The sequence below is a fragment of the Quercus robur genome, chromosome 4 (genome assembly GCF_932294415.1).
Source record: "Quercus robur chromosome 4, dhQueRobu3.1, whole genome shotgun sequence".
Lineage (NCBI taxonomy): Eukaryota > Viridiplantae > Streptophyta > Magnoliopsida > Fagales > Fagaceae > Quercus > Quercus robur.
Window position 1 is genome coordinate 14,703,207 of NC_065537.1, and position 72,089 is coordinate 14,775,295.

General features: G+C 32.5%; 3 protein-coding genes across 27 annotated transcripts; 2 read left to right on the forward strand and 1 right to left on the reverse strand.

Moving 5' to 3' along the window:
• The first annotated feature begins 10,221 nt into the window (after positions 1–10,221).
• Positions 10,222–23,270, forward strand: LOC126720657 (uncharacterized). 24 transcript variants are annotated; one of them, XR_007653583.1, is made up of 8 exons: positions 10,222–10,947; positions 11,060–11,215; positions 11,583–12,831; positions 12,942–13,157; positions 17,876–19,525; positions 19,780–20,981; positions 21,091–21,314; positions 22,836–23,270. XR_007653583.1 is itself a non-coding variant. In XM_050423395.1 (6 exons), exons 3-6 carry the CDS (start codon positions 12,022–12,024, stop codon positions 23,073–23,075), a joined length of 648 nt encoding a protein of 215 aa, XP_050279352.1. In that variant the 5' UTR covers positions 10,222–10,947; positions 11,060–11,215; positions 11,583–12,021; the 3' UTR covers positions 23,076–23,270. The 24 variants fall into 24 exon arrangements, 3 of the variants coding, with proteins under 3 accessions (XP_050279352.1, XP_050279351.1, XP_050279350.1); XR_007653585.1 differs by having other exon boundaries at positions 20,842–20,981; XR_007653586.1 differs by lacking the exon at positions 19,780–20,981 and having other exon boundaries at positions 17,876–18,919; positions 19,440–19,525.
• Positions 23,271–33,694: 10,424 nt separating this feature from the next.
• LOC126720659 (nucleolar complex-associated protein 2) lies at positions 33,695–40,462 on the reverse strand. The gene is made up of 12 exons (XM_050423397.1): positions 40,275–40,462; positions 39,382–39,426; positions 39,158–39,282; positions 38,040–38,111; positions 37,384–37,950; positions 36,694–36,996; positions 35,960–36,289; positions 35,665–35,871; positions 35,226–35,312; positions 34,463–34,557; positions 34,247–34,375; positions 33,695–34,171 (listed from the first exon to the last, which is right to left on the reverse strand). The coding sequence occupies exons 2-12, from the start codon at positions 39,398–39,400 to the stop codon at positions 33,895–33,897; spliced, it is 2,211 nt and encodes a 736-aa protein (XP_050279354.1). The 5' UTR covers positions 39,401–39,426; positions 40,275–40,462; the 3' UTR covers positions 33,695–33,894.
• Positions 40,463–50,730: 10,268 nt separating this feature from the next.
• Positions 50,731–67,270, forward strand: LOC126720663 (probable LRR receptor-like serine/threonine-protein kinase At1g56140). Of its 2 annotated transcripts, none has more exons than XR_007653592.1 (24): positions 50,731–51,010; positions 51,728–51,914; positions 53,454–53,525; positions 53,743–53,814; positions 53,909–53,980; positions 54,400–54,471; positions 54,971–55,042; positions 55,158–55,229; positions 55,433–55,504; positions 55,591–55,662; positions 55,779–55,850; positions 56,279–56,350; positions 56,441–56,506; positions 58,349–58,414; positions 58,531–58,575; positions 59,754–59,818; positions 60,414–60,787; positions 61,261–61,462; positions 61,562–61,729; positions 62,265–62,383; positions 65,003–65,213; positions 65,304–65,535; positions 65,683–65,816; positions 66,717–66,876. XR_007653592.1 is itself a non-coding variant. In XM_050423405.1 (24 exons), exons 1-24 carry the CDS (start codon positions 50,905–50,907, stop codon positions 67,092–67,094), a joined length of 3,090 nt encoding a protein of 1,029 aa, XP_050279362.1. In that variant the 5' UTR covers positions 50,733–50,904; the 3' UTR covers positions 67,095–67,270. The 2 variants fall into 2 exon arrangements, 1 of the variants encoding a protein (XP_050279362.1); XM_050423405.1 differs by having other exon boundaries at positions 50,733–51,010; positions 65,666–65,816; positions 66,717–67,270.
• Positions 67,271–72,089: the final 4,819 nt, after the last annotated feature.

Sequence of the window (72,089 nt, forward strand, 5' to 3'; positions counted from 1 at the left end):
ATTTATGTCTTACTACGTCAACAAGAGTGTCCAGTCCGGATTGAGAATTATGAGAAGATAGCTATGACATTTATGATGGTCTTTGATATCAATAGCTACTACAACAAAAATGGTTATTACAATGAAAAAAATCATTGCAATAATATCAAAATTGTTGCAATAGTTTATGTGAAGTGTTACAATAAAATTTGAGATAATAGGTTTGTACTACAAAAAATTTCACACACCATACATACATACATACATATCTATGTATATATGTGTATATATACATATATATATATATATATATACACACACACATATATAATAATTTGCACCTCAATTGTACACATACAAACAAAAGAGAATATATGTTTACCTTAAATTTGTACTCAAAGGAGTGATTGTTTGCACCACCACGAGGCTTGAACTTAGTCACCCCAAACATAGCAACTCAAATTTTCAAGAAAAATAGCTTGGAGGTGGGATGTTCCATTGCTTCAGGAAGTGAAAGGTTTTGTTTTGTTTTGTGTGTGTGTGTGTTTTTGCTAAGTGGAAATGAGTAGTTGATGAACTATTTAACACCCTATGCTACAATATAAGTATATAAAGCTTCGATAAATTAAATAGGTAGGTGGAATAGAAATGAGTAATTTTAAGACTAAAAATTAGTTCACAACTCTTGTCACAACTTTACATGACATACTAAAACTGTGATTGGCTGCCTATCCCTTTCATATGGACCCCATTTTTTTTCACTATTCATATTCAAACACGTGGATAGTTGTGCCAAAAATTGTAGTCTTAGAATTTTTTTAGTAGAAATTGGTCTTTATTCTTTTTTTCCTATTTTAGCATCTACTAATAATTTCCTTTTCCTACTTTAGTTTTACTAATAATTTATGTTTTAAAGTAACCTTATTATAATATGGTATTGTAGTCTACTTCCACCAAGTTAATATACTGGAGTGGACAACAGACTTTCTCCTTATTACTAAGACAATACCATGTGCAAGTGGTTGGAAGTGTACATGACAAACATTATATTTTTAAGTTTAAGAAACATTAAACTAAAGATCCAAATTTTAAAAATTAAAAAAAAAAAAAAAAAAAAAAAGAAGAAGAAGAAGAAGAAGAAGAAGACATCACATCACAGACATATTAGCTGCAAACCAACAATGGCATGCATAACTTAAACGGATGCTCTATCTTCACTATTGTGGGAGGAATGAATCTTTTCCCAATTAAGTATTGTTCGCTTTGGGAAGATCATACACACTATGGTACACCCTTTCTGAGGCCAAGTGCTTATAAGGCAAAGGTGGGAGGCGTCTCTCCCCGATGTGGGATTGAACAAATTCATGAGAGTGGCATCGGCTCCTCGACCCATTCCCAAAGCTAACAATACCTGATTGGGGAAAGATTCATTCCTCCCACAACTGTGCTTCATTAGAATTGACCTATCCTCAAAACACCAACGATTCTCCTTGAAGTTCAATTCATCTTCATGATTTTCCTGCATAAAAAAAATTAAAATTTAATAAAAATAAAAATTAAATGGTTAAAACAGTTGTTACTACGAAACTAAAAAAAAAAGAAGAATTTTAATTTGACCACTACCAATGTTACAGGCTTACAAACCATTCATCCCCAAACTCAAATTCTTAGAGGTCAAAACCCATGCAACGAAAGCGTATCAATGGTACAAACTTCCTATTATCATCATCAGAAACTACCCTTCCATGTCCAGGTTCCAATGTAATGTTACATGAGCACGACAAGTCCGATTTTTGCATTACATATATATAGAAAACAAATATTAAAAATAGGTTGGAAACATCAAACATGAGTACTTGTATTGGAATGTAAAGAATACAATAGCCTAGTCTCAATGGTCAGGAGATGGATGAAAATCATACTACACTAGAGCAAATAAAGAAAAACATTTCAAATGTTGGTGGTGCATTGGCTTAGCTTTTGCCCAATCAACGGAAAGTACTTTTATGTAATGCATTGATAAATAGGAATTTTGTTTTAACAGCGAGTGATTTGGAGGAGTTTGCTAGAACCCTAAATCTTTTCATCATGAGTAGGACATGGTTTAGTGGACAGAAAAGTTGAGGCTATGTGCTGAAGCTTTGTACATTATACTGTTTGAAAACCATAGCCAACTAGTCAGTCCTGTTGTACCAAGAATCTCTACAATATGTTCACACAAAAGAGACTCACCTTACAAACTTTTTTTTGGCCCAAAGACACCGCAATGGTATCCTCATTGATAGTGTTACATGAGTTGCATCTTATTAGATGGAAAACAAAAAATCAAATAACAAAAGTTGTGTTAGACGAAATCTCACCCACCTAACTCTTTTGTTATTTGATTTTTTTGTTTTCCATCTAGATAAGATGCAACTCATGCAACACTATCAGTGAGGATATATATATATATATATATATATATGTATGTATGTATGTATACCTTAAACTTGTACTCAAAGGTGCGACTGTCTGCACCACCTCGAGGTTGGAACTTTTTCACCCTAAACATAACAACCCAAATTTTCAAGGAAAAAAGCTTGGAGGTGGGATGTTCCATTGCTTTAGGAAGTGGAAGGCTTTGTTTTGTTGTGTTTTTTGGCTAAGCAGAAATGAGTAGTTGATGAATTGTTTAACACCCTCTACTACAATCAATATATATATATAAAAGAAGAGACCTCATGCGGGAATGCATGAGGTCCTACTATGTGACACTCTAATTTTGAATTTAGCCTTTTTTTTTTACCTCTTTTTGTTAATTTTTTTTTTTTACTGTTATCCAAAATATCACATTAATTTATTTTTACTATTATCTCATTAATCTCTCGTTAATTGCCTGAACTTACACTACACATTTCTCTCTTCTTCATGGCTTTTAGCATAATCACCGTTTTAGTATTAAAATCAAAAGCAAAAAATAATAATTCTAAATCAAAATATGCTTATGAAGGAATAGTGGAGAAAAATTAATATTTGTTGTCACATTGTTGCCCTTTCTTTTCTATGCAGTTTGTCTCTCTATTTTTAATTTTTAACTCATTGTTGTGATAAAGAAAACTTTGTCATTGACTCATTACATAGTTTGAGTAGGTTGATCTTTGTGATACGTTGCTACTTGCTACTAATTTAATTTTTAATATCTCAAAATGTATATGTTTATTTACTCTAATTATTAAATTAGTTTACTTTTTCTTTAGAGCATCACTATTGGTGGCAGTAAAATAGCTTTTTAGCTACCTCAAACTCCAATTCAAGTGCCAACATTAGTGGAGTCAAAGGCAAATTAAAACATTTTGCCTTCTTACTACAGTAATGAGTAAACTACCAAGACTAGTAGCTCCCTGTAGCAAGTTGGTATATATATGTATGTATATTACTTTATCACTTTTGGGTTTGGTGGCAGAGAGATGAAGTGAGAAAGAAATTAATAAAAAAAAAAATGAATAGTGATTGGTTGATGGTAAAAATAAGACTATTGATGTAGGGTTTGTTGTGAAATTGTGTATTAAAATAGATAAAATAGTTTTTGAATTGTTAAATGCTAAAACTTTTAGCTCTATCGATGTGGATGCTCTAATATATGTACAACATTATCCAAAACCATTTTATATAAAACATCACAACATTATCCGTATATCGCACATGCAACTTACTAGTATATATAAAGTTTTGGTAAATTAATGGATAGGTGGGGGTAGAAATGAGTAGTTTTATGACAAAAAAGTAATTCATAGCTTTTGCTACAATTTTACATGGTAAACTACAATTGATTTTCTGTCACTTTTATATGAACTCACAACTTTTTTTTTCACTGCTCATAATCAAACATGTGGATAATTCAAAATTAGATAACCAATACTTAAGTGTCACTTTGCAACAATTGTCTTACGTGGCTATGTGGCACTCTACTCAAAGGCTAGATTCAAAGTTAGAGTGCCAGATTGCAACAACTGTCCTGCTATGTGGATAAATACACACACTTTGCAACAACTGTCCTACATGGTGAATTGTGAGCGGTAAAAAATGAATAATGGGTCCATGTAATAGTAATAGGCAACCAATTATAATCTGTCATTTAAAACAATTGTGGTAAAGTGTGTATGTTTGTGTTACTAGCATTTTTTTAATTTGAATTCACATATATTTAATCATTGAATTCACATATTTAATCAAACTCCAAAAATTGATCTTGTGAATTGAGGGGTTTAAAAATATATATATATATATATATATATTATATAAGAAACGAGATAAATATGTTCCAACTTCCAATAAAGCATGCGACATTTATTTAGTACATCTAAAATGCCCCAATATCATTAGTTATTATTGATTATTTTACAACTACTACTATACCTATGACACAGGACACACACACACACATATATATATATATATATGTATGTATGTATTTGTCCTTTTTAGTCAATATTTTAGAATATGTACAAGGGCATGGATATCTCATGTCTAAATCAACAAGGCATGTATGTAGTAAATCTAACTGCACAGAGATTTTATGTTTTATCCCTTTCAAAATAATTAAAATCCTAAGTTCTTTTCAGTTTTCTAATTAAATTTGATAAGTTATAAAATACTTAAAGAATAAGTCAGATCATTTGAAATTTACAATATTTACTTATTAAGACATGCAGATTATTTTTAAGAAAAATTACAATTTATTCTTTGTGGTTTGATCCTATAAAAATTCTAGTACCATAACTTTTTCCAAACATCTTGTCACAACTTTCCTATGTGTCTAGTCATGAGTGGTGGGAAAAAAGAAAAAGAAAAAAAAGTAGTGAGTTCATGTGAAAGTGACAGACTGTCAATCACAATTTATCGCATAGGATAGTTGTGACAAAATGTATGGTAAAAGCTATGGTCCAAAAATTACTCTTAATCCTATCACCACTAGTCCTAATTGCTATGTTTGCCCTCCAAAATATTAGGTATAAATGAAATCTTTAGAGTTGTTTTTGAATTTGTTGCTATCACAAATTATTCCCACAAAGTTTCTATTGGTTATATTTAAATTTAACCCTTAAAAATTAGATCAAAATAAAATCATTAACTAGCCTTTTAGGAAATCCTGAAGATTTCGTTGGAGTCCAAAACATAGGTAACAGGGACAAGGCTACCTCCCCAAAATTTATGTCCTCCTTTCTTTTAAGAGAAAAAAAAAAATGATATCCAATTACGTCAATTCTAATTTTTAAAAAAGAGAAAATAAAATAAAAAATAAATCCATTCCAATAAAGCATACATTAGCAAATCAAAAAGAATTATTAAAAATTAATCCAAGAAACTTTCTGAAAATTTATCATTTCAGCATATTTGAAATGATAAAACAAGAGTATATAACAAAAGCCTGAGCTGCATGCACGTGAGCCACTGAATCCTGAGTTGCTGATTCTGAACCCTGAGAAGTGTACTCACAAATAAGACTTGCATTTAAGGTTGTCCAAATTTAAAACTCAATCCGTAACCTATCTATGTCTTATGGGAAATGTTAACAATCACCGTGTGGTGCTTGTTAAGATTTCCCTTAATGGATTGTTTTAATAAAAAGAACAAAAAGTTATTAAAAAGATTGCTAAAAAGGATAAAAAAAATTGCTAAAAAATTATAAAAAAGAGCAAAAAGAAGCAAAAAGTTAAGGAAAAAAAAAAAAAAATGGTAAAAAGCTGTTGTTACAAGAGAGTCCAGTCCAGATTGAGAATTATGAGAAGCTAGTTGTGACATTTATGATCGTCTTTGATATCAATAGCTGATAATATTGATTGAGCAATAATGCTTTAAATAACCTTAAGGGGAGCTCTTGGGGGCTGGGATTTCATTTTCTTGTGCTTCATTTGGTTATGGAAAGGACCCATTATTGACCACTATTGCTGGTGGTTGGAACTGGTTCTTAGTTGGCTTGAGGTGTCTCATATTTGGGCTCTTAGTTCTTACATGTTCATTAAAGAAAAGGAAAGAGAAATTAAAGTTTGATAGAGAAACTGGTTCGTAAGGGACAAAGTGTTTGAATCAGGCTTTCCAATGGATGGAAATATGGTAACAATGAAATGCATTATAGACCTTGAGCATCAACTTGGAGTAGCTGCTTAGAGATTTTGATTTTCATGAGCTTTATGAGCTCAATAACATAGGTTCTATGATTGAAAAAATTGAAACTAAATTCTTTACATCTCGGGTTGGCAATTAAAGTATAAATTTTTTATATGTCAATTTTTTTTCTTTGTTGAAGTACCAGTTTAGCAATTCACCCCCCCCCCCCCCCCCAAAGAAAAGCACTTGATTAGAAATTTGAATTATTTTAATTGCATATGGCTAAATAGTTACATGTCCTCTCACTGAGATTTTTTTTAAGCCTATTAATCATTTGATATTAAAAATTAAAAAAAAAAAAATCCATTGAGAAAGAGAGAGGGAGAGAGATAAACATGAAATAAGTGTGTTTAGAATGAGACCAATATCACTAGCTTTGTTGCACTATGTACCTTGTAGATGTATATTTTAATTTTATATAGATTAGTTATAAAGAATCACCTATTTTAGTCCAAATTTACAGATTATAACATATTCAAAGAATTCAAAAAAACTCACTTGTACATCACACCAAAAAAAAAAAAAAAAAAAAATCACAATCAAATCTCAAACATTTAAATATTTCCTTTTTTTTGGGATATATAAATAGTTCGAACTTGATCCTTGCATCATCCTAACATGTTCATGTAGGTAATACTACGTGACACGTCTCATCAACTTTGACTATATGATGACAAAAGTTCTGTAGTTTAGTAGTATTAGCTAATTCTCCCAATATGTAGAATTTAGGTTTGAATCCCTTATCCTCACATATTCCACTTACACTTATTATAAGCTCCACATTTCATTTAGTGAAAAAACATGTTTTGACATTTTTAATATGAATAAAAGAGTTAAAGATCCATTTCTTTTCCAAAATTTATTTATTGCATTGCATTGTCAAGGAGAAAGCAGCTTTTACGCCTGGCATGGGTCTCAGTCCGGCGCATTAAATATTTTTCCATTAGCAAGAGACTTCAAGTCCATTTTAGATTGATTGCCAAAAAGAAAAATAACATGTTTTATATTTTGTGTCAAGTAGTATTTTATTTTAGAACTAGCCTTCTCATGTTGCTTGTGCTAAAGCAGTCTTCTATTTTTTTTTATTTTTTATTTTTCTAAAGGACAACTTTCTATTCATCATAATTCGAGGATGATGTATTTTTTAATAATTTTTTGGTGAATTCTGTTTCTTTTGGTATATGAAAGTTCCTTTCTTCAAAAGGGTTATCATGTTTAGAAGTTGATCTCTTTTACGGTTATCATGAAGAATCAGCTTAATTCCATGTTGGATGCCAATTAAAAAAAAAAAGAGGTGGTTTGTATTAAACTCAATCACCATGCATGTTTCTAACCAGCATGAGTTTGAAAATTAATGTATTTTTTAGATTGCCCCAGAAAAGCTTTGAAGTAACTTATTATCACCGTAATGTTTAATAATTTTCCCATAAATGTGGGAATTTTTCATTCTAGGTATGTAGTGACCAACACGTGTATTTTTCTTTTTCTTTTTAATGGATGACCAACACATGTATATTACCTTCAAATTAAAAAGTGTCTAATGATTTTCAATATGATTGGCTTTTACAGAGAACAAATATAATTACTTTGCATTCTCGTAGATTATGACTTATGAGTGTAAGGGAAAAAATAATGGATTCATATAATAGTAATAGATAGTCAATTAAAGTCTGTCAAATAAAACAGTTGTAATAAAGTGTGTATGTTGTGTGTGGTACTAGGCCGCACTATAGAAATTTGAATTCACATATATTTAATCAAACTCCAAAAATTGATCTTGCAAATTGTGAGTTTTTTCAAATAATTTTTTTTTTTTATAAGAAACAAAATAAACATGGTCTCACTTACAATAGAAGTATAGAACACACAAAATTGAGAGGTTCTTTTAATATATATAAAAGAAACAAAATAAACACGTTCCAACTTCCAATAGAACACACAGAATTGAGGGGTTTATATTTTAAATAAGTTACAGAAGAAATGGAATAAACGTGTTCCAACTTCCAATAGAATACGATATTTACTCAAAATGTTTAAAATGCCCTAATGTCATTAGTTATTATTCATTATTTTACAACTGCTACCTTACCTCTAACATATTTCAGAATATGCATAAGGACATTGGTATCTCATATCTAAATCAACAAGGCATGTACGTAGTAAATTTGACTAAGCCGAGCAAAGATTTAGTGTTTTATCCCTTTCAAAATAATTAAAATCCAAAGTTATTTTCAATTTTCTAATTAAATTTTGTCAATAATAAAATAAAGAATTAGTGTGACTAATCATTTGAGATTTATGATATTAACTTATTGAGAGAAGCAAATTATTTTTACCAAAAAAAAAAAATTCATTCTTTGTGGTTTGGTACTTCAAAAATTTTAGTACCACAATTTTTTCTTAACACTTTTTCACAACTCTCCTATGTGACTGATTGTGAGTGGTGGAAAAATAGTTATTAGTTCATATGAAAGTGATAGATAGACAAATTTTTCGATTGTTATTTTTATTTTAAAGTTAACCCTTGAAATTAGATCAAAATAAAATCATTAACTAGCCTTTTTATGAAATCCTAAAGACTTCGTTGGAGTCCAAAACATAGGAAACACTGACAAAGCTACTTCCGCACAACACCCCCCCCCACCCCAAAAAAAATTGAAGAGTTTCCTTTTTTTTTTTTTCTTTTTTTTTCTCCAAAATTTAAGTCCTCCTTTCTTTTAAGAGAGAGAGAAAAAAGTTGATATCTAATTAGTAATTATTTCATCAAAGTTCTAATTTTTTATTTTCAAGAAAGGGAAAATAATATAAAGTATAAATTCATTCCAATAGAAGATACACTACCTTGCATGATATCCAAGATATTAAGTGTATGTTTGGATCCACGTTTTCCTGCGTTTGTTGCGTTTTCCTTTTTTTTTTTTTTTTTTTTTTTTCACGCGTTTTGAGTATTGCGGTTACTGTTCAATGAACAGTAACCGCAAAAGTGGACTTTCTGCCGTGAACAGTGCATATATGCACTGTTCACGGATCCACAAATTTCATTTTTTATCAATTTTTTCATTAAAAATGGGTCCCACAATACTATTTACATATTTAAAAATTATTTTGCTACAGTGTTTTCAATTTTCAGTTTTCAGTTTCAGCAAAATAAGTTCTATCCAAACACACCATAAGGCAACCAAACAGAAGGTAGTGAGAGCAGAGAGAGAGAGAGAGAGAAGGAAAATAGAAAGAACTTGAAGAGAGGCTGTGGTTTTCCCAAAGTGCCACGGTTTCTTTTTACTAAAAGTAAAAATAAAATCAAAAATAAAATAAAATGCTGCTACCAAGGCTTAACTTCAAGTCAATTAAGAAAGATCTTTTCAGTCAAAAACAGAAAATTAAAAAATTAAAAAAAAAAAAATCTTTTCATTTCGGCAACAGCTACCAGACTGATCCATTTATTAGAATTAGGGTGTGTTTAAATACAGCTTATTTTACTAAAACTGAAAAATTATTACTGAAAGTACCATAGATAGAAGTAAAAGTTAGTTGAAATAGTATAATGAAATTCATAAATTGTGCAAAAAAAATACAATAAGACTCATAAATAGTAATAAAAATAAACTGAATAATAAAATAATTTTTATTTTTCATTTTAACTCAAACGCATACTTAGATTTAAAAACTAAAATTATTTAATCCTAAAACTATGAGATATTTCAAAACAAAAGTCTGTATAGATCTTAACAAATTTGAAATAAATAAATCAAACGGAAAATCAGTAAATATTATATAATAATTTCAAAATATAAAACACGGCAAAAAGTAATTTTCAAACTTTATGTACTTAGGTTTTTTTTTTTTTTTTTTTTTTTTTTTTTTTCTGAAAATCAGTCAACAATATACTTAAACTGTACTTTAATATTTCACGTGCCCCAGGAACAATACAGAGAAGCTTCCCAATCCCATAGGAAGTTGCACACGTGTGGATGTGTTTCCTAAGAACGTGGCGTAAAAGGCTCCATTTACGCCAGCCAATTCGGAAATGCCACGTCAGCCATTAAACTTAAATTAAATACACCTATTACACACAATTAAAACCCACGTAAAATCTCTCTCTTTCTTGTTCTTTCTCTTCAACTTCACCAAATTTCAAATTCTCTCTTCCACCGTACCTTTCTGTGAGACACCCATGGTTGAATCTCCATGCCACCGAGTCCCACACCACCACTACCGGCGGTGCTTGTTGTAGTGGCCTTCTCCTATCTTAAGGTTCTCTCTCTGATTTCTCGTTCTCTCTAGCCCAAATCCAGCTATGGCATAATGGCACCAACTCCACCATCGTTGGCGGTGCTTCTCACCTGCTTCACCACCACTAGTGACAATATTACAACAATTCATTGCTTGGGTTTGGCTTTCATTTTAATTTTAATGTTAATTTTTGGAGTGCATAGAGATGTTTGTGAAAATGTCTACTAGAAACTTTTAAGTTATTATAAAAATAGGCGTGGGGTGGTTTGCTAATTTATTGTTGTTTTGGTATTTGGGATTTCCCCTTTGTATGGGTTCCTTTTGTTTGCTTTTGAAATTTTAAAAGTTAGTGATTTATCACAAGCTCATTGATTTTTGTTTGTGTTTTTTTCGTGTCATTCTAAATCTGATGGGAAATTAATATATAGGTGTTTTCTTATGGGAAATTTATCTTAGATACTATCTTAAATTCCTTAATGTCAAATACATGTGATTGGTCTTTTTTACTGTGTTGTGCTGTTGCAGGTTTCAATATCTTTGCTTAAAGGTTTCAATATCCTTTGAAGAGAAAGAACAAGAAAGATAGAGGTTTTATGTGGGTTTTGATTGCGTGTAATAGATGTATTAAATTTAAGTTTGATGGCTGACGTGGCGTTTCCGGCTCTGGACCTAAGTTATTCTCGTTTCCTAATCCATGTAGGAATCGAACTGAGCCTGAGTCCACATCTATAAATAAATAAATTCACGACAACATCAGAGTTCATCGCCTCTTCTTAACGGTGTTTATTTGTCCCAGACAAGAACACCAGAGTTCATCGCCTCTATTTCTAACTGCACCAATATCCCAACTCTTAAGGTATACTCTTTTCCTTCAATTCTACACTAATTACAACTTTCTTTCTTTCTTTCTTTTTTTTATCTTATTTAATATGTTTGACTATAGTTTAATTATGAAAAAAAGAAGATATTTTTGATCGAATTGGTAGTTTTTATTTATTTATTTATTTTCAATATGTTTGAGTATAGTTTAATTATGAAAAGAAAAAAAGGATGTTTCTGATCGAATCAGTAGTTAAAAATATTTATGCATAATACATATTTAATTTAATTGGAATCTGTTTAGAGAAGATAAAATAAAATTAATCGCCTATTTTCAAACATGTTTATTAAATTCTTTCATTGGAAAAACTTGTAAGCAAGTCAAGGGTCCTTTAATTGTGTAGGGAAGTTTGTATCACATTGTGGTAGGTCTTGACAAGAAGGAAGCTTTGAACATTATAGTGCACAAGATGGAGGTGGTGGTGGTGGACAAAATATCTGAATTGCCAGAGCCTCTTCTACAATACATTTTGTCTTTCCTTCCTATTAAACAAGTTGTTCAATCCAGTACATTGTCCAAGAGATGGAATCATGTCTGTTCTACAATCCCAGTTCTAGAATTTGATAAATCCTTCTTCGAGTCAAAGTTGTGGTGTCAAGACACCAAGGAAACTTGCGAAATCCAGAGAAAGAGGGTGGAGTTATATCACTTTGTGGAGCAAAATTTACTAAGCCGCCGTAGGCAAGGGCTAAGTATAAAGAAGTTTACATTTGCAGTGTACTTGAGGACACCGAAATCAGTGTCTCGTGTGGACCGGTGGATTGAATATGTAGTCAAGAGTGATGTTGAAGAGCTTAATCTTGACTTTCAAACGTTTAAATGGAAGTGGAAGAGGTATTATCCCTTGCCTCAGAATATTCTACTTGCAAAATCAATAACTGTGTTGAGGTTAAAGGCATGTAGGTTGGATTCATACTTTGGTGATATAAACTTATCCTCTTTGAAAATTTTGTCTTTATAAAGTGGGTACAAATGATCAAATTATCCAAAATCTAGTTGCCGGGTGTCCTGTGATAGAAGACATAGGAATTGAATACTGTCGTGGGTTGAAATGTATACAGTTCTCTGGTCTACCTAAAGTCAAGTCAATTGAGTTGAAAAGCAATAAAGGTGTTGAGACAGTTGAATTAGAAGCATCAAATATTTATCATGTACATATCCAACGGTTTGAAGCATCCAAGATCAACCTGGTGCCCTGTAAAAATCTTAAGTTATTAATGCTAGGAAAACTGCACATAACAGACAGCTGCTTCAATTACCATATTTCTCAACTTCCGCTCATTGAGTACTTGTCCATATATTGGTGTGATAAGTTGGAAAGTATTAAGATTTCAAGTCATCGTCTTAAGACATTACACATATTGAAATGCGACAAGCTGGTTGAAGTCGAGATTAACACTCCTAAGTTATGTAAACTTTCATATCTTGGTGGTAATACAATATCCTTTTCAGTGACTGCTTTGGCTTATTTATCAAAAGCTACCTACCAGATGTTGCACTCCGATGCTCCTTGGAATGTTAAAAAGATTGAATTGCTTGCAAATTTGAGTAATTCCAAATTATTGGAGTTGCTAAATATTAGCTCCACAAAGGTATTTTTTCTTTCTTTCTTTTAGTTGATTCTTTTTGTTTTCTTTTCATATCATTGTTCATAATTTATTCATGTGTTTTAAAGTTGTAATCAGAATTTTTCTTTGTAAAGGATATGGTTATACCAAAGGAATTGAGAGACATAGTATCATCCCCATCATATAAAGTCAAGCAGTTGAAGGTAGAGATATCGAAGTCATTTACTACACATGAATTCATTGAACTTGTGGATAGCTTGCTTTGGATTTCTCCTCGTCTAGAGCTTTTGTTAATAACACATGGGGAATGGATTGACAAGAATTGGTATCGCGAGACCATATCTTTCAAGGTATTACGGATATTAATTTCCTTAGAATTTATAAATTTGCTTCATATATTCTCACTTCTAGGGATGGTAAATAAATTTTAGGCGTAAATGCAATTTTAGTCCCTATATTTTAACTTTTTTCCATTTTAGTCCCTACATTTTATTTTTTCCACTTTTAGTCCCTAAACCAATTAACGCCCTTCGTTTAAGTCCTTGAAGCACCATTCCGTTACCTAACTAATGGAGAAACTGACGGATGAATAAAATATTAATTTTTTTTCCATGTTGGACAATAAAATAATAATTTTTTATTATTATCGACTAACTTTTCTTCAAAACATTAAAACCCATGTCTGAATCGGCTGATCGGTTCCTTGTACCAGTTCTGCCGCCTTCTTTTTTTCCTTCTTTCTTCTTCTCCCCCTCTCTACAGCTTCAGCAAAAAGGGTATTAAGAGACACGTATCACAAGTTGAGTGTTGGCTCTTTTCTTCGTGTTTTTGCTAGCCTTTGCAATCGAGGTGTTGTCCATCTTGCCCGATATCAAGCCTACAAGCACGAATCCCATGCTGGGCGCCTTGACTCAAACCATCATATATACTTGTCGCATGGGTTTTACTTAGTCATTCTCTCTATCATGTCCTTCAACCTTGGAATCTTCATAGCCGCCCTGGCTTCCATTTCTAACAGGTACCCGAAATATACAAAAGCATAAACCAAATTATTCACCAACAAGCACATCCCAATATTTCCAATCCTCATATAATCCTATATCTGGAAAACAACACACACACAATGAACAAAAAATAGGGAACTGTAGGGAAAACACGAAGAAAAGAGTGAACCTAGGCCGAATGGAGTGGGTGTTGTTCAATTTTGATCGGATGAAGGAGCCATGTAGGTGATGAGGTGTGCTCTGTTTTGGGTTATATGGAACAGGGGCTGAAATAGTTTTGGTTTTGGGGGTAAAAACATGAAGAGGTCGTGTGCATGTAGAAAACATAATAGTTGAATACCTCAACTGTGGCCATTTGGGCTGCAAAAACTGAAAGTAAAAGAAAACTTGAAGAGAGAGAATTGAAAGAGGTGAAATATATGAGTAACAAAGGAATGAGAAAGAGTACTTGTGAGTGAGGAGCTGACCAATGTGAGAGCCATATATAGAGATGGTGCGGAGAATACTAGAAATAATAAAAGGAAATGAGAGTGAGATTAGTGTGAGCACCCCTGAAGAATCTTTGGCAAGAAGACACCTCACGTCACTGACACAAATTAAAAGACATTTGGTAAGTCTAGCTGTGAATGTTTTTCTTTTGTTTTTTTAAAGAATAAAAGTATTTTTAGATAAGTATTTTTTTTTTCTTCATTATCAATAGCTTTGTACACCATTATTTGTATAAGCCAAATGGTGGAGGCCATAACTCACATCGGTATCATATCCTATAAGTGGGTTTCTCTGTGTTTTGTAAGGTGGGACATCATCAGTACTGGCTATATATCATGCATCCATGCACATAAAAAAAATTGGAATGAAAGAAAGTGTAAGTAGGAGAAAATAAATTTACGTTTTCTACATGCACACGACCTCTTCATGTTTTTACCCCCCAAACCGAAACTATTTCAGCCCCTGTTCCGTACAACCCAAAACAGAGCACACCTCATCACCTACATGGCTCCTTCATCCGACCAAAATTGAACGACACCCACTCCATTCGGCCTAGGTTCACTCTTTTCTTTGTGTTTTCTCTACAGTTCCCTATTTTTTGTTCACTGTGTGTGTGTTGTTTTCCAGGTATAGGATTATATGAGGATTGGAAATATTGGGATGTGCTTGTTGGTGAATAATTTGGTTTATGCTTTTGTATATTTCGGGTACCTGTTAGAAATGGAAGCCAGGGCGGCTATGAAGATTCCAAGGTTGAAGGACATGACAGAGAGCATGACTAAGTAAGCAAAAACCATGGGACAAGTGTATATGATGGTTTGAGTCAAGGCGCCCAGCATGGGATTCGTGCTTGTAGGCTTGACATCGGGCAAGATGGACAATACCTCGATTGCAAAGGCTAGCAAAAACACGAAGGAAAGAGCCAACACTCAACTTGTGATACGTGTCTCTTAATACCCTTTCTGTTGAAGCTGTAGAGAGGGGGAGAAGAAGAAAGAAGGAAAAAAAGAAGGCGGCAAAAGTGGTACAAGGAATCGATCAGCCGATTTAGACATGGGTTTTAACGTTTTGAAGAAAAGTTAGTCAATAATAATAAAAAATTATTATTTTATTGTCCAACATGAAAAAAAAAAAAATTTTATTCATCCGTCAGTTTCTCCATTAGTTAGGTGACGGAATAAGGCTTTAAGGACTAAAACGGAAAGCGTAAATTGGTTTTAGGAACTAAAAGTGGAAAAAATAAAATGTAGGGACTAAAATGGAACAACGTCAAAATGTAGGGACTAAAAGTGCATTTACGCCTAAATTTTAACTCTTAAAAAAGCTATTAATGTAAAATCATTCATGTACTCATGCTAGGGGAGACTCCTTTTCTTGTAGTGGATCCTCTCTTGTTGTTATTAAGTTTTTGGTAAAGATTTTATTTTATTTGTGTGTGTGTGTAATCAGCCATGATGTACATGTATTTTATATGAAATCTTATTAGAATCATTTGAACTTTTTTTGTATTGAATGCAAAAGACTAGGTTTAATGTTAACAGTATTTATAGAGGTTCATGATATATATGAAATTATGAAGAATAAAATGAAAAAGTTAAAAGGCACAAAAAAATAGTATAAATGAAATTTATTAACAAACAAGAAGAAAACCACCATCAAATTATAAATGTACTAGAACATATCAAAAACTTCTCAAGACTTCAAAGGTTTTCTATAAATTAACATGGTGTCCAATTGCTCTTAAACCTTCAACTTTGAGTCACACTTTAGTCACAACCATATATGATTTTCTCAATAGTTCAAGAAAGTATACAAACTCACAGTTCCTGCACAAAGGAATTTACTGTTAGTTCATGACCACATATATTCTGAAAGCTAATTTAACAAGACACAAGTGCAATCTGTGACAACAAATTGGTTCATCTTTGTGTATTGATTTAGGACAAAAACCATAATTTAGCACATTGTGATGAGACTAATTATCTCTTCTTTTTTTTTTTTTAAATATCTTTTTGAAACGTACTAGGACTTATTTAAGTATGGAAAAAGGACATATAAAAGGTTGTCTTAGATGGGACCTTTGGAATTTGTACAATTTACAATATAATCTGATAATCAGATACTACTGCTAGTGTGTCCTAGATAATAACATCAACCAGCCAATCACAACAGCAGTCAGCATTTGGCCCTCTATTATTGTCATGGCCTGTTTAACCTTTTTTTTCCTCTTACACTCTGTTTGGAAAACTATTTCATTTTCCTATGTCTGGTAGTGACTTCAAAAAGAGATAGAGTTTTTTTCATTAGTTTCCATATTGCTTCTTAACTTCCTTTATTTAGCATGCTGTGAGATAGAGTTGTTTTCTGGAAAATTTTAATAGAAAGCAGTCTCTAAAATGTAATTTTTAATAGGGCTTTCATTTTTAATAGGGTTTTCCGTTGACCGAAGATAGTTTTCCTTTGAATTATTTTTTCGGATGTTACCAAACACAGGAAAACACGAAAAACTATCTTCACATAAAATTTTCCATCCAAACAAATGAAGTGTAGAGTTCTTAAAATACCACAAACACACACACACACACACACACACACACACACTTATATATATATATATATATATATCTTCTCATCTGTTGGTGAAGAGGAAGGAGCATTTAGAAGTAAACTCCTATTGTTCTTAGTGCTATGCTAGATTCCTAACCAGCTAAATTAGGTCCCTGACCTGGTTTTTGCTAGCTAGATCCCGCATTAAAGGTTTGTACATATACAGAAGGGAAGATTAGCTTATTGCTCTTTGGGTTTTTCCCTAGTTAGATCTGCCACTGAATGTTTGTGCAGAGAGAAAGAAGGATAATCTCAAAGAGTAGAAATCTGCTCCATTTTAGTGAGGAAAGTAAAATCGACAACTTAAAGAGCTTAGAATGCATAGCTTGAGCAAATCATTTCTATAAATTAGGAAAAGGAAGTGCCTTTTTCTTTTGTCTAAAAATAATAATTATGGAGAAAATTCTTCTCTTGAATCAGGATTATAATTATATTTAGTTTCTTATTTCCTTTATTGTAATATGTTTTGTGTGCGGTTTTTTAATTATTAGAGCATTGGTTATAACAACTAAGAGTTAATTGGCCTTTAATTATCTAAAGAAAGAAAATTTAATTGGCCTGACTAAAGTTGTTCTAAGCTATATATGAATCAAAAGAAGATTTTGATAATATACTTCTATTATTTTCTTTACTTTTCTTGTAAGGTTATACATGTCGTATATATACATCTTCTAGTAGGGGAACTATTTCTATAATTCCAAGGAATAGATGCTTGAGTTACATTCTTGCTATTTCAATACTAGTGCATTTATGTAATATTCTTCTTATTAGAAGAATGGTAGTCACTACTGTCATAATTTCATTGCTAATACGTTTTTTTTTTTCAAATTTGCGCCTGAGAGTATATTGTGTCAAATTTTGAGACTTTTTTTTTTCTTGATTGGAAGAATGGAGATTGAGATGATGTCCAGTCTTCTTTTTCTTTTGCTTGGTTTTAACAGTGTTGCTAACTCATTGCTTGATTTCAGTTCTCCTATGAAAAGCCCATTCTTAGAGGGGAGAATTATAGTTGTTGCAAATTCCTTCCAGATCCATGTTGGAGGCATTGCTTAAAGAGTGTCACGATTGAGAATTGTAGAGCACCTGCAAATGTAGAGACTGTGAGGGCAGATAAAGAAATTCTAGAGAAGTACTTTTATGAGAATGCAAAGATCCTGGAGAGCTTCCAATTCAATCCTAAAGTTGAATGACAAAAATTTTAAAGTATCGTTTAAGAGAATGTAGGTATTTTAAGTTGAATGACAGAGAGACTGAGATAATGTCCAGTTGCATCATCTGTAGACATCATTTCTGTCTATGCCTAGAGTGCCTGGCCTGACTTGAGGTTTTAAGTTGTTATGTAAGACAAAATATACTGTTTAATTTATTGTTTATTGATTTTGATATTTTCATGCAACTTTTGAAGTTTTAGATTATGGTTGATATTTTCTTAATTTTAGATGTTATTAATACTTTCTAGACAAATTAGAGTCCTTTTCTACTATCTATCTACTAATCTGTATATAAATAGTGCGAATGTGCGTCAGTTGACATTGTAGCTACAGTAGCTATAGGTTTTTTTTTTTTTTTTTTTTTTTTTTTTTTTTTTTTTTTTTTTTTTTTTTTTTTTTCCAGTCATTGGTTTGTGCTTTTTTTTTTTTTTCCTTTTAAATATTTATATGAGCTAGCATATATATTTTTATACTGACACAACAAATTTCACAATATTTTCACAATTATTGAGGTGCCAATTTCTTATAAGTCGAAATAAAATAATAAAATATGAGATTGTAATCAAACTTTATGTATTTAGGTTTTTTCTTTTTGTTCATTTTTTTATGATGTCGATATATTTAAGTTTTTTTTTGGTTTTAAATTTTATATAATTTATGTTTTTTGATGACCCCCCTTAAAAAATAATCTTGGAGTCGTGACTGCCTGATTAACCTACTTGGACAGTTGGACCATATTATATCTGAGACGCAGCATGTAGCTTTATCCTTGCCTTGGCGTAGATTCACCCATTTACAAAGGTTAAGTCCTTTTGTAGTTGTACTCTAGTTATATAATGTATTATAAACCCGATTTAAAATACTAGTATTACCATTTTCGTGTATGTTCTAATAAGTATTACTGTTTACTCAAAAAAAAAAAAAAATTGCTACCTTATGCCATAGTGGAGAGAGTTATTGATGCTTATAACTTGATTGTGTGGATGGAAGATCTTTGCTTACCATCATATTTATTTGGGTCCACCACAAATATAATTTTTTGTAATACACCAATCACAATATATTATATCAGTGGTTATAAAAAAAAATAAAAAATAAAAATAAAAAAAAAAGAAGAAGAAGAAGAAGGAGGTTGTGTCCTTAATGGAGGCAAAGAGGCTATCTTGTACTATTAATCCTTTATATTGTATATTGAAGGGGTTTGGAAGTTTTTGATGGTTTACTCGGTTGGAGGGGTTTGTTTTTGATGGTTTACTCGTGAATTTATTTATAAATAAATAAATTCACAACAACATTGATATCTATTCTTTCTATTTAACAGTGTTTGTATTTGAAGTTTCTTTTTGATGTCCCAGACAAACCCCCAGAGTTCATTGCCCTGATTTCTAACTGCACCAATATCCCAAGGTATACTCTTTTCCTTCATTTCTACACTAATTACAGCTTTCTTTAATTTTATTTTTTTAAATATGTTTGAGTATAGTTTAATTATGAAAAAAAGGGATATTTCTGATCAAACCAGTAGTTAAAAATATTTATGCACGATACATATTTATTTTAATTGGAATCTGTTGATAAGTTTTAATCTCATATTTTCAATTGAGTTTGTTAAATTCTTTCATTGGAAAAATTTGTAAGCAAGTCAAGGGTCCTTTGTGTAGGGAAGTTGTATCACATTATGGACAAAATATCTGAATTGCCTGAGCCTCTTCTACACCACATTCTGTCTTTCCTTCCCATTAAACAAGTTTTTCAATCTAGTACGTTGTCCAAGAGATGGAATTATGTCTGGTCTACAATCCCAGTTCTAGAATTTGATAAATCCTTCTTTGAGTCAAAGTTGTGGTGTCGAGACACTAAGAAAACTTGCGAAATCCAGAGAAAGAGGGTGGAGTTATATCACTTTGTGGACCAAAATTTACTAAGCCGCTGTAGGCAAGGGTTAAATATAAAGAACTAAAGAAGTTTACACTTTACACTTTCAGTGTACTTGAGTACACCGAAATCAGTGTCTCATGTGGACCATTGGATCGAATATGTAGTCAAGAGTGATGTTGAATAGCTTAATCTTGACTTTCAAAAATTTGAAAGGAAGTGGAAGAGGTATTATCCCTTGCCTCAGAATGTTCTACTTGCAAAATCAATAACTGTGTTGAGGTTAAAGGCATGTCGGTTGGAGTCATACTTTGGTGATATAAACTTATCCTCTTTGAAAATTTTGTCTTTATATAAAGTGGGTACAAATGATCAAATTATCCAAAATCTAGTTGCTGGGTGTCCTGTGATAGAAGACATAGGAATTGAAGACTGTTGTGGGTTGAAAAGTGTACAGTTCTCTGGTCTTCCTAAAGACAAGGCAATTGAGTTGAAAAACAATAAAGGTGTTGAGACAGTTGAATTAGAAACATCAAACATTTATCATGTACATATCCAACAGTTTGAAGCATCCAAGATCAACCTGGTGCCCTGCAAAAATCTGAAGTTATTAAAGCTAGGAAAACTGCACATAACAGACAGCTGCTTCAATTACCATATTTCTCAACTTCCACTCATTGAGTACTTGTCCGTATATTGGTGTGATAAGTTGGAAAGTATTAAGATTTCAAGTCATCTTCTTAAGACATTACACATATTGAAATGCAACAAGCTGGTTGAAGTCGAGATTAACACTCCTAAGTTATGTAAACTTGCATATCTTGGTGGTAATACAATATCCTTTTCAGTGACTGCTTTGGCTTATTTGTCAAAAGCTACCTACTAGATGTTGCACTCCAATGCTCCTTGGAATGTTAAAAAGATTGAATTGCTTGCAAATTTGAGTAATTCCAAATTATTGAAGTTGCTAAATATTAAATTCGCCAAGGTATTTTTGTTCTTTGCTTCAGTTGATTCATTTTGTTTCCTTTTCATATCATTGTTCATAATTTATTCATGTGTATTTAAATTTGTAATCAGAATTTTTCTTTGTAAAGGATATGGTTATACCAAAGGAATTGAGAGACATAGTATCAATGTATCATCCCCATCATATAAAGTCAAGCAGTTGAAGGTAGAGATATCGAAGTCATTTACTACACATGAATTCATTGAACTTGTGGATAGCTTGCTCTAGATTTCTCCTCTTCTAGAGCTTTTGTTAATAAAATATGGGAAATGGATAGACAAAGATAAGTGTTACGAGACCATATCTTTCAAGGTACTACGGATATTAATTTCCTCAGAAATTATAAATTTGCTTCATATATTCTCACTTCTATGGATGGTAAATAAATTTGAACTCTTAAAGAAGTTAGTAATTTAAAATCATTCATGTACTCATGCCAGAGACTCCTTTTCTTGTAGTGGATCCTCTTGCTGTTATTAAGCTATTGGTAAAGATTAGACTTTATTTTATTTTATTTGTGCGTGTGTGTATGTGTGTGTGTTATCAGCCATGATTTACATGTATTGCATATGAGATTTTATTAGAATCATTTAAACTTTTTTTGTATTGAATGCAAAAGACTAGGTTTAATATTAGCAGTAGATACAGAGTTCATGTACCAGCATATATATGAAGAATAAAATAAAAAAGTGAAAAGGCACAAAAAAATAGTATTAATGAAATTTATTAGCAAAAAAAGAAAAAAGAAAAGAAAAAAGGACACCATCAAAATATAAATGCACTAGAACATACGAAAAAGTTCTCAAGACTTGACTGGTTTTCTATCAAGTAACATGGTATCGAATTGCTCTTAAATCTTCAACTTTGAGTCACTCTTTAGTCACAGCCATATATGATTTTCTCAATAGTTCAAGAAAGAATATGAACTCACAGTTCCTGCACAAAGGATTTTACCACTAGTCCATGACCATATATATTCTGAAAGCTAATTTAACAAGACACAAGTGCAATCTGTAACAACAAATTGGTTCATCTTTGTGTATTGATTCAGGACAAAAACCATAATTAAGCACACTTTGATGAGATTAATTAGCTCTATTTTATATCTTTTTTAAGGGTGATTCATTTAGGTATGGAAAAAAGACATATAGAAGGTGGTCTTAGTTGGGACCTTTGGAATTTGGACAATTTAATATAATCTGATATGCTGCGTCCAACTTTTACCATTGCTCTTGGTAATTTAGAATCAGATACTACTACTGTTAGTTTGGCCTAGAAAACAGCATCAACCAGCCAATCACAACAGCAATCAGCATATGGCCCCCTTCTATTGCCATGGCCTGCTCAACCTTTTTCCTTATTTCCTTTTTTGTTATAAATTTTGTGTGCAGTTCTTTAATAATCAGAGCATTGGTTATATCATCAAGTAAGAATTCATTGGCCTCTAATTATCTAAAGAAAGAAAATTTAGTTGGCCTATCAAAAGGTTACCAAGTTATATTGAATTGAAAGAAGATCGTGATAATTATACTTCTATTATACTCTTTACTTTTCTTGTAAGGTTGTATGTGTCGTATACATATCCTAGTGGGGGGGCATATATGAAATATTCTTCTCAATAGAAGAATGGCACTTCTATCCTTTTTTTTTTTTTTTTTTTTTTTTTTTTTTTTTTTTTTTTTTTTTTTTTCCAGTTTTGTGCCTTAGAGTATTTAAACTTTTGTGATTTCTTATAATTTTCTTGATTGGACAAATGGAGATTGAGATGATGTCCATGTCATCTTTTTCTTTTGCTTGGTTTAACAGTGTTGCTAATTCTTTGCTTGATTTCAGTTCTCCTATGAAAAGCCCATTCTTGGAGGGGAGAATTCTAGTTGTTGCAAATTCCTACCAGTTCCTAGTTGGAGGCATTGCTTAAAGAGCGTCATGATAGAGAACTTTAGAGCATTCACAAATGTAGAGACTCTAAAGGCAGATGAAGAATTTCTAGAGAAGTACTTTTATGAGAACGCAAATTTCTTGGAGAGCTTCCAATTCATTCCTAGAGCTGTTTGCTTAAACAAAAAATTGTAAGTATCCTTTTAGAGATTGTAGGAATTTTAAGTTGAATGATTGAGAGAATGGAGACTGATATGATGTCCACTTCTATCATTTGTAAACATCATCTATGTCTATGCCTAGAGTGCCTGGCCTGATCACTTGAGGATTACTTTTAAGTTGTGATGTAAGACAAACAATATAGTTTAATTTATTGTTTGATTTTGATATTGTCCTGCAATTTTTGAACTTTTAGATTATGATTGATATTTCCTTAATTTTAGTTGTTTTTAATATTTTCTAGTCAAATTAGAGTCTTCTTTACTAACTTTATATAAAAAAGCGTGAAGAGCTTTATCTACAGTAGTTTGGTGTGGTCAAATTTTATCCTTTTGTTGAGCCAAAACAGTGAGTTTGGATGAGAAAGGCAAAACTTTAAATGGTGTCTACTTATATATGAAATACATCGTTTGACAATTTACAAAGGAATAACATTTTTTTTTTTGGTTGAATTTTGTTAAGTGGTGTCTAAAAGTTGGAAAGTTAATGTTTAATGTTTTACTATTATTTAATTTTTTTTTAAAGTTAAAATGACTAGTTATAAGTTATTTATTTATTTTTATAATTTTATAATTATTTATTATTTATTTATGGCATTATCAATTCAACCATCGGTCCGACTATAAAATCGAGAACCACTCTTTATTCCGATTCTTTAACCGTACCGGTTTTTAAAACTATTTAGCTTATGACATAAAAATTCATATGTTAAATTTGAACAAAAATATTGGTATCCATGAACATGATGGTAAAGTTTCAAGAACATGTTTAGTAAAATGGTAATTTTAAATACCAAAGGCGACTTGGTAGAGCCATTAATTTGAGATCTTAATCACACTGGACAAACAAATATCCAAAATTTATTTATTGCATTGCATTATCAAGGAGAAAGCATCTTCTATACCTGGCTTGGGTCTCAGTCCGATGCATTAAAGTTTTTTCCATTATCAACAGACTTTAAGTCCATTTTAGATTGATTGCCAAAAAGAAAAATAACATGTTTTATATTTTGTATCAAGTAGTATTTTATTTTTAAAACTTGCTTTCTCATGTTGCTTGTGCTAAAGCAGTCTTCTATTATTATTATTTTTTTTTTTCCTAAAGGACAACTTTTTATTCATCATAATTCGAGGTTAATGCATTTTTTATTATAAAAATACCTAAAAGTGTGTGGAGATCTATACATTTTTTAATGTGTTTGTAATTTATGCTACACCTCATCACACCCCTAAATATTTTTGTAATTATAAAATACATCAACCTCAAACTATGATAAATGAAAATTTGTGTATTTTAGGGGGAAAAAAAAAGCATTTGAGCATGTGTAACATGTGTGCAGAGAGGCTAATTGTATTTACGTACTTGTATCAAATTATTTTGTGCATCCCAAGGGTTAACAACTAGTAAACATCATATTTATATATCAATTTCTTTTCCAAGTTTGAGCCAACAAGTACTGTTCTCCTACTACTACTACAACAACAACAACAACAATTCTTAGTTCCAAAATTTAGGGTCTGCAAACATGCTTGATTTAGGTTATATATGTTTTGTTTTTGGAAAGAATTAAGATCATTTATGAAATATATTTATTAAAAAAAAATTGCAATCCCATCATTGCTGAGACAGGCAGCAAGTCTCCTTAACGATATTATTCATAAAAATTGAGCTTGCTGGACCCAATTTTGTTTAGAAGCTCCCCTAGACTATTATTAAATGTCGATATGAAATTATAAAATACTATATAAACTGGACCAATGAGATATTAGTGGATGGAAGCAAACCAATGCTCAATTACTCAAATGAAATTGTGTCAGGATACTGGGAGCCTCCAAAGATATTCCATGTTTAAGTTTAAAAGACATCAAACTAATAAACAGGAAAAAAACATCACATCACAAACTATAATAAAGCCTCTAAAGACATTATAATTTAAGTTTAAAAAACATTAAGCTAAAGATCCAAGTTTAAAAAAAAAAAAAAAAAAAAAAAAAAAAAAAGACATCACATCCCAGACATTCTAGCTGCAAACCAATCATGGCATGCATAACTTATACTATACTCTCTAGATCATGCTAATTCTCTACTCAATGCACTCAAAGACACTATCCAAATTATACACGGATGCTGCATCTCCATTTGTGCCTCAATAGAACTGACCCATTCTCAAAATGCTAGAGATTCTCTTGGAAGTTCAATTCATCTTCATGATTTTTCTGCATTTAAAAAAAAAAAAAATGGTCAAAACAGTTTAGTACTATGAAACTAAGAAAAGAGAAGAATTTCAATTTGACCACTACCAATGTTGTGGCCCAATCATCCCCAAACTCAAATTCTTGGGGATCAAAACCCATGCAACGAAAGCGCATCAACAGCACAAACTTCATATTATCATTTTCAATAACTCCCCTTCCATGTCCAGTTTCCAGTGTAATATTACCTTGAGCACGACAAGTCCGATTTTTGCACTACATATGAATATTCACTCGGTGTGTAAAACACTAGTGAATGTTTAGACCCCCAATTTCAAAATTATCAACACAAGTTTATACTCAAACAATATATGGGCGGAATGATAAATATAAACTATACCCAAATTGGCAAAACACTTGAAACCATAATTAATCACAAATACAGCAGCAATTAAAAGGAAAAGAGTAGGGAAGAAAGAAGTAAACACAAAAATAACACCAACATGTGTTATCCAAGAGGAAACCGAAGAACTCGGTAAAAAGCCTTTCCGCCGCCCTCCAAATGGTAAAATGATCCGCTAGAAAATTAGTTGAGATACATGAATAGTAATAGACCATCCAACCCTAATCTACCTAATGCACCTAAGCCCTCTAAGCTTCTTACTTCAACAAAGTTAAGCCTAATCGTGTCTTCTCTAGCTTTCCGGATCCCACAATAAGCCCATTGCATCTGCCATCCTTGGCATCTTCCAATGCTTCCCAAGCTCCAAGAACACTCTCAACACTTTGAATGGGTGTGGGTAGTGTTTGGGTACAAATCTCCTCTCAATGGGTATAACAATGGAAGAGGGAAGGAGAAGAGACTACAAAAATTTCTCTCTAAGAATGAGTAGCTCTCTCTCTAATAAGGTGGGTGTGTTGTAGAAACTTTTCTTAGGATTTTTCTCTCAATAGGCTCCTTACCATTTCTATGGATAATGAGGGTATATATAGTATAAATTATGGGAAACTTCGCAGGTCACTCGTGATTGGTGCAAGTCGCGAATCCAAGTCGCAAGTTAACCTCCTAGACAGGCTGTATTGAGCTGGACACCTGGTCTGACTGTTCACCTTCCTGCATGTGCTTCTCATGTGACCTTCAGTTGTCTTAATCAAATCTTTACCTCTTAATACTAAACCCATTACAAATAAATCCCAAAAAAATACAAGGAAATAAATTAATACAATTACAATATTTTTTGTCATGGAATAAGCCAACACTAATGTTATGAGAAAAATTATAACTTAACAATCTCCCCCTTTAGCTATTCCATGACAAAACACCCTAAAATAGACTCTAAACTTAAACGTGAGTTTGTGAATAGTAGCAAAACTTACTCACTCCTAAATCTAGAAGCTGTGATGAACTTGGAACAAAATACCTGCGACCTGAAACACTTGCATAAAACACATTAGACCCTCAAGGTATAGCAAGTAACAAAATGACAAGTATAATGTAACAAGTAAATAGCGATCAAGTAAACATGATGTGAAACATATGAGCAACTTGATCATACACCAAAACAGTCATAAAGAAATGACTACAATAATCACATAGTAAAGCAAATGATCATCCAAACATACATTCAATGAAGTACAATAACATAAGGATGTATGCATGTCCAACACACAAACATGATGCAATGAGAACAACAAAGTATTGATACTAAACATAATTCAAAGCACCATAAAATAGACAAGAAAACAAACATAACAAAATTTTCTTATTAACGCAATGTCTTCTCCCCCTTGATGTATGCATCTCCCTTATGGAATATCTCTCCCCCTACAAATGTGCATGAAAAATAGAATTTCTCCCCCTAAAAATGTGTACAAGAGTTATATAGAAATGACAAAACTTTTCAGTATACTCTCCCCCTTTTTGACACAAATAAACAAAGGGTCAAGGAGAAATGAGTGCAAGATGTGACTATGTGCAATGCATAACCAAAGCATGGAAAATGCACATATGGGGTAAAATGTGTTAAATACACAACCAATGAACCAAACATGTTCCTAATAAGGAAATATGAAAAACCCCAAAGTTTGGTACTCACCGAAGTCTGAACAAGTGAGAAAATGCCTAAGAGGCATTTTATCAAACACCTAGTGTGCACACTATGAACAACAATGTAAAACAATGCATGATCATGAAATCCACCCTTAACACATGTTCTTTTTGCCACAAGGGGCCAACATTCAAAGCAAATCATCAAAAGAAACAAATCCTATACAAAAAATTTAACAAAAATTAAGTTTTCCTAACCCCTATGATGAAAATTTCAACCAAGAGCACAAAAACTTTCCAAAACATAATCTAAGGATCAAAATCAATGAAAAGAATTTATAATTACCTTAGAGATGTTAATGGAATGAAAACCATTTAAATTGATTGGATTTTGATATAAAAATATTAAAAGAGGGGTTTTAGAGAGGATAGGAGAGGTTTAAAACAGGTTTCCCATGAAAAGCCCTTTAAAAAGTTGTTTCTGGGCATTTTGCGCTTGGACGTTTTGCGACTAGGCAAGTCGCGAACGTCTCTGGATGAACTCGCAACTGTTGCGAATGAGTGGCCAAAACTCGCAACTCATGAGTGAGTTACCAAAATGAGTCGCCAAAAATTCTGACACCTGTTTTTCAACACAAAACATGCTTAAAACAATGAAAAACAAAGTAAGCATTAAATATGAACACAAAGAGTGATAAAAATCACTTCCAAATACATATAAAATGATCAAAAATATTTTTAGTTTGATCAAACATGTAGTTGAGCACACATACAACTCATTTAATCAAGTACAATCAAACAAATGAATAAGACTTTCATTGAACATTAGGCATGTGTGTTGTGTGTGAATATCAAATATGGAATAGTCTTTAGTTTAGAGTGAAACTTCAATGATCAATTTAATCAAGTCATACACAACTAGTACTAGGTCAAGTAGTCTATCTCAATTATAGAAATGAACATATATGACCTTCTACAAGAAAATGATTACATATCTTTAAAGCTTTTCATTTGGCTTCTTATAATTCATAATATTTGATCATTTTTTATCTTTACATCTCTTTTTGAGATCGATGCCTAAATTTTTTTGATATTTCAATTTGATGAAAAAACTTTTGGCTTTTAGCACCATACATTTCAATATATGTCGATTTCCTTTTTTCCTAGTCAAATACTAGTTTGTGCGACAGCTTTTTCAGCTCATTATCTCTTTTCGAAATTTGAAATTGGTTGAGCTCTTAAGAAAAAAAAAAAAAAAAATGAGTGGGAAGAGAAATAGGCACAAGTCTATTCCTACAACGATCGAAAGAATTAGATCAAGGACCAAAAGAGTAAAAGTTTTAACCATAGTAACCCTTCCTCATCCAAATGGAATGATTGTTCGGAATGAGTGTCTCATGAGAAGTGAGATGAGAGTTGGAAAAATGAAGACCGGAGATGCACATAGACAATGAGTTAGGAGCATTAAACACTTTCTTTAATAACATGCTATTTTTACTCAAATCCAATTTACCCTTTTTAGCACGACTTCCAAGAAGTTCAAGTTTCTCTTTTCTTTTGATTCTTTTAAGAGCATGAAACTTAGAGCAATGAGGTCTTAGATGAACAAAAGCACCACAATGGTGACAAACAATGTGTTTAGGTCCACTAGGTTTTTTAGGAAGGGATCTAGTAACATGGTTTTGTTCTCTTTTCAACTTATGACATTGAGGTCTTATATGACCAATCACACCATAATAGTGACAAGTTGGAACAAATTTAGATCCATCCAACACCTTAGGTTGAGACCTAAACAGAGGCTCTAACTTAAGAGTCTTTCTCTCCACCTTTTGATTTCTTTTATGTGGAGGAACATACATCGATTTGTCCTTTGAGATGGAACACATAATAAGCACAAAATCGAGTACCACAACATAATTACAATAAATATTTTCATCATTTTTAGCAATAGGTTCAACAATCAAATACTTGGCATGCATTTTAAGAGATTCATTTTCACATTTTAGCTCATCAACAAGTTTGTTAGACAAAACAAGTTTAGCATCCAAGTTCATATTCAAACATTCAAACTCTTTCAGTTTTTCAAGAGAATTTTTAGCAAGTTTCTTATATTTCTTAACCAATTTGTTGGATTCATTGAGCTTAGCAATCAAATCATCATTTTCACAAAATAACTTGCTTAAATTCTTATGAAACTTCTTAGCCTTTTTTTTTCAAAAGTTTGATGTTAGGAATATCAGTAACACTCAAAGATTCATGTAACATAGCATCACAATCATGAGGATTATCACTCATAGAGGCATTTTCACAAACACATGACATGTTACACTCACAAACATCCATCAAAGCATACAAAGCACTATCCATGGCAATAAACACAAGGGGTCAAGGATCACACTTAGGTAATGAAACCAAAACAAGTGTACTCGCTCTGATACCAATTGAATGTTCACTTGGTGTGTAAAATACTAGTAAATGTTTGGACCCCCAATTTCAAAATTACCAATACAAACTTATACTCAAACAATATATGTGCAGAATGATAAATATAAGCTATACCCAAATTGGCAAAACACTCTAAACCATAATTAATCACAAACACAACAGCAATTAAAAGGAAAAGAGTAGGGAAGAAAGAAGCAAACATAAAGATAACACCGACACGTGTTATCCAAGAGGAAACCGAAAAACTTAGCGAAAAACTTGATGAAAAATCTCTTCGCTGCCCTTCAAGCAGGCGGCAAAATGATCCTCTAGAAAATTAGTTAGGATACATGAATAGCAATAGACTCTCCAAGCCTAATCTACCCGATGCACCTAAGCCCTCCAAGTTTCTTGCTCCAACAAGATTAAGCCTAACTGTGTCTTCTCTAGCTTTCCGAATTCCGCAATAAGCTCATTGCATCTGTCATCCTTGGCATCTTTTAATGCTTCCCAAGCTCCGAGAACACTCTCAACACTTTGAATGGGTGTGGGTAGTGTTTGGGTACAAATCTCCTCTCAATGGGTATAACAATGGGAGAGAGAATGAGAAGAGACTACAAAGATTTCTCTCTAAGAATGAGTAGCTCTCTTTCTAATAAGGTGGGTGTGTTGTAAAAACCTTTCTTAGAGTTTTTCTCTCAATAGGCTCCTTACCATTTCTATGGGTAATAAGGGTATATATAGTATAAGTGATGGGAATACGAAAAGTCACAATTTTCAGTAAAACAGGGGAACTTCGCAGGTCACTCGCGACTGGTGCAAGTCGCGAATCCAAGTCACGAGTTAACTTCCTGGACAGGCTGTACTGAGCTGGACACTTGGCATGACTGTTCACCTTCCTACATGTGCTTCTTATGTGACATTCAGCAGTCTTGATCAAATCTTCACTACTTAATACTAAACCCATTACAAATAAATCCCACAAAAATACAAGGAATTATATTAATGCAATTACAACACTTTTTGTCATGGAATAAACCAACACTAATGTTATGAGAAAAATCATAACTTAACAACATATATATAGAAAACAAATATTAAAAACAGGTTGGAAACATCAAACATGGGTACTTATATTGGAATGTAAAAAATACAATAGCCTAGTCTCAATGGTCAGGTGATGGATTAAAATCATATTACAGTAGTACAAATAAAGAAAAACATTTCAAATGTTGATGGCTATATGCTGAAGCTTACACAAAAGAGACTCACCTTGCAAACTTTTTTTTCCCCCAAAGACACATCAATGGCATCCTCACTGATAGTGTTGCATGAGTTGCATCTTATTTAGATGGAAAACAAAAAATAAAATAACAAAAACTGAGTAAGACGAAATCTCACCCACCATACATATATATGATAATTTGTCCTCCACCTGCACACACACAAAATAATATATATTTATATATACCTAAAACTTGTACTCAAAGGTTCGACTGTCTACACTGCCTCGAGGCTGGAACTTACTCACTCCAAACATAGCAACCCGAATTTTCAAGGAAAAAAGCTTGGAGGTGGGATGTTCCACTGCTTCAGGAAGTGGAAAGCTTTGTTTTGTTGTGTGTTTTGGCTAAGAGGAAACGAGTAGCTGATGAATTGGTTAACACCCTCTACTACATATATATAAAGCTTTGGTATTAAATAGGTAGGTGGGGGTAAAAATGAGTAGTTCTATGACCATAAATTAATTCAAAACTTTTGTTACAATTTTACATGGAAAATAATATCAAAATCGTTGCAATAGTTTATGTGAAATGTTGCAATAAAATTTGAGAAAATAGGTTTGTACTACAAAAAATTTCATTGCAATAAAATTTAAATATTTTAATGTCAATTTTGATGTAATAATATATTTGTTGTTGCACTAAACAATTTACTACTTCAAATATCTTATAGCAATAGGCTATTATTTCACAAAATTTATTATAATAAATTGCAAATAATTGAAAAAAATAATTTAGGTCAAGTTATTGCAACGATATTTTCATTGTAATAGATAATTTTTTTTTCATATTTTTCATTAAAAATATATTGTTAAATAATTGATATTAGATTATTGTAATAATATATTCGTTGTATCTTCATGTTTATCATTACAATAGATTATAAAATAATTGATATTTAGTTATAGCAATGATATATTTGTTGCAATAAGCTATCACTTTGAAATTTTATTGTAATAAATTTCAAAATAATTGGTATCAAGTTATTACAACAATTTCTTCGATTTAAGTTATTGCAAAAAAATTTCTTAATGCAATTTAGTATTAAAGCCTCTATTGCAACCGAAAATTATAAATTATTACAACTAATATTATTATTATTATTATTGCAATGACTTTTATTATTGAAAATGTGATATTATGTTTAATATCACTGCTAATTTGGTTGTATTAACACTTGATGTAAGGAATTTATTTTGATGTAGTGAGCTGATAATATTTATTGAGCACTAATGCGTTATACCTTAAGGGGGAGCTCCTGGGGCCTGGGATTTCCTTTTCTTGTGCTTCCTTTGGTTATGGAAAAGGACCTTTTATTAAGCACTATTGCTGGTGGTTGGAACTGGTTCTTAGTTGGCTTGGGGTGTCTCATATTTGGGCTCTTAGTTCTTACATGTTCATTAAAGAAAAGGAAAGAGAAATTAAAGTTTGATAGAGAAACTTGTTAGTAAGGGACAAAAGTGTTTGAATCAGGCTTTCCAATGAATGGAAGTATGGTACCAATGCAATGCATTATAGACCTTGAGCATCAACTTGGAGTAGCTCAGAGATTTTGATTTTCATGAGCTTTATGAGCTCGATAACACATGTTTTATGATTGAAAAATTGAAACTAAATTCTTCATATCTAGGGTTGGCAATTGAGTATAAAGTTTTTATATGTAAAATTGTTTTTCTTTGTTGAAGTACCTGTTTAGCAATTCACCCCTCCCCCTCTCCCCACCCCCCCCCCCCCCCCCCCAAAAAAAAGCACTTGATTAGCAATTTGAATTATTTTAATTACATATGGCTAAATAGTTACATGTCCTCTCACTGAGATTTTTTTTTTGCCTATTAATCATTTGATATAAAAAAATTAAAAAAAAAAAAAAAAAAAATCCAGTGAGAAAGAGAGAGGGAGAGAGATAAACATGAAATAAGTGTGTTTAGAATGAGACCTATATCACTAGCTTTGTTGCACTATGTACTTTGTAGATGTATATTTTAAGTTTATATAGATTAGATTTTGAGAATCACCTATTTTAGTCCTTCAAATTTACCGATTAAAACATATTCAAAGAATTCAAAAAACTCACTTGTACTTCACCAAAAAAAAAAAAAAAAATCACAATCAAATCTCAAAACATTTAAATAGTTCATTTTTATGGGATATATAAATAGTTCGAACTTGATCCTTGCATCAACTTCACATGTTCATGTAGGTAATACTACACGTGACACGTCTCATCAAATTTGACCATGCGATGACAAAAGATCTGCAGTTTAGTGGTATTACCTAATTTTCCCAACATGTAGAATTTGGGTTTGAATCTCTTATCCTCACATATACCAGTTACATTTATTATAAGCTCCCCATTTCATTTAGTGATAAAACAAGTTTTGACATTTTTAATATGAATAAAAGAGTTAAAAGATCCATTTCTTTTCCTCTCCTTTTATATCCTTCACTATGTTTTTCAAGCAGCTCAGACAGACTGAGATTGGCAATGGGATTATTTGTGCGGGTAGGATCAGAAGTGATTTGTGGAAAGATTTGAGATTAAGTGCAAGTGGTGGAAAGGACTGCAGCTTGGTTTGGGTTAGGGTTGGGATTCTTTGCGAAATGGGTGGGCTTTAAGAGGGTTCAATATCATGAAGAAATTGACAGAAGTAGAAGAGAACAGTCATGCCTATACAATTTGCTTTCTAACCGGAAACAAAAATTCAAAATTTTGTCAAACTCAGTAGCTACAAGAAGCTCGGCAAAACCGGAGAATATAATTAGCCCAAGACAAATACCATTTCTCACGTGTACTTGAAGTAAATCAATAAAACAAATTAGACATGCAAATTGTTGAGTATCATATCATGTCAATTAGCCCTCTTCCTCTTCTTTGACTTCTTTGCACGAGATTTTACTTTTGTCTTTGATATATTTGTAGGCGGTTTCTGCTTCTTCCTTTGATGCCTTGGAGGCACTAGCTTCTCATCGTCATCCTCCCCAGCGGAGAGGGTATCACTAGCAGACTCTTCTTCATCAGAACTGAGTACCAACTCTTCTACAACATCTTCATCCACAGCTACCGTGTTGTGCTCTTCCATCTTTCTCTTCTTTTTCTTCTGCTTGATTTCTTTAGGCTTCTTGGTCCTGCGAATCAATAGTAGAATGATAAATAACAATACCACCAAAGAAAAAAAAAATGCAAGAGTCAGATGAACATACTTGGAATCACCTCCCGGTAACCAGGAAGAATTAAAGACAGAAGCACCTTCCTCATTCCAGGCATCATCCTCTTCATCACTTTCTGATATTTTTTTCCCGAAGACAGATGAGTGCTCGCCAACAAGAACACTGAAGCCACATGCACATTAGAAAATTGCAACCTAAAACATGCAATCATGAATATAATAAAGCCTACTAAACAACATAGAGATAAACCTGGATTCCGTCAACATATCGTTTCTTTGCTGTGCTCTTTGGCGTAGAGTTAAAACATACTGTGACAAAGGGCTAGCCTCTGACTTCTTTTCATCCTATGAAAAGACATAATGTTTTTCAGTTTCTCTAAGGCTAACTTAAAGAAAACAAAGCATTCAAGAAATCCAAGGCAACAAACTTATACCACAAATATCTTAATAACAGCTCAATTCATTGAATTGCAATTTTCAATCATGGAGAGCCCTTTATTAAATATTAATTAACCATTGTGTTAAAACCCCAAAGGTGGCATTTCTCAACAGTTGATGAGCTCAAAAAACAAAAATCAAAGGCCATATACATAAAAGACCTGTGTAGTAGATCATACATACATACATACATATATATATATATATATATAAACCAAACAAAAACAAACAACTTTCACTCTTGACAGTTGACTCATACGTAACCAAAAAAAGCTTCCAACTTGTTTCTACCAATTCAAACCACATGTTAGCCAAATCAAACTAAAATGATGAAATAATAAAAGTTGCCAATATTAGAGAACTTAACAATCTGATCAACGATGTATCCAAAAAAAAAAAAAAAAACAATCTGATCAACTAAAGCATTGGTATTGCAACCCATCAAGATTCAGAGAAACTCATAAAATACAGTACTCAGGCCATCCTATAAAAAAAATCAAATGCAGAATGCAACATATAATCTATACGAATGATAAAATTCAACAAAGAGAATGGGATCAGAAATTTTTGCCAACCTCAAGAAAAGACATTGCTGCAGGATCATTCGGAAGAAAAGAAATAGACATACGCCTTTCATTTGTAAACTCAGAACTAGCCTCAATCTGAGATGTGGAAGAGCATACATTAGTTATGTGTACTACAAGCTTTGCTAATTGTAGAAGAAGAATTCATCTAAAAAGAAAACAGAGATATAACAAGAGCATAAACATTTTTCAGCAATCCACTTTTTCAAACTCTAAAGGTCAGATGGAGCACAGGCAATTACAAGTCTGATAGATATCCATTAGTTACATGCACCATTAGCTTTGCTTCATGTAACATTGTAACAGATAAATTCATTCACATATAAAAAAGACAAAATAAATGAGATTAATTTTTTTTTTTTCAAGCGTTCCACTTTGACACAATAAAAGATAAGGAGGAAGATATCTGTTGACCACTCTAATCAATTACCTGATTGATAAGCTGCCTCAATTCTTTCCTGAAACGCTCAACTTTGGTAGATTTACAAAAGCTACGCAACCGGACTAGTGGGATAAAGGACAGTTCAAAGAATGCAACAGAATAGCTCCATTGAGCTAAATGTTCAGCTAGCTCCACAGCCACAGAAAATACACATGCCTCCTGAAATGCCCGTGTCTTCAGGGTTGGCTTGCTTACCTGGCATAGAAAATTTTCCAAACTCACATCAGCAATATAGCTGTAAAGCACAATTGACACAAACAAAAATATCCACGCATAGAAGTACCTTGAGTATAGTACGCAAATCAACAGCTTTGCCAACACCTCCAGTGGGGTGCCTATTTAGTTCTTTCATTTCCAGCATGTCCAAAAGGAGCATAGAAACAGGTATGAATGTACCAGTAGCAGCAGCAATTCGGTTAAGCATTTTAACGCACCTCAATCTAAGGGGAAAGTATCTCGCAGTTGGAACCAGACGTGCTACCCCAGAAATTATTTGGGTCAGAGGATAAGCAAGGGGACTAAAGTCAGCTTCTGAGCTGTAGGCACATATAGCTCCAGTCCAAAGTTCAAGGCAGTTAATGAACTTCCACTCATATACCTTCCGGAATGCCTCCTATAGAACACAGCTAAAAATCAGAGAAGTGAAGTATTTGGAAAACACAACCAACAGTGTCTCAAGAAAGTACTAAATATGATTCAACCGTTGTAAAATGGTACAGCATCAGGTAATTTTAAGGCAATGGACAAAAATTATAAGATTGCAAATTTGCAGCTTAACACAAGATTATAATTGCAATCTCAATAGTGCCAAAAGGGAAAACTTTGAGAGAAAGTTATGGACAAAATTTAACTCCCAGAATGACAAAAGCTTTAGCACTATCATCTCTAAGTTTGATAGATAATTAGAGGTACACTATAAATGGAATCATTTAAATCTATCGGAATATCAGACCTACAAGATGAGATATTAAAAGAGGACCCCCTTTAAAATAATTTTTAGATGGTGACAAATAATACCTTAGTTTTTGTATTAAGTGCATCCCGTAAAATCATTGCCAATTGCCGAATGAAAACAAAGGCATGTTGATATGCAGTAGGAACATCCACACCAAAAAGTTCGATGACACAGTTTCCAAGAAACTGGAGATGTTGTAATTTCACTGCATTTATAAACTGGCAGTTCAATACATAGGCTTTATATATCCCTCTAAAGCATTCATCTAAGCAATCAGATCCTAGCCGGATACATAAATCTCTTAAAAATAAAAATGAGACAACTGGTAGGGCACCACCACCGGTAGCCCAAAAGTGAAGTGCAACCTGAAAAAGTCAAACATAAAAATTAGTTCCATGTGTACCAGTTGAAGAAAATTAAAAATAAGTAAAAGACTTGGAACTATTGAGACCACAAACTACATCAAAATGGCATGAATATGCATGTAGTTCACATTCTGTACAGTGCCCAAAACCACAAACTGTTTCTTTTTTTAATTGATAAATGATCAATGATTTTAACAGAGAAACCATTTACAGTTGCAACCTCAAAGCACATGTGGTTCAGGGCAGGGTCCAGGACCACAAACTGCACTGCATATGCATCAGATTTACAGGATAGGCAGAGACCTTAAACCACCTCTGGCAGTGTGGTAAAGATGAATCATCAGGTATATATTGAATCCAAGAAATGAAGGAGAGAACTATGCATACCTTAATGTACTTCCTTAAGAGACTTGGAAAAGCAGCCAAAAATATGGAAGAATATTTGAGCCGCCGTAAAGTAAATGATATCATTTCCGTATCAGTCATTTGGTTCAAAACATGTAGGGCATTTCCAAGATATGACTTCACTAAGTGGTTGTAGTTCTTCCAGTGTTTTGTGTTCATGAGATCCATTATGGTCTCTTTCTTTCCACCAGAACTAGGGAGCTTCAACAATTTTCGTAGTATTGCATCCATTTCACTTAAAACAAACAACATTATTTTATTAAACACACTACTTGACATAATACTGAACTTTGTTGAAGAATCATCCCCGCCATCATCACCATAGTGGCAAGCAGTCCTGAATGCTCTCGTAAGTGAACGAACTGCACTAATGTTTCCTTTTTCTTGTACTGAATTACACCAGGAATCAACCATTGCAGTAGTTATAACATTTTTTGATGGTTTCTCTTTTTTCTCTGCAACACGATGTCTGCCAATTTCATCGTCACCTTGTAAATCTGCATCTTCCACATCAGTAGCAGCATCTTCCACATCAGTAGTGACATCTTCCTGCACAAAAGTGCAACAGGTTTCATAAAACTCTTCTATTAAGAGCACCCATTGAAATCATGATAAAATTCAAGGTATTTTGTACACACATCAATATCCTCATCATTAAATTGTAGAAGCTCCTCGTCGTGCTCTTTCAAAAACTCATAGAATTCTGGGTCCTGCAAAAAACACTTGTTAATGACTGATTGACTTCAACACTAAAGCTGTAACAGCATTAAAATAAAAATTCCACAAGGTAATAAATTATCAAGTATCAACCAAATTCTGATTTCCCAATTGAATGAATAACCATTTTAAATACATTAACTCAGAAGCTCATATCCCTCCTAGCTACATTGTATTGAACCCTCATCCATTCGATAATCAAGCAACCAAACCATAATGTACTTCATGGTAATGATACCCCCACTTCACTTATCAACAAATAGAAATGGAACCCCTATGTTAAAATAAAAGGAAGAAAACAAAAAATTTAGAGAGTGAGTGAAAAGTGCGGAAGCAAGGGTTAATGTGGTTTGGCTTGATGACCTACGTCACAATAGAAAGCCCTTATTGCAACATTTTTACTAGTTTGAATTGTCCATTACAATGCAAGAACTCAATATAAGGTACATATAAACACAATAGTTGACCTATAGGAGCTATTAATTATGCATGAAGCAAAGATAATTGATATGTATTGATTTGGGGCATGATAAAGGGTCATAACTAAGGTACATACACGGTAAAAACTTAGAGTGCAGATACATTTAGTCATATATATAGCATGTGCATATACTAACACCCAACTGCAAGAATTTTCCTGGACATTCAGCAGCCATAGCAAAATTCTTTTTGACTATGTTTCATATTTAGCATACCAAAATTAAGCAGTAACATTTGAAATATCTAATACTCTACAAGAAAATATCAATTATCAAGATAACAAAAATATTGGTCAAAAGACATTGTTGGTCCCTAAACTTTTGCTCATAAGTGATTTTGGCCACACTTTTAGTCCGTAACAAATTTAAAATGATCACCTTTAGTTCCTAAAAAAATAAAAAGTGATCAATTTTGGTCCCTAACAAACTCTAGAGTGACGACTAAAATTGCTCTTGTGCTAAACTTTAAAAAGTACCAGTGCATTTAAGGCAAAAAAAAAAAAATGTTATACACACACACATATATCTATATGTAGGTATGTATATATGTATGTAAGTACCTTGTCCTTAAGTCTTTCTAGTTGACTCTTATGCTCTTTGGCTTGACTGCGAGATTTGGAGGTCTTGTTGCTTTTGGTTTCTTCTTTCTCCTCTTCATCACTCATTTCATTATCCAAACTCTTCACTGAGAGTAACCAAAAAAAAAAAAAATGCAGCATAAATCAGCATAAGCCTGGTCAATAGTGACAACTAAACAAACATGAAATAAAAATAAATAAAAAACCTCTGCCTTTTGCCCCCATAGTTAACGATGGATAAAGGAGTAATTCTGAAAAGGATAAAGAAAGAAATAACAGTTAGCTAAGGGTATAGAATTACATAATATGACACTAAAAGTCACCGCTTTTCTTTGTATACAAGCCAAATTTTTACTCAGATTATCACACACTGCTACAACAAAGTTTGTTAGAATCAAACTTTCCATAGCATAAAACAAACAAAAAAATATGGATGCTTATTTTGGGTCAAGCAAAACGAATTCCTATGGTGATAAAGATCTCAATAAAGGCCATATGAAGTTTCACCAGCATTGGAAACAATGAAAAATCATTGCCGCATAAATTGAGAGAGCCAAAATCTCAGTGAGACATTGAGCCGAACAGGTGGTGGGCACATCAGGAACATGTAATTTAGTGTACAGTATTATTATGACTTGTAAATTCTTTACACCACTAATCAGAAACTTTAACAAACATTTTGCATAAATTGATATCAGCTAAATAATTTGGTTCAAGAAAAACGAATTCCTACGGTCTTATTCAAGAGAGAGGTAATCATAAGAACATGAGAGAGCCCAAAATCTCAGTGAGACATTGAATCGAACAGGTGGTGTGCATAAATTACATGTAACTTAGTTGATAACATTATTATCGACTTCTAAACACCACTAACTAATCAGAAACATTTTAACAAACATTTTGCATGAAATTGATAAAAGTTAAAGAGGCAAATGTAGAAGCAAACAGCAAAATCAATATACACACAGCGAATCACTTTTTTCTGGGTACGAGTCTGTACAAGTATGAACAGAGAAAAATGGGTTTTTCATAATTTATACAAAAAGATAAGTGCGAACGCTATGTTGAATGTGCGACCGACAATACACTACGTAGGTACCTGTGCGGGTGAGGCGTGGGTCGGTCGGTCCTAGAAACCGCGGTAGCCACGCGAGGAGTTAACGACCGGACGTGCTGCAAGCTAGGGATCACCGGGCAGCTCTTTCCCTCTATAGGGATCGGAGGGTGGGAGAGAGAGATATGAAGGCGGAGGGACCTTACGGCTGAAAGAAACTGAGAATTAGGGAGGGTTTTGAATTTTTTTTTAAAATAACAATAAATATTAAACAATTTAGTTAATTGTCATATTTCAAAACAATTTTGAAAAATAACATCTTGAGTATCTAAAACTCGAGTTCCAGATGGAACTCGAGTTTTTAAGTCTCGATTTTGAGGAAAAAAATTGCGCTGAAAATCGAGTTTTAGAGACTCGATTTTTATAAATTGCAAAAAACGCCGCTATAGGTCTATAAAACGTCACTATAGGGCTTAAAAACGCCACTATAGGACTCCTTAAGCCTGTACTTATAAAAAATTTTTTTTGCAGGAAAACGTCGCTATAGGGTTTTAAAACGTCACTGTAAGTCTTAAAAACGCCACTATAGGTTAAATTTTTTTTGCATGAAACTCGAGTTTTAAAGACTTGAGATATAAAGCGAGTCTTTCAGACTCGAGTTCTAATATGGATCTCGAGTTTCAAAAACTCGAGATGTTAGTTTTCTAAATTGTTTGAAAACGTGCTTAACTAACTAATTTGAATGGTTGAAGGAAGCTGATTTGCACAATACCTCGAGGGTTTTAGTCTGTTAAGGTTTTTTCTTTTTCTTTTTTTGGGGCTAAAATGCAAAAGTAACTTTATATAATTATATGTTTTATCAAAATTCATTTCGGTACTCTAACTTTATTTTTATAGTCCTTTAACTTTCAATTTTATTTAATTAAGGTTTTTCCATCAAATTTTATTTTATGTTATGGTTAATTTTAAAATTTTATTTAAATTTTTTAAATTAAAAATTTTAATTAACGATTGAAAAGTATTTTTTGGATTTTTTTTTTTCAAAAAATTTTAAGGAAAATGGATGAAAATGCCTTAAATGAATAAATCTAAAATTTATAGAACTAAAAGGAACAAATACAAAATTAGAGAACTTAAATGAATTTTGAAAAAAACTTAAAGGGTAGGTTTTGCATTTTAACTTTTTTTTTTTGGTTAAAATAAACTTAACCTAGCTGATGTCAACTAGGTCCAAAACTTTTCAAAACTAACCAATTTGATCTCTAATCCCTACAAGAGAGAAGAGAAAAATGAGTAATATTTTAGGATTCACGTATTCAAGTGGGGTTGGTTTCTAAAAAAAAAGTATTCAACTGGGGTCTACCAGTTTAGGGACCTAATTGGTAAGTTTTAAAAAGTCTTAAAAATATAATTTCAATTAGTAAATGTATGACTAAAAACCATACAAATTTCAATAGCAAACCTAGCATTGACAATAGGATCTTTGGATCCGCTAGACAAGCTTCCATCACCAAACAAGAATGTTCTCTGTCTTGAAATTTTAAAAAGTCTTGAACTTAGTTGGCATTAATCTAAACCTCAGGGGTGGTAACTATATTTCACCATTTTTAAAAAAATTATTAAATGTCTAGTTGGGTCAACCAAAAAAAAAATCAACTCAACCCACCAACTCATCTTAACAACCTAGGTCATTGAGTTCTTCTAGAGAATCAGGGACACACATTTTACTACAACTTGTACTTTTATCAATTTGTAATTGATTTATATTATTTACACATTACTTGGTGAAAAGTAATTCAATCATCATTTGACACATATGCAAAATGTATAGCAAAGTTTGTGTCAATAGATTTTTTCTAGATCGTCGAGTTAGGTTGGTTTCATATGGTTAGTGAGTTGCATGCCACTTATTCGCCAGACAACGGGGAACGGGGGAAGGGATATTTGAATACTTAATATCTTTGTTAGAAATACCGGAAAGTGTCAAGTATATTTTATATCTATTTACAATTTCTTTTGAAAAAGGTGTTTATCTAGCTAAAATTTAAGAAATGCATGTGTACATTTCTTTATATCTCACTTAGAAAAATCTTTCATCATTTATTCAAAAAATATATTAAATAATCGATATATAAATACATAAAAATATTTTACTTAAAGTTATTGTTTTAGGCCTCAAATCTTATTTGAGCCCTTAGCGGTATTGATGAGGGTTTTTTTTTTTTTTTTTTTTCCTGGTGAGAATCCGTCTTGATGAGTTGAATGCACTTCTTTTTTTGGGTAAATTTCACTAACTACCCCTAAGGTTTGGACAAATACCAAGGAGGTTTGGAAGATTACAAAACTGACCATTTCAGTCTTTAAATCCAAACGGATTCTAACGTCGTTATTTATTTTTGGTTTCTCTCTCTCACCCTCACACGGGTCCTTCTTTCTTCAAACTCTCTTTCTTCTCACCTTTTCTTCTCTTCACTGTCTCTGACTTTCTCATCCTTTCCACTCTCAAACCTCTCTTTGACTCTCACGTTCCTTTCTTCTCTCTATCATGGTCTTTGCGATGGTGTGGTGGTGTGGGTAAGCAGTCTTGGTGAGTTTTGGTGTGGATCGGTGTTGGTGGGTTTCAGTGTGGATCGATGTTGGTTCTTGTCGTCTTTGAGTGGCAATGTTATGGGTTTTGGTGTGGGTTGGCAGTGGAGGTTTGTGATTTTGGTTTGGATCAGTTGTGGGTCGGCATTGGAGGTTTATGGATTTTGGTTTGGATTGACGAGGTGGGTTTGCTTTGGATCGACGAGGTGGGTTTGCTTTGGTTTGAGCAAAGGCTTTGTGGGTTGCGATGAGTGGAGGCCAACGGTTGCAAGATCCCAATCTGGCAAAGCTCGTTGTCATGGTTATAGGTTTTTTTTTAAAATTGTTGATTTGGGTTTGGTTTTGGTATGGGTCTTGGTTTTGTTTTGAAATGGTTTTGATTTGGGGATGTTTGAGGTTTGATGTTGGATGGTTTTTTGTTTGGGTTGATATGTGTTTGATTGTCTTATTGGTCATTTGTTGAGTTTGGCTAGCTTAAGCTTGACACAAAGAGAGTTTCTGGCATGAAGAAGAGAGAGCAAAGAGAAAGGGATGAGAGGACTGAGGTTAACGGTGTTAGAGTCCGTTTGGACTTAAGGACTGAAATGGTCAATTTTGTAATCTTTTAGACCTCATTGGTATTTGTCCAAACCTTGGGGGTAGTTAGTGAAACACACCCTTTTTTTTTTGCTAAATTAATGCACATTTCTAATCCAGCCCTCTTTGTACTAACACCAATAGTCCAATTTACTCTTATTTTTCCCCCTTGTTCTCCACTTTTAATTTACTATTTTTTGGGATAGGTTCTTTTCCTTAAATTTTTTTTAGGACATTTTTTAAAATGAATTTAAAGTTAATGAAAATAAGAAAAAAGAAAAGGAAAGAACTACTTCTTTTAGTTTTACTTTTTAAGATAGCTTTATCTTTTTCTCCATTTAGTATGTATTTGACTCCAAATTAAAAAAACCAATTTATTTTACTATTCAACTTATTTTTGTTACTATTTATGGGCTTCACTGCAATTTTTGATACTATTCATAGGTCTCACTGTACTATTTCAACTAATTTTTACCTACAGTACTTTCAGCAAAATGTTTTTAGTTTCAGCAGAATAACTAGACTCTAAACGGTCCCTCAATGTAGCCTCAAAGCAAAAGAAAATACCTACTTCTTTTATTTTATATTAACATGGTCTCCAAAATGAATGACAACTTTTCCTATTAATCTATTGCTTGTTACCCAAAGACTTATCCCTACTTTAAAATTTGTTTAAAAAAACATAATATTTCAATTATAGTTAGGCGTGTGCAACCAACCCGCCAACCCGCCAAAACCGACCCAACCTAACCCAACCTGCCGGGTTGGGTCGGTTTTTAGGCCTTGGTGGGTTAGATTGGATTACAAAAAATTTTTTGATAGCGGGTCAGGTTGGATTTGGGTCATAAAATTTCAAACCTACCAAACCCAACCCGACCCACCTATATATATATATATATACATATAATATATTATATAATTAATAAATTTTTTAAAAATAATCAAATCTTCCTATCCTATATAAAAGCCAATTAGATCACATAAACCCTAGTAAATTACTATTGTTGTTTAGTCATTAGTGTTGTTTGTCTTTGAGAAGTTACATTGATTCTAATCTTTGAGTTTTTTTAATATATTAATATTTTTTCTATTTAATTTAATAATTGTTAAATATTAGCATTGATACACCATGTTGAATATGCTAATATAGATGCGGAAGTGAAAGTATAAAGTATAGAACACAGTAACACACGGGAGTTACGTGGTTCAGCCTAACGACCTACATCTACGGAGGAAACCCTAAATGATTACATCAATAATATATTAAAGTGTAGTACAAATCCTGTGTTACAATGAATCATAATATGTGTATATATAATAGACTAAACCCTAGACTAATAGACTTCTAGTACAAGTAGGAGACTTGACTTGCACACAAAGTAGAATTAGGCTTGGGCCTATGCTAATGGGTTAATATATCTCTAACAATAATAATAATAATAAATTTTCCAACCCATGGGTTCAACCCAACCCAACCCGACTCATGTGGGTTGGGTTAGACTTATGTGATGGGTTGGGTTGAATTTTTTTTGACCCACCATGGTGAGTTGGATCAAAAAAATCCCCTTTACCTGACTCATGCACACCCCTAATTATAGTACATTCCAATATACTGTTTGAGGATATATATATATATATATATATATATATACACACACACACATTTAATGGGTTTATCTTCTTCTTCTTCTTTTTTTTTTTTTTTTTAATGTTATGCCCTAAAATCACTTGTTATGAAATACTCACTTGTTATGACTGTAGGGAAAAAAACATGGATGTTTATTTAAAAACATTTGTAATCAGGCTGCCATTTTTTTTTTTCTTTGAGAAAACAAATATTAAATTTTTTCTATATTGTGAGTCTCTCAAAAATGATTTCATTGTTATAATTAAATTATCTTATCCATCTTTTCTAAATTTTTTGATAAACACTTTAGTGGACAAAATAAGATTTATGGCGTCAAGTTTCCACATGATTTTCGGTAACTTTTTGAAGAAAGTTAGAATGATCTCCTATATAATTCAAAAAAGGAATTTTTTATTTTATATCTCTAACTTTCTTTTAATTTGTCAATAGTGAATGCATTATACCTATGAATTCCAAATGACTTTTTGAGATCCATTTATTTTGTTGAAACTGAAAACTTTTTACTGCAAGTACTATAGATAAAGGTAAAAGTTAGTTGAAATAGTATAGTGAGATCCATGAATAGTACCAAAAAGTGCAATGAGATCCATAAATAGTAGCAAAAATAAGTTGAATAGTAATATAAATTGACAAAATTAATCATTCTAAACGGACACTTACTAAAGAGAAAGCATGCTGAATAAAAAGTTGTATCTTTATTAGCTATACAACCATTCAATCCATGAATAACATAACATGAACCACGAAGGTTGACAATCATATTTATTTTCTCATTATATATCTAATATTTTCTAACTAAAACACTTAATTAATGTTTCCAAATAGAAAATTTGAAAACAAGAATACAAATAAAATAAAATAAACCTCATCCTTTAGGAGGTGAAATAGAGTACGGTAAAACTCAAATCAGAAAATGCTAAATTTTTAATTTTGGGTCCCATAAAACAAATAATTTTAAAGTATCATGCCAATCATAAATATGAGTTGAATGGTCAACTAATGAATATTTTATTTTTTGGGTTAAATTTTAATTTAGTGGGTTAATTATCAATTTTTGGGGGGCCAAATGTAAAATATTAGACCCAACTTTCAAAAATTTTTTTTTTGGGGGAAATATATACCTATAATTTTTTAATAAACAAATCTGTGGGGGATGCCGGAGAAAAATCGTAGCAAGGTGGCTCTTTGTTTTTTCAATCCAAAACTCAAAAAGAATCTTTCCTTTCTCCAGCCATCCATAATTAACTTGATCTCGCCATGGAAAAAGAGCAAGGCTCATTAGTGTTCTTAAGGTTGGATTTAGAGGATATATCATTAGGGTTTGAAAATTGCTTTAGTAGTTCATTATACATGCATCCATGTTCATCACCTCATTGGCCGATTTCTGATAAGATATACTAGTTTATATTTTCATATCTACATTTAACAATAGTCTTGGACAGCTTCTAAACAAAATAGGCCCATTTTGTTGTAATAAAATAAGGTTATTCAGCCAAAAAAAAAAAAAAAAGAGAAAGAGATTGCTATATATATATATCAATTTGATGTCTGACAATTTTTATTTATTTATTATAGAATAAGAAGCTACTTTTTTTTTTTTTTTTCTATAATCACTTTTCAAAAATGCTCACATTAGATTATTTATTATAAACTCTATTTCATTAAAATATCAATTTTTCTTGATTTTTATTTATTTTTTTTATAATTATTTCTCTTTATTAACACATAACAACCATTCTCTGCTCTTTTCATTCATTCTATAATTTTAAAAATCGTAATGGTCAAAGAATCAGAAATGAGACTGATTCCTAGTTTTGACCAAACTGGTTTTGAGTCTGATTCTTGGTTCAATTAGGCGTTGGTCCGATCTAATTTTTACAAATTTACACATTTTAAACTTGATTGATGTAAGTGATTTTTTTGACTTAGATGTATAAAATTAAGTTCTTTTTCTATTTCGCTTCGGTGCTCATTAGCGATTAATGAGCTAATTCGTCATGGCAACGTGTCCAAGATAAAATAAATGAATATTAAAAATAAGTAGAAAGAAGGAGGAAAAAGCCAAAGGCTTCCTATCAAAAAAGTGGTGTGAGCATTTGGTTTAGAGAGACTTTTCATGACTTGCATGGCCTATTTGGCTCTACTTAGTCTGTTGAATTAATTAATTTATCCTGACACCCTATTTAATCCAAAAATCAAGTGTAAAATGATCATTTCAATTTCAGGGGTACAAAAATATCATTTTGAGCCATATAAATAATTAATTCATTTTTAAATATAATCATCACTTTCAACGATCAAAATAAAAAAAAAAAAAAAAAAAATTCACGAGAAATAACAGAATAATACTAGAGATATAAATTTTTTTGCAAAATTTTTACAAACTGCTAATGTGGTGAATGATTATTGGTAAATGAAAAAGTAATATTAATGGTAGGAATAAATGAAAACCAAATAAGAAATTGAACATATCAACAATTACTAAAAATGTTGTAAAATAGTTGATAAAATAACACCATCAAATTGATAAAATCATGCAATAACAAATTTCAATGGTTAAGAAATAAAGAAACATATTCAATAAACATTTGATTTTTTTAATACAAAATAGATACTTAATTAATATTTAATAAACTTAAATATCATTATTCCTTGTGAAGACCATAAAATCAGATAAGCTTGAAAGTATGGAGCTAAGGAGTCATGGATACATTGGTTGCTAAAACAGATAAAATAGTTTTTTTGTAATATTAAATAGTTAAATTTTTAACTCCACGTGAATGCTCTAATAAATTTATAATATTTAATTTGAAAAATAAATATATATCAAAGAAGAGATGTTGAATATTCTGCAACAATTGCGTGGATTTCCAAATTCCAATATCACATCATAAAGTTTTTTTTTTTTTTTTTTTTTAATACAAAATAGAATTAATGTTGAAATGTAAAGTTAAAGTGCATGGATACAACGTATTAATGTGTAATGATGACACAATCTTAGAAAATTCACAACCGTCATTTTAACAGAAAAATAAAAATGTTGATTTTGATTTCAAATCCGCCGTTTAAGATTGAACTTTGACCATTCCAACCTCCCAATCTGAACCTACAACTGCTATGTTGATTGACTATTTGTTGGTGCTGACTTTTACATTTCAACTGCCAATTTCATCAAAAACTGCCAATTTCACGCTCATTCTCCAAAAAAGAAAAAAAAAAAAAAAACTGCCAGTTCCACACTCAGTTTAGGCGCGTGTTTCACAGCACTCACCGTTTTTACTCCAACTTGTCTTTTGTTTTTTTTTCCCCACCAATTTTTAGTTATTGCAAGAAATACTTCCAAACTTAAATAAATAAATAAAATTCACCTCCACATAAGTATCAAATATGGTGCTGCATTGTTTCTCAAAAAAAAAAAAAAAAAAAATATGGTGCTGCATTGATGTAATTGTTATCTTAAATGAAAAGAAGCTCATATATACTTTTTAGTGTGAATTTGGATTGCAATTAAAAGCTGAAATTATTTCACAATTCAGTTTATTTTTACTAATATTCATGAGCTCCATTGCACTTTTTGACACTATTTATGAGCTACATTATACTATTTCAACTAACTTTTACTTTTGAGAAATGATATGTCCATAATATTTTCACAATAAATTCTAAGTAGCAATTTGTTATTTGTTGTTATTGTTGGGACAAAAAAGTAATCTTAGTATTAGGTTTAAATTTGAACCAATAACAACTAACCACCTATAATTTGTTGTGAAAATGTTATAAAAATATTGTGGATGTAGCATCTCTCTTTACCTTTATCTACCGTACTTTCAGTAATAATTTTTCAATTTCAGCAAAATAAGCGGTATTCAAACACACCGTTAGTACTTTATTTATTTATTTATTGAACTTACATAAATTTTGAGATTAATTAGTTTCGTGTTAATATTGCATTTAAAATAAAGCTAATGACCCCTCAACTTTATATGAAATTTCCTACTTAAAAAAAGTACCATTTGATGTTTTATAGACTAATATCTTCTGAGTCATGACAAGTTGGCAACTCTTTTGTTTTGTTTTGTTTTTTTTTTTTAATATCAAAATCAAACTCCAATTAGTTTTTAAAATAATTGCAAAAATAAAAATAAAAAACTAAAACGATTATCTCATTGCTGCATCCCAGTCAATCTGTCTTGTTAACTCTGCAAGAAAAATTGAATATTGATTATTGACTCCAACACGAGTAAAGAAAAATTATTTAAGGCTTTTGCTTTTATGAAGTAAATTATCTTGTAATTATTTTTGATAGATAAATAGTGGGAGAAGAGGGGGTTCCAATTTCCAACTTCCAACCACAAAAATGAGGCATTACAAATTGTTTACAAATTACGACATATATATACATTGCTTACAAGTTATGGCAAGTTGAGAATGAGGTTACGAAGGCTTCAAATCTAAGTTTTTCTTATTAAGGATATTGACCTTATTGGTTCTTTTTTTTGATGAATTACCTTACTAGTTCTTTTATGATTTTACTACGTGTTAGATATATGTTCCAGTATTCAAAGCTGCCCCTTTATAAGGGTGGTTCAACAGTATAAACAACAAATGAGGCGGTCGTTTAAGGCTCTTAAGTAGAAAAACGCCCTCAAATTTTAAAGAATGGAGTTATTTTTTTTCATTGTATTAGTATTAATTAAACCCAAATATTGGATAATAAATAAAGTAATATTTTTTTATCCAATGGAAAACAAGAAAAAGAGAGAGAGAGAAATGTTACATCTACAACATTTTTCACAATAAATCCTACATAATAGATTATTACTGGCTGTTATTGGTTGGAAAAAAATAATTTCAGTGGTAAGTTCAAATTATAACTAGTAACAACCTAATACCTAAGTTTTTTTTTTTTTTTTTTTTTTTTTTTGTAAAAATGTTGTAAATATAACACTTCTTAAAAAAAAAAAAAAATAGAGCAATACAAAAAGAATTTTACAACAATTGAGTTGGTTCTCATCTAAGTGCACCACTAAAATCACATTTTTAATTACCACCATCAATCTATCACATCAACAAGAGTGAGGAATTTTTGTTAAATTTTTTGTCTATAGACTTTTTTTTTTTTTTTTAATTTTACACAGTAAATTAGTAATTTTGCACAATAAATTAGTAGTTTTGCATTTAAAACAAGAGATAAAGTATAAGTAATATTTAATTTATTTAAAAAAATTCGTATTTAAATATATAAAAAAGCCACAGTTTAATTTTCACTTAAGACCCCAAATGCATCTCCTGCCCCTTTGATATCTCGAGGCGATAAATATGTCAATGTTCTGAGGCCCTCATGAACTTGACCTGTACTAAATTACTAATCAATAGGACTACTCATCCGATCTCTTGCCCAAAAAAGTCTTTGGAAATTATGACAGGATAAATGCTCATGATGAGTCGTGCATTGTACAAATAAAAATACAAAAAGGGCCATTAGTCGGTTACTACTAGAGGGCCTAGAGCTGAATAAACCTGAAAATGAAATGTGAATTTGGTACCATTGGATAGGGGCGCGTGAGTGGGTCACGATGTAACAACCGAACTGAATTATCAATTACATTGAGTTTTATAAGCAACGGTCAACTTCCTGTCCCTATTGGCTTTTTATATAGTACATTTCTCAAAGAGCTGAACTTGCAGTTTTGTATACTTTGTCAGAGTAGATGGTCTAGCGTGGTGGCTTTGCATCTAGTATATCTAGGAGAAGCTTTTATCTTCTTCTCTCTCTCTCTCTCTCTCTCTCTATCTAGCTCTTCTGTAATATCTCTCATTGCACTTCTATTTTATTAATGAATCCCATAGAGAAAAATTGAAGCCATGGCAGGATCATCACCTCTTCTAGTTTATGCTTTTTGTGCTGCTTGCATCTTTTGCCAACTTTTTGAGTTAGCTCAAGCTCAAAATCGAACAGACCCTGCTGAAGGTGTGCCTCTCTCTCACATACACACACTGATAAACACAATTTATTACTTTCTATAGTTCTTGGCTGAAAGCTTTTTTTTTTTTTTTTTTTTTTTTTTTTTTTTTTGTCTTCAGCATTTGTTACATATAATCAGCAATACAAACTGTGTCTGTTCATAATTGTTGAAGTACAAACTTGAAGTAATAAAAGGCTGGCTTTTAGAATTTGATCATGCTATTGCTATAGCTTGCAAATCTAGCTAGGAGCTGAAATAATAAACCCCATACTGCTCATATGCCACACAAACCAACGAATCATGCTGATAATTGCAGAGAAGATATTGTACTTTTGATATCGTCATCATTTCAAAGTAGATATTATTATACTTTAAAATTGGGTTAATTGTAATTTTGATTCTTAAAATTAAAAAAAAATAAAAAATTGGTGGATTTAATAGTTTTAGACAATTCGTATATTTTTTAAGCAAGTGGGATTTATTTTACGGTTCAATCTGTGATGGGTATCAATAATTTGAGAGTTCTTTTTTACAAACACAACATTTATCTCTGTTTTTGATGGGCTCAAAATAAAAATAAGCTATTTATTTTTTTTAATATAATAACTTTATAAAATTTTCGCTCTTTTTTCTAAACAAAATTGTACTTTTAAACGGTGGCAATTTTGGAGGGTGTATATCAGATTGATCACAATGATGTTTAATTGTGAATATGATTGCAGCGGCAGCACTGAATACAATATTTCAAAAATGGGGGATCTCAGCAAATTCAAATCAATGGAATATAAGTGGGGAACCATGCACTGGAGCAGCCATCGACTCCACCAGTTTTGATGACACAAACTTCAACCCTTTGATCAAATGTGACTGTTCCGCCAATAGTAACTCTACTTGCCACATTACCCAATTGTACGTTTCTTTCTTTAATATATATATGCTCATGTCTTTTTTTTCCATGCCATTTTTGCTTATAATTACAATTTCTATACATTCAAAAAAAGAAAAAAAAAAGTTTAAATTAAATTGCATGGTTCAATTCCAATAAGTTCAAGCCGTAAAATCTTTTGACAGCTAAATTACCTATCTTTACTTTTGCTGATTTTTATTTTTATTTTTATTTTTTGAATAGCTGATTTTTTTTATTGAATAAAAAGGAATAGGGATCACCTCTATTATATCTGACTGGTTGTTGAATAGTTCTAATTAAGTTTATTTTCGATTAACTGGTTTATGACAAAAAAATTCTCATTTGTTTGAAAGCAGTCAAACAAATGAGAATTTTTTGCTAGCCAAGTCAGCCTTTTTCTAATTAGAAGAGCTAATCTGTCATGGGTGTGCCCTCATGGTGCTTCCCATGTTCTGTTGCTATATTTTAAAGGTTTTTGAGCATGTAATATCATACAAACATCATACCATCAAATTTGAGCATAAAAGATAAAGTATTTTGCTGCTTAAAATTTTGATGAAATGTATCTTCATGCTCCAATTTATGTTGGTGGCATCTGTTGGTCAAACCAATACCTATGATGGATGTGTGCGCTTTAAAATTATTGAGTTTTGCATGAAATTGGCCATAGAATCCTAAGGAGTAAGGCAAGGTGTCATAATATCCTCTTAAAAGAAAATCTCATGTATGAATCATCTATATGATGACCAAAAAAGAAAAGATAAAATGTGTCAACTCTATAAATTCACATGGTATTATAAAATGGGAACTTTACTTAAACTCAATGTTCCAGTGTTGAAATATGGAAAGGAATTGGGGAAAAAAATTTGAAGAGATAAGTTCTTTGTGTGTGTGTGCGCGCGCATGTGTTTTATAACTTAAAAGTTCCTCATGTGGTTTCTTGGATATATATTGATGGCTAATTTTATCTTCTCCTATGCTTATTTTCTCCTTGTACTACATATCACTAGTACAAGTGTGGTTTTGTACAATGAACCATGAATTTTATGCCATTGGAGATTACAGGCACAATTTGAGATGCATTTAGTGAAAACAAAAGAATAATATCAAAATCCTTGCAAAGGATAATCAGATGGGAGCAAAGTGCGAGTTAAGGGGATTTGAGTTTGACCCTTGGATCTAAACCCATAAGATGGGAGCAGAATGCCACTAGGGTATATGGTCATTAATTGGAAACTCACCATTTTATGTAAACATTGCGCTTGTAGAGAGCTTTTATGATATTAATTACTAATATTCTTGAGCAATCATTCATTTGCCACCTTTTCTAAGCTTATAGTTTTATTGATCCATGAATTAAATTCATATGAAGCACAATTATTTCATATGATAATCCCCACTTTTTTCATATATATATTTTTTAAATCCTTGAAAGTTCTGCAAAATTTGCATTACAGAAACTAAACTTCAAAATGTTTTGGGCATCTTCAGTATATGAATCTTTTTTTTCATGGTTGATGATTTTTTTTCCTCTTTTACAGGAAGGTTTATGCCCTGAATGTAGTTGGCGTAATTCCAAATGAACTATGGACTTTGACTTTCCTCTTCAATCTGTACGATATCTTCTTGATATGTTTGTTTACTTGCGTTTTGCACGAATATGGGTTACCTTCTTTTTCATGTAAGCTAGGATTGAACTTAGACCTTGAAAGTGTATTGCGTCATGTAAAACAGTTGAATTTTGTAGTAGATGTGGTGTACTAGTTTTCCAGGATGGTTCATTTTCATTATATTCTGTTGAATGTGCTATGTTTCCAATATTTCTTACAGGAGGTTGGGCCAAAATTACTTGACTGGTAACCTGTCTGCATCCATTGGCAAACTATATCGCATGCAATACCTGTAAGCCTGTCTCAGTTTTGTTTTGAAACTCAAAGGATATTGTATATCTAATGTCAGCTATCCTTTCTCTTTCTTTTGATGTTTAATAAATTAGGGATCTTGGTATCAATGCATTATCAGGGACACTTCCAAAGGAACTTGGAAATCTTACAGAATTAATATCATTGTAAGTTAACCTTCATTCAAAATTTGAGTGATCTATGTAGCATCTTGGTGGTGCTGTTTCAACCATTTATTTATTGTAATTTATTTGAAGAAGGGTTTTGTGATAAGGTCTATCTCAAATGGCATTTCCTCCCTCAATAATAGGATGGAGGGTAAGGTCTTGGGTTCAAGGCGCACAAGATGCATGTGTGACTTCCCATTGAAAATAATGAAGATGGGTTTCACAAAAATATGAATTTAGTAGTCACCCTGTTGCAATTGTACACCTATTTTGATGCATTTTGCATTTCACATAACTTTCTTTTTTGGGCTGGAATTCTGCATCTCACATACTTGATTTTGATGATCTGCACCCTAAGAGAATCAAGTCCTTGTTTATAAATTATAATTCATATATTGTTTTTCTTGTTAATTTTGTAGGTCTTTTTCGACAAACAACTTCACTGGTTCTCTTCCATCTGATCTTGGGAAATTAGTGAAATTAGAACAGCTGTAAGTTCTAGTACCATAAAGCTTTCCATTTTCAGTGTAGTTATGAAAACCTATATGATTGTATTTTATAGCTAGGTGAGGCAGACTTTAGAAATAGTTCTAGTAAAGCTTCTAGTAATATCCTGTCGGTCGCTCGAGATTATAAGATTCGTGCCAATAAATCTCATATGCCATATTGCAAAGTTTTGCAAATGCAAGATTATCTGTTTTATCCCAGGACAGAAAACAATGTAATCATAAATTTTAGAAATATATTTTACATGAAAGTCAAGTACTATTAACAGCCAGAAATGATATGGTGAAAATAATATATTTTGTAGATACTTATCATGAGAAATTGTGAATATTGTTCTAAACAAGTTAGCAACTTGAACAATAATCTAATGATGGCTTGAGACATTTCCTTTGGTTGTTAAGTTCATTAACTGTTACTACTAAATTTTTATTTGAGCTGAGGATAGGATTTCAATATACTCATGTAAATTTTTTGCCTTGATAGCTACTTTGATAGTTCTGGAGTTAGTGGTGCGATTCCTTCAACATTTGCTAATTTAAAAAGCCTTGTGACAGTGTAAGAACTAGCTTACTACTTTTCTCACCTGCAAACTTTCTAAAATTTACATAATGATGAATATAAAAACAAAAAATTGTGATTAGATTGTGTGAGGAAATATTTGTGGTCTCAGGTGGGCTTCAGACACTGAACTAACGGGCCAGATACCTGACTTCATTGGGAATTGGTCAAAGCTTACTACCTTGTAAGACAATATTGCTAGCCCTATCCTATTTGCTTCTCTCTAAATCATGCTTAATAAGGCTCAATTTTCATTGCAGTGTCAAAGCAACATTATTTATTGTAAGGGTTATTATTGATAAAATTTTAGTGTGTATTTGTACATTCTACAGAAGAGATGCATTTGTGCACAATTTATGATTAACTACTCCAAAATGATTTTGGTAGGAGGTTTGAAGGAAACTCTTTAGAAGGTCCAATACCCTCAACATTTTCCAATTTGACTTCCCTGACGGAGTTGTGAGTGTTTACATCTCTTAGTTACTTTTATTTGTATTTTCACAGATCTTGTAAAGCTAACAATCTCATGTGTGATATTATTGTAGGAGAATAAGTGATTTGTCTAATGGGAGCTCTTCACTGGCATTTATACAAAATATGAAATCTCTAAGTATCTTGTAAGGAAACAAGTGTTTAAGTTTCAGATTCCTAATTATGAATATCCATGTTTTTTTTTTCCTTCTTTGTTGCTCTTCCAAAATATAACATAACAGTTTAGTTGCATCTATTGCAGAGTACTGAGGAATATTAACATTTCTGATTCAATTCCATCAAATATAGGAGAATACCAAAAGTTGTCACAGCTGTAAGTAATGTCCATTGGTGGGTGACTATTTAGAATTTTAGATATACTTGGTGCTGTAATTTAGGTTGAATTTGATTGTTGTTCAAAGCAATGGAACTGAGAACATCTCTTCTATTTATTAGGTTCCTGTAATAAAATTTAAATGGGTGATATTTTTATCAGATTTCTCTAGGCTTGCAAAATGAACTCACCCTGTTTGTAACTATGTGATAAGGGGCCACTTCATTGTATTTCAAATTCATCTTGTTTCTTTTTCACTTTTCTTATCTTTTTTCTATCCTTTTCTTTTTCCTTCTTTCTTTTTGGGATAGTGTATAAGGATTATAACTGTTAATTACCTCTTGTAGATAACTAGTTTTATGTATCACAAACAAGTGATAATAGCTGTGTTATCAATACATTATAATAATATTGTTTAACTTTTTTAGGGATTTGAGCTTCAACAATATAACAGGACAGATTCCAAACGCGCTTTTCAATTTGAGTTCACTCTCTTACTTGTAATATACCTCATTTTCTTAATTTCATATTATACATCCCAATATTATTTTGTATTATATTGAAGCATGTACTATTGCCTTCTTTACCAGGTTTCTCGGAAATAATAAGTTAAACGGCACCGTGCCTGCACAAAAGAGTGGATCTCTTCTCAGTATGTAAGTACATAAAGACATCACTTGCATTTTACAATATTATGATACATTTAAAATGGAGGTGTCTAATAATTAGCTTTTTAATTTAAAGTCCCTTATTTGTATAAGGATTTTCTGAATCTCCAATGCATATGTACAAGGAGTTATATTCAATCTGATGTCAAGAGGGTAGTATGACTCCGATCTCTTATGGTGGTATTTTGGTAGAAAAATGTTGGGTACCACTAGGGATGGACCTAGGTGGGGGCCCGGGACCCCCCGGGTCCAAAATATTATATATATATATATGGTTATTATATATTTTATTTGTGTAGTTGGCCCCCTTCCAAAACCTTAGGTCCCCCTTCTCTCCAATTAGTCTAGCTAGTCTAATCCAAATAGCAACTATTCAACCTAAAACCTTAACAAAAACAATAAAAAAAATTGACAATGGTGATTGTATTTTAGCAAAAAAAAAAACTATTTTACCACCAAAGAACCAAAAAATCATGTGTTATAGGAGAAACTAAAGCTAAATGTTTTGCAGCTACAGTAAACGGGTATAAATACCAGTTGACTGTAGCAAGTTGTTAAAAATAAAATACAATATTTTAAGATTATATCTCTTCCTTCTTACCAAAAAAGATTATATCTCTTTCTTTAATTAAAAACTCAAATTCTCTTTCTTCCTTTATTATTTTAATAAGTTGTGTTATATTATTTTAAATGAAGTGATAAAAAAAAAAAAATAGAACATTTGATATTGGATATATTGTAAAGTGAGGTGATAAGATAAAGTAGCTTTTTGAGGTGCTAAAAGCTAAAATTTTTAAACCACCACTATGAATGCTCTAATTTCAACAAAAAAAATCTTAGCTTGCGTAGTATTAAAAAAACATTATTTTGTTTTTGTCTTTATCTTTGTTAGTAGATGATTGCATCTTAAGGTATTTAGAAATAACGATTTTGTGTATTTATAATTTTTTAATACTATATAGATGCCTATTTTTTTTTCTTTATTCTCTGGCTCCTACTATCTTAAAATCCTGGGTCTGTCTACCACATCCCAAAATCTTGTTTGAGCTAAGTGAACATTTATATGTAGTGAGCTATAACAATCTTATGGAGCAGATACTTTTACATTGGGAGGTTATAACATACTCAGGTTAATCAAAGATTTGATCTACGTGTAATAATTTAGTGATAACTTTAAAATGATGGAAGTGTTTCCTTTCTTTTTTTTTTTTTTTGGGGGGTGGGGGGGTTTGTGGATGGGTGGGGAGGGTATTTTCTGTGTACTCGTATGGATTGGGCTGAATCTCACGTTTGCGTTTTGTGTTGCATTTTCTCTTTTTTTTTGGTCAGCTGCAGCAGGAACAGTAGCCGCACTTTTCCTACTTTTTCGTCACTTTTATCAGTTCTGTGGATCCCGTGAACAGTATATGGGACCCACAAATATCACTTTTCAGCAATTTTTTCATTAAAAATGGGCCCCACAGCACTATTTATATATTTAAAAATTATTTTGCTACAGTGTTTTTAGTTTTCAGTTTTCAGTTTCAGCAAAATAAGTTCAATCCAAACAGACCCTGTATATAAGCAAGCAATTACATAAAAGACTAAATGCTGTATCACCAATGGATTAATTGTACATGGATTTCCATGTGTAGCTAATAGCATAAACAAGCATGCATTATTAGCCAACATAGAAAAATAGAGGTTCTAAATTTCGAATAATATGGTTTCAAAATTTTGTTTCAGAGCATCAATGTCAATTGACTAATGCGTAATTTAGTACTGAACATGGGATCGTTTACCAGTTGAATGGATCATGTATCTAACATCCTTGTTATGTTATGATTGCAGTGATTTGTCTTACAATAATTTACAGGGAAGCTTTCCTTCTTGGGTCAACGAACAAGATTTACAACTGTATGTATACTATTGTATTTGAAAATATTTATATTATATTTCTGTTTCTGATATTCTATAACTTGCTACTCTTGAATAAAAACTGACATTCAGATCTTATGCTGTATAATATGCAGTAATTTAGTTGCCAACAATTTCACAATAGAAAGTTCAAACAGCAGGTAAATTTCTCGATGCTATATTTTCTTATTTTAAAGCTTGAGTTTTACCATAATGAAACAAGTTTCTAGTCAATTTTAAATGTTATTAGTCTTGTCAATTAAGGTAGTGAAGCTGTTAGAAGCTGATAGCCATGATTTTCAACATGGTAACTGGTCCTCTCAAATGTTCTGGAACTTTACGTGGAGTGTGAATTATCATCAACTCACTACCTCAGAGAATTATAATGTTTTACTAGAAGTAAATTATAGATAGAAATTACCAATAAAAAATCTATATTATAGAAAGAAATTAATTAGCTGATGTCTAGCAATGTATATTACTTAGACATGTTCATTAAAAGGAGTGAATTTAGGCGTCTGATGCAGGACAAAAGCTTTGATACCAAACTAATTTGAGATTTGTTGAGTTTTGGGATAGGTAGGGATCGTGTTTGTTGTGGAGAAGGCAGGAAAATATTTGGAAGTGAAAAAGAAAGTTTCTGGAAGTTGAACAGAAAAGGGAAGAAGTAAAAAATATTCTTTTAAGCCGCACATATGGATATTTTGAGCATGAGAAATGGAGTTTCCAGCACCATTAACTCAGGAGTCATCAATTGCCAAAATATGCAAAAAAATAAAAATAAAAATAAAAAATAATTAGTATGGGTCAAACCTGTATATCATCTCATTTACATGGTCAAATGACACCTAATCCATATGTTCTGCTGATACAGAACATTGATAAAAATGAAGTGTAATTAGCTGATTTGATACTTACGAGAGTAATGGGGACTATCAAAGCCCATTTGATTAAATTGCCCCTCCGTCCCCCTACCCCCCAAAAAAAAAAATAAAAATAAAAATAAAAACACCACTTTTGCCTAAATATTATATGTTTCTCTTCATGAAAAATTTCATATATATTTACTTCTTGTGATTGCAAGTACTGCCTTACATTGGGAAAACACAAGTTGTAACTCATTTAAAGAAACCTCTTTCATCGCGGGGCAATGATGGGTTAGTATTCTTAGGAGAATGATTATGAGCATATTGCCAAGAGATCATTTCTTATTACGTGAGTGCAAACTTAATCCTAATTATAATATTTGTATCAATCAGATATATCTTCTTTAATAACTAATGTTTTATTTCGATAAACTACACATTCCGTGCCTAAGTGCATTTCTGTTCTGCTTTAGTGTTTTGCCTTCAGGATTGAGCTGTCTTCAACGGGATTTTCCTTGCAATCGAGGCGCTGGAAGATGTAAGTACAATTTAAAATATCACACTTGATTATAAGATTGGAAAGCATTAGTAGGTATTGAGGCCAAACTACGAGAAGATTATACTCTAGGATTGGTTCTTCTAAGCAGAATACAAAGTGATGAAACTTCAAATGTTTACAAAATATTGATATGGGCACAGTACAATCAAGATGCATTCCAAATTTTTAGTACACATGAATATTGGATCTGTCTTTTTAAGGGCTAAATTGGCAATGCATCACAGCTACATTCCAGTGTCAATTCAGTATACAGTAATTTTAAATGGCATCATGATGTACTTTAAAGAAAAATTGCAAGGTTTGTGAACCTCTGCCAAGAACCCCTATACTGGCGATCATTAAAAGAGTATTTAAAAAGCTTAGGTTTGAATATGTCAATATGTCATTATTCAAATCATAGATAATTAAACTATTTTTCAACTTACATTCTAGTTTTTTTTATAACAGACTACTGATCTTCAAGCATGTCCACTATTGAAATGCATAGCATGCTTATGAACGCACAATTTTAATTACCTTTTCCAAGCTTACACATCAAAGAATGTTTTTTTATTTTATATACATTTGTTTTCAGATTCTGAGTTTGCAATTAAGTGCGGTGGTCCTCAGATTACCTCTTCTAATGGGATTGTGTATGAGAGGGATAATGAGACACTTGGTCCAGCTACATATTATGTGGTTGACACAGACAGGTGGGCAGTTAGCAATGTTGGATATTTTACTGGGACCAAGAATCCTCAGTATACAAGTTTTTCATCATCTCAATTCACGAGTTTAGACTCAGAGCTGTTCCAAACAGCTCGACTCTCTGCTTCATCATTACGATACTATGGCCTAGGGCTCGAGAATGGAAACTACACTGTGAGCCTCCAGTTTGCAGAAATAGCTTTTGTAAACACTAACACATGGCAAAGTCTTGGGAGGCGTGTGTTTGATATTTATATCCAGGTTTGCATCATATTATCGAATTGTTTTAGAACTACAGAATTTTATATTAAAATGAAGAGTATATTTCTTAACAGAAAAAGAGTGTATGTAACAAATATATTGACTGTCTTATTCATCAATGCAGATTTTTCTTGAATATGATGCATATTTACAACTTAAATTATCTAATCAATTCTAGATTTACCACTAGCAGTTCTCTATTTTGTTTTCTTTAACTATCTATTTTGCCCTTCGTTTTCTCAGAACTTATGTCAAGTATGGTACAACCATTACCTCTGTGATTTCTTCACTTTTTTTGCAATTTATATCCAAAACTCAAAATTGTTTTGATATCTAAAATATGTCTATAATCATGATAAGGATTTTGAATGAAACCTTTGATGTATTCCCTCTCCTATTTTCTCTATAAATTAACTCTTTCCTCTTATCGTCATTCCTTTTGTTTTGCTAATTTTTGAATTTGTTTACTCCAGGGGAATCTTGTTTTAAAGGATTTCGACATACGAAAGGAAGCCGGTGGTGCCTCTTTCGTACCTGTTCCGAAGGAATTTAATAATGTTCAGGTATCAGAAAACTACCTTGAAATCCATCTCTTTTGGGCTGGAAAAGGGACTTGCTGTGTACCTGCTCAAGGTACTTATGGACCTTCTATTTCAGCCATCAGTGCTACCCCAGGTAAAAAAGTGCAGAAACTGTAGATGCAATTTAGAAAGATTAGGTAGTGGTTTCCTCACATTTTAGTACCATGTTATTGACTATCTTACTTTGGTATAGAATTTACACCCACTGTTAGTAACATACCTCCAAGCACAAGCAGCAACAAGAATAGGACTGGTCTGATTGTGGGTGTTGTTGTTGGTGTTGGGGTTTTGAGCTTTCTGGCTGTTTTCGTGGTTTTCTATATTGTTCGAAGAAGAAAACCACCGACCAATGATGATGAAGGTAAGCCAAAAATCACGTTGCATATACATGATAGTTGTCAAACTTCATTCAGTTTTCTCTACATATTAGAAAAATGGAACTCTTTCCTTTATGTGATACTATGGTACTCACTATTAGTGACTAGTGAGGTGGCCTCTGCATATTCCATATTAAGTAGTACAAAATGCAGTGTATCATTTCTTGTGTACAAAGGCATTTTTACTAAAACCTCTTTCTATGCATGTCTTGGAATAATATGCATTCACAAACAAACAGACATATATGACCAAAAAGGAATAGGGAGAAACATAATTTATGCGGCCAATGAAGCCCCAGGCTACTTACAAATTCCCATATTATGCTTGCTACCTAATCTCTTACAAACAAACAGACATATATGACCAAAAAGGAATAGGGAGAAACACATTGATGATTGATGCTTAAGAAAGGGATAGTGCAAAAACGTTTCTGAATTTTCTGCTATAAACCACACAAGCAAATCGATTACTAGAAAATGGATTCAGTGTTACAACCTATGTTTATGTTGAAATTGCAGAGCTCCTCGGAATAGATGCTAAAACATTCACTTTCAGCTATGCTGAACTCAAGACGGCTACAGAAGATTTTAATCCTGATAATAAGCTTGGAGAGGGAGGATTTGGACCAGTTTATAAGGTAATTCCTTATTCTAATCAAGAACTTTAGTGGCTGAAACCAAGCCATTGCCATAAAGTTGACTGTCTGATACACATCTATACATCTATTGATAATTCCAAGCAATGGCTATTAACAAATCACAGAGTGCAACATCACCCCTTTTTCTTTTTGTTTCTTCATTTATATTATCCTTTTATTTTATTTTTACATTTTTTGTGAAATCCCTTGGCCGCCCTTATTATGATATCTTGTTCCTGTGATTGGCGAGAAGCTGGCAGTTGCAAGTACTAAATTGATCCAAAAATAAATGAAGATTAGTAATTCCTTATCCATATGCAACAAGCTGGAAACGAGCCACAACAGTTAAGCGATTCAACAAAGTAAACAACTCCCAACTACAACTAGACGACAATATCTAAACTACACAACCAAGATTGACTACCCAGATACACAGATCAGGGACAAAATCCTAGCAACTAACAAACCAAAATACAAGATAGTGCAAAACTAGACAACCACACATCCGATGAACAAATCAGCAAGAAGAAGAATCTGCAACAGTTGGAAAGTTGTACCACCACATAGATCAAACTTTAGGCTTAAACAGAACATCTGAGATGCCCCATCTGGCACAGATTTTTTTGTTGATGCTAGAGCTGGGATATACACCCTTGCTTTCAATTTTATACTTCTCCTGATTCTTTATGGCCCCTAAATTTGTTCCTTTGTTCTCACAGTGCCCTGGTGCTTAACAGCATTTCTTTGAGCCCAAACATGATACATACCAGCAATGAAGCCTAACCTGCAACAATCTGCCCTAAAGATTTTTCCTCTTCAATTTTGTACTGCCCAGGTGATGAGATTACCCCATTCATCATCAAGGCCTTCTTGACAGAACCATCTTTTAATTATCCTCCAACTTCTTTGGGTAAAAGGGAATTTGAAGAAGATATGGTCTCTATTTTCAGTGCATGCTCTACATAGTACACACAAAATGTCACAACTTTTTAACCAACTAACTATTCTTTCATTAGTAGATAGTCTATCACTCAAAACCAACCAAGTAATGAAAGCATGCCTTGGGATGGCTTTGGCAAATCAAAAAATTTTCCACCAATTGATAGTAGGCCTCCTTGGCCTAATTTGGTCCCAAGCACTTGAGATAGGGAAAGTAACAAGATCATCAGACCTTGTATAGCTCCAATTCCAAGCCTTGTTTAGAATCACAGTCACTAGAGAGTTTAGCATTTAATGAGGTGGCAACATCATACACTATTCTATGCCCAAATTTTTGATAGAAAGGGCCATTTGGGCGCCAATTATCATGCCACACGTAAATATTAGAACAATCCCCCACCAGGACTTGATTAATGGCCTAGCCAAATCTCAGAGTTGAAAGTTATTCAAAGTTCTTAATCAAATGAACCAACCTATTTTCTAATTGTTTTCTGATTCAGGCCATTTTCCCAAATTCAAACTTCTCTAAGTTTCCACACCACAAAATCTGTTACACATTTTCCCCTTTATATGGCCTGGTTACATATTCAAAATTATGGTTCTGTCCCCTTTTTTTAAGGCTACTCTTTACACTGGGTAAACTTAAAAATGAAAGTATCATACAATGAAATGAGGCCCATTTTATGCCACTCTATTGCAATTTCAAGAAGTGAATCTGTTATTAAAAAGCACTTATTTACAGCAAACTACTTATAGAGGGTGATGAATTGATGGAAATAAGGGATAAATTACATTTTAATGATTATGGAAATTTAATATCCTCATGGATGGCTTAATGTTTGAGTAGTTGTTTGAGATTGTTCAAAATAGACTGGTCAAGATAAAATCATCTCTGGCAAACGTTTATTAGATTTGATAATCATGGGAACCAATATATGAGTAATTGCATTTTGTGGAGGGTATAGTAGTTTGAGTAATCACAGTTGGTACAAATAAATAATGTCCAAAATGTTTTAGTTTTAGGAGACTCTGACCAAGTAATTGAAGTCATTATCAAACAAGATTATATATACTAGGAGCATAAAAATAACGGCTTTTTTTTTGTTCCTTCTTTTCTAGATGTTAGTAAGGTTGGTTACCTGATCTATGAAATGGGATCCATAAGATGACATTTCTGGTAGTTTATAGCTTGCCAGATGTATTGCTTGTATCATTGGAAGTAAAAACACTCTGGAAAGCAAGTTTTTTTATTTTAAAAATAAAAGTTTTAGACCATACGAAGACAATCTAGTTCTTTGTAGAACATTTATATCGGGCAGCCTGTCATTCCTGCCTGATACTTTTCCTTGAATGGTTTAAGGCATAAAATTGAAATTGATTAAAATCGACGTGCAATTTCATGGTGAAGATGACCACTGACCATTAAGAAACTACAATGTTTTGAAATTTATCCTTATAAATTTTATATACAAATGGGTATTGTGTGGTTTTTTTTTACATTGTTTGACTTTACTTGAGACATCAATCAGATAAAAAGTCTAAATTACATCTATTAAGCCATCCATCCTAATTATCCAAACTCTCCTTTTTATATTTACTATAATAGATTAAAATTATATGCAGAGTAATATTTTTTAAACAGATTCTTTAATATTTTGTTTGGTACTTTGTATAAAATAGGGAACACTTAATGATGAGAGAGTAATTGCTGTGAAGCAGCTGTCTGTAACGTCACACCAAGGAAAGAACCAATTCCTGACCGAGATTGCTACTATATCCGCTGTGCAACATCGTAACCTTGTGAAGCTATATGGATGTTGCATTGAGGGAGATAAACGACTCCTTGTGTATGAGTATCTAGTAAATAATAGTCTTGATCAAGCATTATTTGGTATGTGAACACATCTTTTCTGTTTCTAACTGAGGGTGTAAGTATTTATTTATACAATGTAGATTTATTTTATGTGCTTGCATGAAACAGGAAAAAGAACCTTGAATCTCGATTGGTCAACGCGCTTCAATATATGCTTGGGTGTAGCAAGAGGTTTAGCTTATCTTCATGAGGAGTCACGGCTTCGGATTGTACACAGAGATGTGAAGGCTAGTAATATCCTGCTTGACTCTGATCTCATCCCCAAAATATCAGACTTTGGCTTGGCCAAGCTTTATGATGATAAAAAGACCCACATAAGCACGCGCGTTGCAGGGACTATGTAAGATCCTAGAGGCTTAGCTTGTCACCTTGTCTTTCTGAATTACATAATCCTTTATTTTGTGCATGTAAGATCCTAGAGGCTTAGTTAGATTAGTACTAATTTGTGCATGTGATTTTTACTGGTGCAGTGGGTATCTTGCACCAGAGTACGCCATGCGTGGGCACCTTACAGAGAAGGCTGATGTGTTTGCCTTTGGTGTTGTGGCTCTAGAGCTTGTTAGTGGGAGGCCAAATTCTGACTCAAGCTTGGAAGAAGAAAAGATATATCTTCTTGAATGGGTATGAACAATATTTTTGTGCACCGTGACAGTCATCTTTCTTTAATTGGATGGATTTTTTTCCTTCCAAAAGTTTCAGTAGTATATATTTTTGTTTGGATATGTGTTTTGGGTTCATGACAGTCATGATCCATCCACAACTATATATATTTTTTGCTTCTGCCAAAAGTTGAAGTACCAGCAAAGCTTGGATCATAAGTTGTCAATAAATAAATAAAGAGGAAAGTTAGGACGTCTAAAGGAAGTGAAGCAATTTTATTTGCTTATTTAGAGCATTTGCAAAATGAGTCCAATTTGCAGCATGATAGGAAATCAAACGAGTCTCCATACCCAAATCTAAAGCTAGTAAGAGCCTACTTTTTGTATGACCAAATACTATGTAATGGTCTCTTTCCAAGTTATTTTATGAAATTCAAGATAACACATAAGTTTTGTTTTTTTACCTTATTTATTCATAATTTTGTGATGTTCCTGATTTTGAAGTTTACACACTTAGATATTGAAATATATGTCAAATTTGACCTGTCAGTGTCACTCATCCATATGTCACCGAACATTTAAAATGTGTGTTAATGGAGTGGCAGTTAGATTCACAAGATGAACTTGTGGTTGACTTTAGGGATAACAACTAGATTTTATTTAGATCCCTAGTAAAACATGGTTTTCTTATTCATTCAGACAATTTGAATACTCGCTACCAATACCTTTATACCGTGTTATGAATGCTTAGACTGTTAAACTAATTGAAACAATTGGAATATTGGATTACTCACCTCCACCACTTTTGTATTATATTCTAAACCTGAAGAAAGTTGTCTCATTGAAACAAATCGATCACTCACAGCCACCACTTGTACACAACATTGTAAAGCTACTCTGATAGCATATATATCTTTCTCAGGCTTGGCAGTTGCATGAAAACAACCGTGAAGTTGATCTTGCAGACTTTAAATTATTAGAATTCAATGAGGAAGAACTAAAACGATTGATAGGAGTATCACTTTTGTGCACTCAAGCGTCCCCAACTTTGCGGCCATCAATGTCGCGTGTGGTGGCAATGCTCTCAGGAGATATTGAAGTGAGCATTGTAACTTCAAGGCCAGGATATTTGACAGATTGGAAATACGATGATATAACCAACGTAACCAGTGAGGGTGCAATTGATACTACCTATTTCAACTCATCATCAGCTAGTACAAGCATGGTGGGTGATGTAGGGAATTCACTAGCAGATGCTTCTAAACCTATGCTTGGTGATACTATCGAAAAGGGCCGATGAGAATTTGTCATTATTTTTCTTCAAATTTATTCTTGTGTGAAGTTAAAAAATGTTTTGTGTATTCTTCCTTTTATGAGTTTGACATTGTAATTCCTTACATTTTTGGGTAGAGGCGTAGTTTAGTTTGTTTCATGTTGTGACAGATACACTATTGAATGTAAGGCACTATTCAAGAAGTTGTACAAATGTTTCACATGTAGATTTACCTTATTTATTTATTTAAAATTTCACTGGTTGAAGTTCATAATTGAAAAAGAATTAACGCTTTCACTTATCTGCTCACAGTTCACCATAGTGAAATATTGAGTGAGAGTTTAACCAAGTAAGGCATCTGACCTTGATATCTAAGCTTCGTTGGCTAGTGACACATGGCTAAGTAAGTTAGATAGTCACACTGAGTCCATTCAATTGAGACATATATAAGGAAAGAAGAGATTTAATCCCCCCCAAAAAATTTCATTTATATTCAAGTTACCTCAAAGAAAAATACTACTTGATTGGCAAGCAATAGAATAGTTGTGCATCAACAGTTGGTGTCAGTTGTTGGTTCCTCAAACAAAGATTGCATGACAAGATTGTTTGGGTCCTTTTCTAGATTGCCACTTGCTTGTGCCTGATTAGTTTTCTTCATGGTCCTAGAATTAGTTGGGGGAGTCGAATCCACCACCCTCGTTTGCACAATTGGTGAAGAAGGCTCGTGGAGTGTCATGCTTAACAAGCCTACAACAGAGGGAAAACACTGCAAGAAGTGCTAAAATTTAAGTGAATGGAATTGTAATGGAGGAGAAGGAATTATTTTATGTTTAATGCCTTTAAGAATGCATAGGAAATATATTGAACTATCTGCTGAACTAGTCATAGATTTTATGTAGGTATAAGGATTTTTGTGTGAATGTAAGGGTGAGTTTTTCTACAATTTTGACATTCCATGTTTCTCTGATTCATTTTAGGACTCATGCCCTTAATTTTCAGGCTATTCCCTATTTTAAAGATTTTTTTGGTGCTCTCAAAAGACCAGATCAATGTAGTGAAGGTTTGCTAAACTCATTGGACATTTTTAATCACTTCCATGTCATTAGCTCATTTTAGGCTAAGAAAAATGCTTCTTTAAGAGGGATTTCCCCTCCCCAACAAGCTGACTTTGAGGATTTTGGACAATCAACATTTAATTCTTGATTGAATCTGAAACCTTTTATTGGGTGTGAGGATAAGTGTGGGGTAATGACTTTGGTTCAGCAGATATACCAGAATTCCCATGCATAATTGGCTGTGCGCACAACATTGTCCATGGGCTTTAGGGTCCTTCAAGTATTCCAAGCCCCAAGAGAGGAACTAATTTTTCTAACATTTTTGTTATGTGGCATGACAATCAAACTTATTAGATAAGTAGCATCTCGAGTCTCTAGACTCGAGTTTAATGAAGGAACTTGTGTTCCTTCAATGAACAAATACAAAACTTATGCACACTCTCAATGAGAGAGATAGAGAGAAAGAGAGAGAGATCCTCAAATCAACAAATTAGATCTATGCTTTGTGCTTTTCCAGATTTGTAACTCTGCTTTCTTATTTGCTCTTCTCTAGATCTATAACTCTGCTTTCTACTTTGTTCCTCTTCTCTAGATTTGTAACTCTGCTTTCTTCTTTTTTTGGTTCTTCTTTGTTCTTCTTTTATGAAACTCGAGTTCCAAATGGATTATTTATCCACATCATCTTTTACCACCTTAGAACTTGACTCTCAATGACTCGAGATGCTACTTAGCTAAAATGTTTGTTTTTGGGTTCATATAATGAAATTGTTAGCAAAAACTCACCCAATGGTAAAAAATCCATCACCCCTTTGTTCTTGGGTTCAATTGTTGGTAAAGAAAATATATTGTTGCTTCAAGGTTTTATTTTTGAATGCTAATTGTTGTTGGACACCATGACTTGTACACACTTGTTGAAATAGTGTTTTGAATTTCAGTTATAATTGTAAAATGGTGATTTTGACACGATTTTAGTTGTCTCATATACACAATGTGTAACTATCAATGCTCATTTATGAATTTGGTGAGCTCTACTTTGTCTTTCTTCACTTGGCTTAGGGAAGCCCAATTGGATGTCATCCGTGGGTTCAGACCGTAATACAATTTTGATATGGTTAATTGGCTACAGAAGGCCACAGGTTGGCATCAAAATAGGCCCTCTTAGATCAAATTTGAATTGGACTTATGTGGGCCATTTCTTTTGCTTCCTTTTAATTGGGCTTTACCCACGGGTTGAGGCCATAGGCCACACTCTCAATTCATGTGCTGGCTTGGTCATCTCTAATAAGCCACGAATTTGGTGGGCTACTTTTGGGTTTTATACTAGTGTTTGTGAAGGTTTTTGTGGCCCTCAAGCCCATTCCATTTTATTTGACCAAAATTCCCTTAAAAAGATCAAACTCGCTCCATAAAAATTAGGAATATCACCAACCATAAGAGCATTAGCATTGGGGGTGTTAAATGCCCCAAATTGCTGTTTTAGCAACACGCCCGCTCAAATTGAGCTTCACCTAGGTGTGTGTTGCTAAAAGTTTTTAGCAAATATAAATAGTAAATATGTATATATACAAACTATAGTTCATGGTTTGCTAAACATAAAAGTAAACATAAAAATATATAAAAGTACATAAAAGAGGGAAGTGGAATGAGAGAGAAGAGAGAGAATGAGTTTATAAGATAGTTTATAACTTTATATTATTTTAATGAGTTGTATCTAAAAATAAAAACTAAGATGTTGTGTGAGTTGTAAAATGGGTTAGTAAAATAGATAAAGTAGTTATTTTAGTTGCAAAATAGATATTTTCTTACAAATTGGGATATGAATGCTCTAAGTCAATAAACATGAGAAATACAATAAATCAATCATTAATTCAATTTCATAAATAAAACTTACGTGTTGGCAAAGCATCAACCATTGAGATCATTTTTATGATATCTCTATAGTTTTAAAATTTAATCTATTTATTTATTTATTGAAAAAAGAGAGGAAAATAAGGGATAAGAATAAGAAGTTAAAAGCATTAGCATTGGGCGTTCTAAAACTCCCAATATGCTATATTTTAGCATTCAACACCAAAATACATACATTACTTGGGAGGCTAGTTGTAAAAAAAAATTACAGCTCAGCTACAGTAACGTCCTGAAAATAGAACTTATTTAGCAAGTTGAGAAAAATAAAACAATATGCTTTAATGTCTCTCTCTTCCTAAAATGTCTCCCTTCTTTGTGTCTCTTCAGTCTCTTGTTTCCTTTCTCTCTCTCTCTCTCTCCAAATCTCCCTTACCAAAATGCTCTCTCCTTCTCTCCCCATGCCCGCTCAACCCTGCACTCTAGACATTGTTCCTCTTCCTATTTTTCTCTTCGCTCTATTGCTTTCTCTATCTCTTCCCTATCACTTCTCTCTCTTAGACAGTGCAGTGGCAAAGGCGTAGTGGGCTGTGGTCACATGGGTTGTGGGTTGTTGGTGGGTCAATGGGTGGTGAGATGGTGGTGGCGTGGGTTGTTGTAGGCCATGGGTCATGGCATGTGAGTTTTGGGTTTTGGTGGCTCATGCAATGGTAGGTCCAATCTATATGGTGGTGGGCTAGTTTGGTATGGTAGTGGTGGTGATGGTAGTGTGTTGCATCTATTGAAGGTTGTGATTTTCGGTATGGGTATGGGTATGTGATTTGTTGGTTTTTGGTGGCTGTTGATGGTTATAGTGGTGGTGCTAAATTTCTCGTGATGGTTGTTGGGTAGTGTTTGTGGTGCAGCTTGGATTTGGATCTGGTGGTGGTTTTAGATTTAATGGGTTTTGGTGGTTGGCATGGTGGTGGCGTGGTGGTGGTGACTGTGGTTGTTGTGGCTAGTGGCATGGTTGGTTGTAGTGGTTGCTAGTGATGGTTTCAGTTTCTGTTAATGGTAGTGATTGAGTTTAGGTGGTTGGGATGATATAGGTTTGAGTGGTGGGCTGTAGATAGGATGATTTGAGTATGGGTTTGGGTGGTGGATAGTGTGTGGTGGTCGGTAGATGTGTTGATTTTTTTGGGGTATTAGGTCGTTGAGAGAGAGAGAGAGAGAGAGAGAGAGAGAGAGAGAGAGAATGGAGAAGAAAATAGAGAGATGAGGAGAAGAGAGATATTTGATGTATTATTTTATTGGATAGTGTATATTATTTTAATGAATTATATGTTTAAATAGAGTTTGGGGTTCTTCTTAAAAAAAAAAAAAAAAATAGAGTTTTGGATATTGGATATATTGTAAAATGGTACAGTATAATAGATAAAGTAACTTTTTAGATAGCAAAATTGAAACTATTATGCAATTCTAGATGCTAATGCTAAGAGCAATTAAAGCTTGAATTGATTGAATTGAAACAGGGAAAAAAGGAATTTGAATTCAAATGGGAGATTGTCTGTTTGTGTGGTGGGAAGTTTGTTACTTAGAAATTGTGAGTATTTTAAATTTTAAATTTTGAAGAGATAAAATAAATTTTAGGAAAATGAGTTGAATTTTGTATTTTAATTTTACACAAAATTTGATAATGACTTTTATACCCTAAATTATTTATTTGTTTGAAATAATGTTAGTCAAAGATTAGGGGTGGTTTAGAGAATTCAGAGAACAGGTAACTGATTCTCTCTTATTCCTTATAAAAAAGAAAAAAAACAAAAAAGAATTCTCTCTTTTTTTTTTTTTTTTTTTTTTTGAGAAAACAGTAAGGAAATTTTATTAATAAAAATCAGATCGGAACACAACGTCCAAATCATCAGGTAGATCTTCTACCCATACATTAGTATCTGTAGATAAAACTGCTCTTCTAGCTAATTCATGAGCTAACTTATTTCCTCCCCTTCCAACATGAAAAAACTGACAAGAATGTAAAGCATAGCCTAATCTCCGAGCATACATAAGTAAAGAATTCTCTCTTGTTGGACTAAATGGACCGATTCACTATTTTGCATTATTATTTTATTATCATAATCTATAT

Coding starts and splice junctions, on each gene's coding strand:
- LOC126720657 (XM_050423393.1), top strand. CDS start 12,457: ATGCTAGGAAAACTGCACATAACAGACAGCTGCTTCAATTACCATATT. Junction 12,832..12,941: donor TAAATATTAGCTCCACAAAG/GTATTTTTTCTT, acceptor TTCTTTGTAAAG/GATATGGTTATACCAAAGGA. Junction 13,158..22,835: donor GCGAGACCATATCTTTCAAG/GTATTACGGATA, acceptor GCTTGATTTCAG/TTCTCCTATGAAAAGCCCAT.
- LOC126720659 (XM_050423397.1), bottom strand. Junction 35,872..35,959: donor ATTTGCGTACTATACTCAAG/GTACTTCTATGC, acceptor TTTCTATGCCAG/GTAAGCAAGCCAACCCTGAA. Junction 34,558..35,225: donor CAGCAATGTCTTTTCTTGAG/GTTGGCAAAAAT, acceptor GTCTTTTCATAG/GATGAAAAGAAGTCAGAGGC.
- LOC126720663 (XM_050423405.1), top strand. CDS start 50,905: ATGGCAGGATCATCACCTCTTCTAGTTTATGCTTTTTGTGCTGCTTGC. Junction 55,505..55,590: donor TTGACTTCCCTGACGGAGTT/GTGAGTGTTTAC, acceptor ATATTATTGTAG/GAGAATAAGTGATTTGTCTA. Junction 56,507..58,348: donor AGTGGATCTCTTCTCAGTAT/GTAAGTACATAA, acceptor TTATGATTGCAG/TGATTTGTCTTACAATAATT.